We start from the raw sequence: 60948 nt of genomic DNA on the forward strand, positions 1-60948 counted from the left end.
AGATTAAAGAAATTCCTTATGACTTATCTTGTGGCAAGTGGAAAGAACAAAATGTGCACTTCCTGCCTGAAAGCCATGCCTTTGCCCATAGGGCCACCCTTGCGTCCCACTGACATAGCTGAAGAATTACATTGAATGAGTCACCAGTAACTATTTATATTTGAGGGCTTAGAGCACATGCTGCTAACTAGAACACAGAAGTTACGCTGGGCTGCTGCAAAGAACAACTTGTGGATGCCCAGGGAAGGTCTCACTTGCATTTCCAATCCACCCTCCCACGCTATCTTTGTCATAGGGCAACAAGTAGCACAGTGGCATTTTTATGTGTTGCTTTTTTCCCCACCCACTCTGATTTCTGCCTCCAATTTGACCTTTTGTCTGCCACAGATGTCCACTGGAAAGCCAACTGGGTTGCCACATCACATAAGACCAACCACTACCCATTTTGATGGGCAGAAGTTTAGTGGTCTCCCAGACACTTTTCTATGTCTTTTCCACTAGAGCGCAAAGATGCAACAAGGAGAGCTGAAAGGTTTGCATGGTCCATTGTATATTAAAAGGTCCCATGGATTCGTGCAACATTACGGCCCACAAAGAATGAATCTGGTAAAAGATGTTTCTGTTCTTCATGCAGCATACAGTGTAACACAACTTCATTAAGAGGTTTAAACAAGAACATGAGAAACAGGTAGGTACAGACATATTTGAATGGACTAGACCTTTGGGTGGTGTAAACCTGTATAATATTCTGTAATTCCCACCCACTGGCAGTACCGCCCTCTCCCAGTGTGGTATTTACTATGGCCTATGCATATTAAAAAGTTCAGATTCAAACGGAAAAATAAATAATTGACCATTAAGTTAAAAACTATAATAAGGCTATGATCGATTATTAAGGTACGTTTAATAAATGGTGATTCAGTTGTTAAGAGTCCAACAGGTTTCATGTAACCAGAGCTCACAAACATCTATTACATTTCCTTTTGATGTGCTTATAACCATTTATAATAATTATGTATGTAACACACTCATAAATCCACTGACTCTATATTAAACCTCTCTGAACCCTTCCTAAATGGAATCTTAATACAAAGTGTGAAAAAGGTACTCCATTATGGAAATAGATCCAGAAAGCAAGAAACATGTAACGCTAACAATTTCAAGTGCATGTGAGGGAGCTACAGTATTTAGCCAGTTGTGTGCAACTATGTACACAAAACATATTCTAATCAAGACTGGAAAAATAATCAAGAAATATATTTTGAAATCAGTGAGTCATGGAGTAGTAGATATCTAACTGCTACCCTATTAATATCTACCTTGCCGTATATATGTAATAATATGTACTTCATATTTGTTCTTTCAAAGAAATGATCTTTTTCAGATATTATTTTTTTAGCTTCAAAAGCAATAAAGAAAAGATAAACATAAATGTGTATTTCTAAACATAAGACAAGGATTAGGCCAAATCCTGCTCTTCACTGCAGCCATTATCCTGAAAGAGAAATCTGAGCACAGAAAAAGCACAGTAATATCTTGGAGAGAAGTTTGCATGGCAGTAGCCATACTGCTTTAAAAAAATGCAAGTTTTGCCTCTGCCACAGCAAAGCCATTGCCATAGACTTCAGTGACCAGAAGGTCTAACACAATTTGAGTATTTTAAAAAGAAATAGATGGATTAATGCAAAAGCGAAGCGCTTTGACACTTTTTCATAGGTTTGTATATGGAATTGTCTGCAGAAGCATTTCACCTTTCTTAATCCCCAGCTAAGGAAAAGAGGGATGCATTTTAATTTTTCAGAGATGCGTTTATACTGTGTAATCCTGTCCAAAGATCACCTAAGCTTGATTGTTTAATCATTTCTTTAAAACAATGCAAATGGAAGGCAAAGTTATTTTGATCCACCACCACAGGCTGAAAGGCCTTGGCTGAGATTTCATACCAGACAATAGAAGAAAGACTGCAAAGAGATAACAAGGAAAACATGATTAAATCACAGAAGTGACATAAAATCAATACAAGCAGGCAAGGATCAATAATTCTTTGCTCTGAGTAACAGTCGGTAGTGCTTGTACTCATTTTCAGATTTTTCCAAGATTATTTCCTATTTGATTTGTGTAGACAGAGACTTTCTTTACAATGTTGCTCTTTCAGCATTCTTATTAAGATTATTCTTTTGTAGGTATTTATTGCCTAATTCATTAGCTACATTGGCTTCATTTGTGCTGGCTTATACAGGAGCCCATGACTAATCACAAAATAGCAACGTATAGCAACTCTTTAGGAAAGTTGATGTGAATTTATAGCCATAGTAGAGAGGAATTTTCAGATTTTCGTACCTGTATAGCAGGTTATAGTTCTTCCTTTAGTGTGTCAGTTCACAGTATTTGTTACTAAAAATCCAGGAGACAGTGACAATTCATCAGATCAAGATGTTCTAATTCAGAGCAGCTGAAGCACAGAGATTCATTACCGTGGAGTCAGAAGGATCTATTGCATTTGTGCTGGGGTGAAATAGGAAGAGCATCAGACAAATTGCATTTTGCAAATTGCCTGAATCGTACAAACACATCACAAATAAACCATTGAAGTCTATTTCTCAAGCTTTCCTAAAAATGCCTGCTACAAAGTAGCCCAAGCCCTACAGTACTTCAGCAGAAACAGCCAGACCTGTAACACCACTGATTCATCCCATGGTGGATCAAGACGAGAATATACATGGTCCTAGTCCTCGGTTAACAATTAACACAATGCTAAACCTCAGCCCCTGAGAACTGTTCATGTACCTGATTGCCACTGGGTCTAAGGGTATAACTGCTCCGCATGTCAGCCCTGCACTTTGTGGGCACTGCCAAGTCTTAAGGTGGTTGACCAACATTCACAGACCCCAAGGTGGGGTCGCTCAGCCACTGATGTCAGTTTTCATAACTAGCCTCTGTGGAGCTATGGTACTGTATCAGCAGCCACAGGTGTTTTAAAAGTCACCAGTCAGGCTACAGCAAAACCAAGTCTGGCTTGCAAACCTCAGGAGGTTACGAAAAAGTACTTTTTCTTTGCAGTCTGACGCTTGTCCTGGTAGGCTTCATTCCAGTCTAGTTCCCCTTTGCATCATCCAAGTTTATTTCTTCCTCGTGGAGGAAAGAAAAGAAGTTCCTACCTAGACAACTCGCATAGCTGATATTTAAAACACCATCATACCCCACTGCAGTTGACCCATGTTTCAATATTTTGATCCCGGTGACACCAGGAGTTTGTCCCAAAGACTTGGTAAAAATCATGACAGTTGGTAATATCAAGCTGCTTCGCGTCCTAGGAGAATTTTAGCTCTTACACTTAAAACCTGTGAAAAGCCCCCTTAGTTCATTTTAGTGGCTCTGTCTCATCACAGCAGAGTAATCAGAAGGGCTTCGTTTCAGTTACAGCAGTATGAATTGGAATAACACTATGTCAAAAAAGTCCCCTAAAAAGGAGTGAGGGGTACAGAGGTATTGCCACCACTTATATCCTACCTGTTGTAGAATACAACCATCTTGGTGTTCTTTCCCTCAGGTGCTTTGATTTTAATTGTTTTCAAACACACCTGATAGTTTAACAATAACCTTACTTAAACTGCCAAGTAAATGAGCTCTTCACAATCTGGCCTTGATCTTCTGGCCAGGTGAAACAGAAGGTCCCTCAAAAGAGCCCACTGAATTTGCTGGAGGTGGTGGCAGAAATCTAGAAAGAAAGATATGTGAAGGACAAGAAGAATACAACTCTGCAGATGGATATGAGGCTCAAACAGCTGTTCATCTTTGAATGTAAGGACTAGGGAGCCTTAACAACTCAGTCCACACATGTACTAGGTAGCTTCTACCTAAAGAGAGTACAGCAGCCATAGATCCTTCCTGGCTCAGTGATCATCACAAGGGAGGGGAAAAAGAAAATCATCTGAACCGATTGATAACCAAAATTCCCTATCAAGGTGAAGAAAAAAACTGGAAGACAGCTGAGGTGGTAAGACTGTCAGCTGTGTGCTAGTGTTGCCTATTTTAGGTAATAATTATATCCTCAAGGAAATTCACATTTCTGCATGTGCACGAGGCTCTGGAAGTCCTTGAACACTCACTTGTCAGTAAATGGTCAATATCCAAGTACACACTAGCTGATCTGGTGCCTTAGGCACATGATACAGGTACCAGAGTTACAGAAAGCAGTATTCTCAAAACCAAAATCCTCATTTCAAAATATTTAACTCAGTAGGATGTTGTTCGTTATAGACAAGTAATAATTATCAACCCAAGCTAGTGAAAAACGTCTTGTTAGACCTTGTAATCATCTCCTCTCAAGCCCATGTCCAGTGTTAGATATGGACCAGAAAAATGTGTAGGAGACACCACCAACTGCCAGATCTTGTTCTTTGGAAGCTCCCAAAAAAAGAGCACAAGTCACCAAGGTGCAGAGGAGCTAAGCAGGTATTAACTTCATTTATCCTTCCCATTCAAGTCTACTCCTCTAGAGGTTAAAAGGCCTTTGAGAATGGGTAAAATAAATGTGCTACAGGGAAGACATGATACAATGCCTATATCAGAGTCAGGGATGCACCTTTAAAACCACAATTTCTTGTCTTTCATTTGCTTACACAGTAAATAAAGTGGAAGAAGTATGTATGTACTTTGGGGTTATATAAGTCTTCTAGTGATCTTCTAAAAACAGAAAGAGACACAGTTCCAGCATATCCACTGTTTAGGCAGGACATTAGTATTTGGCAGGGAGATACCAAATTACACCAACCTGTGTGAAATCCCTATTGCAAGAGAACATGTAGAATTATGAGATTTAAGCAGAAGACAACACATGGAAAAACTCGACCTCTTTATGCCTTTTTGGTCTGTTTCCAGATCAGAAGTGTCCATGTGCCCTAGCAAGAGCATTTCACAAACCACTGCAACGGCCAGGGCTAAAACTTTAGCCCTGTAGATTTCAAGGCTAGAATAATGCTGGCCAAACAGTACGGGACTGGATGGTTACAGTTCTCCTGTATCAACACATACTACAGGGTACACCAGCAAAAGGTTAAGGCAAATTCAAATTCAGCCTGCCTAACTACCCCTCGCATCTCTACCCCTCCCCATCCACAACCAAAGTCTTCGGTGGCCAACCCAGCTGGACCCGTGAGACAGAAGAGTAGGAAAAGTGATGAGTAAGATCATGCGTTCCCTGAAGACTCAGAAAATCCTAAACCATTTCACTTGTGAAGTATGTAACAAACAACATACAATTACATGACGACCTGTATAGCAGCTTCTTTTCACTGACAGTGGAAAAAATTCTTGAACAGTATAGAGTCATTGTCCCTCGTATACCACACAGTGGTATGATGGTGTAACACATACATACTTATCCATACATATACAAACACAAAGGTTTAAATGGCACTCCTAGACTGTCCTGCACCAGCTTGCACTGCTTACACCTTGCAAACTCAGCCCAAAATTGTTTCTATTTTGGCCAATGTAACCACATAACAACATATTCAGGAGCATTTTGGAGGTACTATTTTTCAGGTGTAGACAGTAACATGTTGGGCTAACGCCGTACTGGGAAATACTACTAACTGATAGATATGGAAATACAATATTTGAGGAAACTAGCTTGGAGAACCTCAAAACGGAAGGACGCTCTTCCATTGTGATACCAAATAAAGTTATTTTCCTCTTCATGAGGCCCTGCAGGATTTACGTTGCCTCTTCAGCAAGGAGCACTCAGGAGCACTCCAAGTTGTTCTGTTGGTCTGCGGTTCTTCTGACAAAATGTGAGAAGGTCTCTTTCTCTCAGCTGAGCACACACTGGGCATTTAAATAATCAGAAAAGAAATCTGTAGCTAATTAAAAGTGGTAGGGTAGCATATTTCTAAAATTGTCTTCCTGGAAAATCTGGGGGAAAAACAAACTTCTAGAAGTTTCCTTTTTTTGTAGTACAAAAAGAGAAAAAAATAAAGCCAACTAGTTATTGATTTTTTTTTCAAAATACCACATTTTAGTCCTTTATATCTTTCTGTGCTAAACAGACCCTGCCTTCAAGCTGGAAGTTTTCATTTAACTAGTTTTTAATTGCAATCAGAAGTTTATAGTTCAACTATATATAACCCTATAAATCATCATTAAAATGCCTCCAGTCATGAAACAATGACGAGAGTAATAATCACAGAAGTGAGAAAAGTGAGAGATTTACACTCCAACCGAGACAACAGCACAACAAAGCAAATGTTTGCAGTCTTCAAGAATATCAATGTCATTTATAAAGTATGAGTAATAAAATCAATACTGTTGATATTAATCAGTATCTGGGTGGACCTTGTTCTTGGACTTGAGACAAGCTTTCTGATAAGATAGCTATTCATATTCCTTTTTAGTAAATAAAAATATATTTCCTTGAAGATATAACTTTCCAGCTATATTAACATACCAGTATGCTGATGATTTATAAACACATTATAAAACACAGCAATGCAACAGCTGTGGAAATAAAATAATCAACCTTCCACCTCTCTGTTACAGTAGGTCAAACCTCTTATTTGCCTGTAATGACAATAAGGAATAAATAAATACCCCGGTACCTGATGAGGGGGGTGAGGCTGGCTAGTCTCAAGTATGTGCTTTGCATCGCAATCAGTGATGTGTACTGAGGGAGCTGACTGACACATTTAACCACTCACTATTTATAGGACATGTAGAGGATGTCTGTTCCAGAGACTCTTACCTAGGCTGAACTAGAAAGGCACTTATAAAATTGAATCTGCTGCTCAGAGCTTGCACTCTGCTGTAAATTGCAATCTATAGTTCTGCCTGACTGCTGAGCCACGATGAGCTCACCGAGCTGCTTGAATCCTCGCTGAGGCCATGGTTTCGGTTTGCATTTTATGCAACTATCCTTCTTTGTCAGACGCACACAAGAAATAATAATCAGGAGGCAGAGAAACACGTCACAGGAAGAAAATATTTTGCAAGAGCATCTTCTAAAAGGATGCATTACTTTGTCTTTACAACACAGTCCTGGCTCAGCAGTCTTTCTGGAGTCTCATAGTAATGTTGGTCAAATTAATCCAAACTTGTCCCAGCGTTACGAAGAAAAGAGAGGAATAGATCCTTTGCAGGTCACAATCTTCCTCTCTGTTTTCCCTCTAGTTTGTACCTATTTTATGGGGCTCCATCACACCGTGGCATTTGCAGGTCACAGTAGCATTCATTGGGTGTAACACTTATTTAAGCTTATCTGCAGAAAAGAACCTGGCAATGATCTACCTGGAGCTCTTTTACTGCTGGAGATGATCCAGATTTTCCTTTCCTTCCTTATCCCCCCCTTCTCATCGCACGAAGTAAATACTCAACCTACCTTGCTGAGCCCTTCTTTTGCAGGAAGGGGACTGAAGGTCCAAGGTCAACAGAACAGAACTTCCTTCAAAACAATGGAATTATTTGGGCTTTTACATTGAATTACAGAGAGCGGGTTTCAACCCTGCAACCAGCACTGGAAATAAATCAGAATCATTCAGCTGTAGAGTGAGACACACAGCACACCAGGTAATGCAGCTGGCTAACAAGCTGCAGCACATTACACAACTTCGCGTCCAAAATTGAATTTGCATTACTGCCATTAAAATCAATTAGAGAATGGTTTATTCAATTCAATTCAGTTAAAAGTCTCACAGTAGTGCTTGCATGCTTCCTACCTTCTGATTAAAGTTGCTAAGAATTATCCCCGTTGTGTGGAGAGTAGCAAAGTAAAAGTAAAATATTAAAAACAGTTTGGTCTGCCAAGCACAAATAAGTGTTAAGCTGGCAGAGCCTGGAGCCTGCCAGAACGTCATGATTTCAGTACTTGTCTTTGTCCAATAAAAATAATTCTGAACATTTTAGATCTCAATACAGCAACTCACAGCATAAAAATAGAATGCTTTGGGATATCAGTTTTGCAGGCAGACATGCACTTTCATGGAAACCAGCTAGATCCAGCAGAGCTGGGACTGCTCCTGTGAAAAGTTCATGCTCATCTGAGTTCAGCAATCCAGAACACAGGCTGCTGAAGCGGTGATCTCAGTAGCAAGGTTTTTGTCTTCTCTCACCCCACCGAAATGGAAAATACTGTAGATCTGGAAAACCACTGATTCCAAGTGTGAATTGGCCTGGATGATTTAGAAAGAAATGAGACAGGTCCGCCTTTTTTATTGATGTGCCCTCAGAAATATAAATCTTGATAAGGGGCATGTGGATCTCTATAGACATATGTACACACAGGTGTAATACATCCTATAACCCTAGAGGTACTTCAGTGGTCATGTGCCCAAAGCCTTTCCAAGTCAGAAATGTAGTCTTAAAGCCAGACAGATTTATTGTTGTCATCCTTGTTGTTGTTTCTCTGAAAACAAATACATGCTTATCTTGTGCCACATTTTCCTCTGTACAGAAATTTTATCCAGGAAAGGTGATCAAAAATAGTGCTTAAGATCAAGAGGACAAGAAGTTACAATCCAGCTGGAAAATTAGGCACAACAAATCCAGCAATATGGCCGTGAGCTGGCAGGGAAGAGACCTTGGAGGACTCTCAGCCACAATTACCTTCTCTTGAATGATTCTGCGACAGGAACACCATTACCTCGGTGAGAAGAGCCGGTTTCTTCCTGGCTCCCCCTAGTGAACCCAGCAACTGGCTCCGGCTTCATCCCACTGAGATACCCTCAGCCTAGGCCAGGATTTACAACAAATTGATATTCTCCTTTAGTGTAGACACTCCTTACATGTAGACATGGACATTATTTTCTTCCCTGAGTCACTGATGGAAGAAGATGAGGCCTTAGGGAGTTAAGGGTGGGATCCAGTTATCCCACCTCTAACTATAGTGCATGAGAAGTTGGACATTTACCTTAAACCAGTTGTCTGGGCTGCACCCCTAGTCAGCACAGAGAGACATAAATACCTCCACAAGGCCATTCACTGCAGCCTATCTCTTTTCACTGACAATAGGGAGACCCTAGACAATCCATTTAGATTAGATAACTAAGTGTCAAAGGTATAAATTTAAGCGAGATGAATCCCTTGTGATCTGACTTCTCAGTCTTGACAGGATCTTCACAACCTCATCATACCTGCCCCTTTGAAAAAGTATGTATTTGATTTGGCATGTCAAAACCTGGCCCTTCTGTTACTCTTCTTGTTAAAGCATGTTCTTCTCTAACAGAGTTTGTTCCTTTGAACAAAGCAGAAGCAGAAAAACCTTCTGAGAATGATGAGCCCAGCACCATCACAAAGCAGGCAGTAGGGTACCCACATCTCTCTTTGACAGAAAATAACTCTTGGATGAAAATATAGAACATTTGAGTCCACTGCAAGTTCAGACAACCTTTGAACCATTGACACAGAAGTGTAAGTCTCCAAGAACTAAGCAAATAGTTGCTGGGATGAGCTCATCCTTTCTTCTTCTGTGAAGTATCCGCAGGAAAACATTTTCCTGAATATCTTCTTACTTTCACAGATTAGGTTTCTACATATACCTATTAGACTATTCATAAAAATTTCACTCTGAGAATTGAAACAAACAGATTATTAAAGGCTGCAATGCAGCAGCACCCAAAGGCACTGACCGAAACCGAGGTGCCATTGAGCGAGGGGGTGTGTAAGTACCTTGGGGCCAGACTCACGTACTTTTGCTCCCATTGGATAGTCCCAAATAGTCTCACAGAAGCCAGAGGGATTGCTCAAGGAGTATGTTACTCAACGGGAACAGATGTACCAAGATTTGGTTTACCCTGAGGATCTTGCAAGACTAAAGAATATGGGTGAAATATTTGGTGCCACTAAAGACAGTGGCAAAGAAAACAAAACAAAATAATTAATTTCCAAGAGCAATATTTCACCCAAAGAATAGGCAAAGAGAGGAGGACACATCATCCACACGATGCAGTCAGAATGGCAGCAGCAAGCACTACTTGTCTACCTGGTTTTCATTCCCAAGAAAAAAACACAGAAACGTACAGAACTTGTGGTGAAATAAGCCATCGAAATGTCTAAAAATGTTATTATTAGTAAATCATATATATGCACACATATCTCCATTGTACACTTCTCCTTTAGTTTGCTTTCTAATTTGAAAACATGAATTACACTTGGTGGTTATATTACACGTCATGGCATTATTCTTCTTTCCTGATGGCATAAACATATCCATAGTCCGAAAGGGGTTTGATCAAAATATTTTCCATTGAAAACCTCCAGCTGGGTGAAAATAGTGCTTGTAAAAAAACCCACACTCATTTAGTAATGGCAAAATCCCAGAGCAGAGGTTCTGATCAAAACAAAATATGCATGCATGTGTATATGAGAAAGTAAAAGTCTTAATAACCTAATGGCTATGACATAATGAGGGATTATTTAAATAAAATAAATTTTAAAAAAAGTGGGATACTGTCCCTATAGTGATGAATTATTTATACAAATGATCAAGTGCTCGCAGGAAAGGCTGTGAAAGTTCACTTCCAAAACAGCTCAGTGGTTAAGACACACACTGGAAATATGGGAAACCCAGTCCTCGGTCTCTGCTCCCCAGCAGCAAAGCAAGACCTTCCTGCGGTCTTCTGCATCCCGGGTGCAAACAGAGACTGCTGTCAAGTGTGCTTTTTCTGCCTTTTTTTTTTTTTTTTTTTTGTGAAAAGTCTCCTGGTTCTTGCTTTCATCCTGAGGTGGAAAGGGGTTGAAGTTTTCGTTATGCTTTATGGTGGGAAAAATTCAGTCCAAGCTCTGCCACTGAGGTCTCATATCATTCAGACATTTGGGCTGACACCTGTTAGGGAAGCCAGCAGAGAAGCAAAGTTACTGCATTTTGGGAGGAAATCGTGCCACTTCAGTATCATTCCTTTTAGAAAAAACAGCTCTAAACTCAGCTACGTAATGGCAATTTCCTCATTCAAACCTTCAGCAGGGCAGGTAGGAGCAGGGCCCAGGAGTGAGCAATACCCACTCTGGGTCATGGGGTGGGGAAAGGACAGAAGTGCACTACTCCAGGAAATACCTGGAAATGCTGGGACTCCTTTGAATATGAGCACTGTCTGATTGCACCATCGCACCTGCCAAAAACCAGCCTGACTCTCAAACAGAATGATGCAACTTTCTGTGCAAGTGCTACAAAGGTACCCTCTAATCCTCGTCTGGGTTAAGTGCCTTCATGTCAGGATTCTTAAAAGCAGTTTGCTGAATATTATCATTCAAACAGCGTTCTGTCCCGTATGAAATATACCACTCACAGCAGAAGTACCCAGGTGTGGGGAAAACACAACTCCCCACAAGGATTGCTATTTGAAATCCCCTTCACTGAAAATCAATCAAATATTTGTGGGTAAACATAAAGGGGACAGACAGAACAGGCTATACATAGCTGTTCTGTTTTGAATCTTCCTGAGTTTTGCAGCATTCACCCAGCATTTTGTAGGTCATTGAGAAGATAAAGGCTCACCAAGCAGCTGTGGATAAGTGGGGAGAAAGCTGCAGATTTTAACTCTGTGTGTAGGTATGTGTGTGTGTACACGCACACCCTCACACATTACGCAGCAAAATCTTCTAGAGTTTGCAGAGTTCAGCTTTGTTACAGAAGAAGAATTTCAGTCAATGTTAGTGTTAGAATGATAACAGATTGCAGATTTTGATTCATAAACTGGGAAGTTACTGGGAACATTAATCAGGAACACAGTAGGGGAACACCTAGAAAGCTATTGTTTAATTAAAGATAGTTGACATAACTACAGAGAAATCATGTGTAATCGAATCAGAATTCTTGGCTTTTGCATATAGTGCCATCCAAAAGCATGACATCATACACAAGTATGGGCTGAAGGGCAAGCCACTCTTTTGGTAAAGAACTGGCCTATAGATTAAGTCCATGTGAAATCAGGTCATGATAGGAGGGCAAAACTCAAGAGGGTTACTATTTGGATGAGAGTTGTTCGTATAGTTATGCCAGTGACATTAAAGAGTCAATGAACCAGGTGATTAAATTAACCAGACTGTACCTGCTTGGAAAGATGGTCATTAAAGAGTGCTCCAAACCTGGGATTAACTTCTTGAATTAAGAACATGAGATGAATGAGACAGAATGCTCATATAGAGGATATATAGACAGAGTGCTATAGAATAGAAGCTAATACTAAGGACAAGAAAGAAGTATTAAATAGAAGTGAAAATTCTTTGTGTTGACCTAACTCTTTCTTTCCAGTCGGGGTGAATTTTAGTACTGCCCTCAGTGGCAGCAGCTGTCAGTGCAATGCCATGTTAGATAATGAAGGACCAGGTTGCTGTAGTGGTTGGTGGCTGCAGAGTCAAGTTTCGGGACTGAATTCTGCAGGAAACTGGACAATACTAAAATGAAAACTAAGAAATAATAAAAAAAAAATCCAAATAGCTCCAAGACTTCAAATCAAAGCAAACAGGTTTCAGACAGAAGAAATTATCTACAGCAGAGGTTGTAGAGATATAGAGATATATACAGGCCACAGAGCTCTGCCAACCTGAGACACAGACACAACAGTGACCACTAAAGTGGACAGTAAAGTCCCAAATCAAAGGGAACTTTGTCACCTCCACCACTGTGCAAATGACTTCTGCACATGAGTTACAGTAGCACCTTTCCCATGCTGTGTTTGTTTAAATAACAAGGTAGAGAGCTGTTTGTGATCTCACACTTAAACGTAGCTCAAAAAAATTGGACCATGATTTCATTGATGCTTTGTGGTTGTCATTATAATAGAAATAATAATCATAAAAGTTCATTTGGTTTTAAAAGGATGCAGCAGAAAGAGAAGCCATCCAGGGCACTGGGAGCAATGCAGGAAGTTCATCTGCATCAACTTGTTCAGGGAGGGTTGTCCCCACTCGTTCCAAAGGAAAGTAAACATACAGCACATGAGGGGCCTGATACTGTGTCTTTCAAAATAGCAAAATTCTTCTGATATATTTATTGTAAGTTTTGGGTGGTGAGAGCGTGCATTAAAAAGGTCTAAACACACTAGGGATGACGGATGTCTCTGTTACTGCTAGACCTTTCCTGAAGACAAAAAACTTGAGAAGACAAGGCTGAAGGTGACTGCTGAAGGCATCCTCACCTTGACTTCTTCTTTCAGAGCAGTTGTAAACAGGAGCTATAACTCACACCCCAGACAGGACGGATCCAGATGGGCCCTTTGGCTTCCTTCCATAATAAAATCTTTAATTTTCCAAAAGAAAATAGCAACTTCATGCACATGCTGCTTACTTCAGAGCAAAACCTCGTTTACAAACTCGAGTAGTTTAAGGATTAAAAAGTTTAGTCTATCTCTGCAAATGAACTTTATCAAAGTGCAGGTAAAATCGAGCCTTCAGGTAAACAGGAGCATTTGCCAAGTGGAAATCCCAGCTCTTTGTATATTTAGTAATGAGTGAAGATAAGATTTCTTTTTTTGACAGCATGATGGATACAATCATAAAAGGAATCATGCTGCTGTAACAGAGTATACTTGAAGAGTGAATTTGATGGCTACAGCTTTATTCCCAAACATGTCTTACTTTTCTTTTATTTAAAGTACATGAAAGCTAGTTTTTCTGGCATGTGAAAATGTTAAAGCTTTGTTGGATTTTTTTTCTTTACTTCCCCCACCCCAATATGGATGCATTATGTTTGTCAAACTCAGATCTGCTTCCCAGTTCAATAATCACTGACTCATTCAAGCATATTTATTTAATTGTTTTATAGATAGAAAGGAACAGTAAGCAAAGAAACACAAGCTCTTGGGCGAACACGAGCTCATAAATTGTTACATGCGATTCTGCTACTGTGGGTTAAAGGAGGGGGCAGCACCAAGAATGTGGTGAAACTAGCTGGTTTGAGCCCTGCTGTTTCAGTATAAAAGCCATGTTCAAATCTGCCATAGATTAAAAATGAAATGAGTTTATTGGTCTCGGCTTGTTACTTTTTGGATGTTTATCCACATCACAAAACCAATAAAACTTGATGTGACCGACTGTCTCTGCTCAGAGAAAAACCTTGTAGCTGCTAGCCACTCGTGACTGAAATCTAATGACTCAGCTCTACTGGAAAGCTCATGCAAAGATGAATTCTACTGTACTTCACTCAAGAGGTACAGTAGCAAGATAACTATCTTCAATTAGTCTTAGCATTCATCCGAAACTCAAAGGTGCTTGAAGTACTCACACAGAGGACGTAGCTAAGCATAGGTTCCAAAAGGGTGGTGGGCATTCATCGTAAGGGATTCTTTAGTAATTTGTGTGAGATTCTCTTTTCCCTCAACAATCTGTTGAAGAAAGCCCAGGGCACTACAGTTCCTAACACTAAGCCCACAAACTGCACAAGTAACAGAGGCATCTTCCAGTACACCACCTTGGATCCTGGATGCATCAAGTCATCCCAGCAGAAAGAAAATAAAAGCATGAAAACAGAACACCCCACAACACATTCTTAGTTATAGTCTCTTGTTCATGACTGGCCTCAAAATGAGGTTGTGAAGATGAAATTAAATTTTAGCTGATGTCAGCGGGCTGAGAGAGTCCAATTTACCTACCTGGGAAAAGGTCAGTTACCTGTGCCTTCTTCTCTACCCATGGAAGGAAAAGAACAACCTCATCTAAGCCAAGCCACATCCTTCCACCACGCTTAGATCATGCAACAGACATTTGCAAGGCTGAACTTATCTGCGTTTAATTTCTGATCAGAAGTAGATACAGGGCCCCAGTCCAAAATAAGATCCAGACCTCTATACTGCATTGCAGTCCCAACTGAGATCCTTCACAGTCTGGCAGTTGATGGTTTACAAATGAAGAAAAGGTTCCTATAGCAGCAAATGACCCTTTTCAGTCTCCAACTGTGAGAGAGTAAGTAAAATTTGCCATTCTGAAAGGAAAAATCAGACATGCTATTTTTTATTATATTCCTTTTCTAAATGTCTTGAAGGTAAAATCCTTTGCGTTTCTCAGCAATCAGGAACAGAGTTCTCAGAAAAAAATTAAGCTGTAAATGTAGATTTCCATTCATGAATACATGACAAATCACCCACAAAGGTACTCATTGCAGTTTGTTACCTGCAGACCTCTGTTGCTCCAGGAATGATGGTGAAGGAGGGCAACCCAGTGATGATGGGAGCTGAGATCACTGGTAGCAGCATCCCAAGCACTGGCAAGAAAATGGCCTCTGGTTGGCACCTAAGAGGTGCAAATTGTCTTGTCTAAAATGCGTTGGGTTGGGAGATTTCAGTCATTCCAATAACAACTTGAGAGAGGAAGGATTTGAGACAAACATATTTATGTAATTTATTTTTAAAAATATTCCCTCATTAATTTTAAACATTTCCTTTTAAAAAATGATCAGAGAAAAATCATTGGGTTTCTATGTCAGGAAAAAGAATTGCAAATTTTGATGAAAAATGTCTATGGCTTTGCTGCTTAGAAACAGGTCTTTTGAGTTGAGGTCTGCATTTTGGAAAAATTATGTATTTGTTTTGGGAACTTTTTATCAAATGCAAAAAATAAGTCAAGTTCATTGCAGACGAAAAAAATTACTATTTCTCATAAACTATATCAGGCTCCTGTACCTCTCATGGGGGCATTCCATGGGCTGTGCAGGTATAGAAAATCTGGTCTAACAGTATCTTAATCAAACAGGTTTGTAAAGAGAGGTGTCCGTAAGTTCAGTAGATACCGTTCCCACAAAGTGCTTTCCTCAGTGTGGTGAGCGGCATGAAGCAGACACTGTTTTTTCTTTCTAACCTGGAAAGAAACGTGTTCCCTGGTAGTTTTGCTTTCATCTCCCTTGATCTCAAGCCCTAACTTTTTTGTTTTGTAGGTGTTCTATAGAAAATCAAGAGTAGGAATAACAACATACCTTAAATACTGTAGCATGGATCTTAGAAACTATGCATTAAGAGTGCTCCTCCGAAGTCATTGTGATATTTTATGGAAATCTACAGTACAAATGCTTTGTCAAGAAGATCTCTGCCTTCCTAGAGCCCGTCAATGCATCACACTAACATAATCAGAGGTAAATTTTTGAAATGATATAGTACATGAATATGCCAGGTTAGGATATTACTCTTATAATTATTGACAGTATATGAACTAAACGTGACTTCTATGGAGTCATTCCAGTGAATTCTGCCAATGCAGATCAGGAGTACTGTTCACAATTACTTTCTTCTGGAAGATATGAGTATACAATCTGCAATAGGAAGTTACACATTTTCCTTAGGGGAAAAAAGATTGCATAACTGGTCAAAGGCTGAGGAGGATATAGAAGAACCCTTCAGCCCTGCTCTAAGAGTGCCTAGTCAGCGGTTACCTGTGAAGTACCTGCTGCTGGGGAATCTGCAAAAGGGTTAAGAAATGTTGCAGTTCTCTCTCGGTGAAGCACAAAAGAGGATGCACAATATTGTAGCCAGTACCTCTAACATGCGTTTGTTCCAAAATCTGCATGTTTAGCAGTGAAGCCATCTATATGTGCAAAAAGGTGCTCCTGGTCTTGCACAAGAAGCAAAGCTGCATGAACTTCTTGGGATCATTTCTGATTCTATCCCATAATTGTGCTAACCAGGTTTTTTTTATTTAATAGCGAATTTGAGGATTCTACTATTTTTTAACTTGGGGGGGGAGGGGGAAAGACGACCAAGAAAAAAGCTGTCCTTAAGTTCAGGGTGTGATATTAATTTAATATATTAAAAGGACTACAGTTAGAACTAGCAATTGAGGGCTTTCCAGCATCCCAGCCAGCTGGACATCGCTTTGCAGGTCTCAGATTGCATGGATCCCAACAGAAGTATGTAGGTATAAACAAAGGCAGAATTTAATTACAAGTGCACATTTTATTGCACAATAGTCTCTCAAAAATGCCTACATGAAGTAGAAAGTTGACGCTTAGTTTGATCATTTGTTCGAGGCTCTTTGTTAAACAGAATGAGTGCAGTGTAATACATGTAATACGCTGACATCTTCTTATGGGTCTGAAATTTACTAAGGTAATAAAGCAATTATGTTAATGTATAATAAATGTATTCAACAGGAACTAAAAAGTGTACTGTGCAAGAACAAAAAAAAAAGCAAACCCTTATTTTTCTAAATGCCTGTCATGTACAGAAGACTAAGATCTTAGCAGAGATTTTTTGGAGGCTGTTAATATCTTATAAGCATAACTTAAAATAATCCTTATTTCTAGTGAAAATGTAATTTAAGGTAACGAACTTCAAGACATCAGATTAGAAAATGGCAATACAAATGAAAGATAACCATTCTCCACGTGATGTTTGCGACTTGAAGAAAGGCGTGGGGTTCCTTTGCTTCTTTCCTCTGTGGAAGACTTGCCATCCACGGTTTAGTTCTTGGTTCACTGAACAACTTGGACATTTTCATACCTAAGTGGCATTTTCAAAAGCCACTTACGGATCTGCAGGTTTGAAAGAAGTACTGCAGTGACAAGGCTGAACCAGTTACCACACTGCAGCTCACCTACCATAACTTGGCATGCATGGCCTCATAGCTTACTGCACCTACCAAGCAACATGAGCTTGCCTAGACTCTCCCATAAACCTCTTCTGGTACGTTCTCCACGAGTGAGGATGCCCCCTGGGACAGTCACCGTCAAGTGACTTGTGAAGCAGTTGCAATTTGACCTTGCGCCAGAGCTTGCAGATGCACAAATCACTCCTGAAGAAGGGCCCCTGTGCCACCAGCTCACCAGGGGTCTTTAAAACCTTCCCCCCTTGGCCTCAGCCAGGCCCAGTGACTACTGTTGGCTGACCCTCAGAATGGGCATTCACGTAACACCGTGCTTGAAGAGCGAGTTTCCTCCTGGCTCCTCGTAATTAATGGAACATTCTGTCAAAATTTACTAAATCTCACACATGATTTAAAACTGTCTGCTCAGCAGAGATACTCCAATTACATAAGTATCCAGTCCTTTTAGAAACACTCCGAATATCATTGCCTCAGCAATATCTAGAGATGAGGTTGGCCAGAAAACTTTAAAATGTAGGGATGAGACCTTCAGCCAAGGCAAGTGAGGTGTTTTCTCACTCTATGTCCTATTAACAGCAGCTGAGGACTTCTATGAAGTTTCATTTTGCCATGTCAAACTGGCAATCTTAATACTCCTTGTTCTGTAAATTGTTCCACTCACTTCGATGGGTCTTCGCGCAGATAAGGTGAAGTACAAACAGTACAAATAAAAGGGTAGGTTCTGTGAAGGAGAGACCTTCTTGGATTTGTTTGGGTACAGCCTGGTAAAATGGTGCTTGATGCTCTCTTGGCATCTAAGCTCTGCCGCAATAAACAGAAATGAATAAAAATAGCAACACCAAGCTGCACCAGTGTCTGCAGCCTGCTCAACTTGCCCTGGGATTCAACTGGATACTAATAGCAAAAAAACACTGATTAAGGCTGAGTAATTTTGCCCCAAATTGAATTCATTTTAACAGCACAGAGGAAGGGGAAATATTATCCTGCTCTTTGCTCAGCATATTTAGATATAATGACATAATATGAAAGCATTCCAAAAATTGCCTGTCTTCAGGTAGTGCATTTTGGAGTGATTTCAAAATTCCCTTAGGTTATATCAGCAAAACGTTTTCCCCTGCCTCAAAAATCACTAAGCTCTCAGTGACCAATTGTCTGTGTCACTTACCTTGTTTACATGGTGGGTTATTTTCTAGCCTATGGTCTGTGCCTTATTTTTTCAGGCTGCCCTTATGGTACTCCGTGATGATTTTGATTTTCAAGCCTCCATGCATAAATTATGATTTATTTTCCTTTCCGAAAGGAAGGCTGAGTGAAGTAATAGAGTGTAGGGTTTTTGGTTTGTTTTTTATTATGAATATTTCAAGAGTGTGTTTTTTTTCTTATGAAGAAAACTCTGCATTTCCAGAAAATTTAATTTTTTGTTCTATATATAAAAATATACACAAAGAAGAGCCGAGATGATGATGATGATGGTGATGGTGATGATAATAATAATAATAACAACAACAACAATAACAACAACAACCCAGTACCTTTTGTTCAAACCTTAAGAGATGCTAAGTTCTCGTAACTCCTGCGTTGCAGTGAGAGGTACGTCATACTCCTCAAAAGTGGCCACCTTTGGTCATTAATGTTATTTTACATATAGCTGGGTACACTGCGCACTACAGTATCGTCAATGTGCTGTTACTCCATGCCCAGAGAGAAGCCATGTGCAGAAAACAGGGTTATATGAATAAAATAAGCATCAACTTCAAAACTGTCTGATTTTGAGCATTAGTGAGGCATATTACTCTTCAAAACTTGCTTAGCTGTTTTTACAATAGCAAGAGCCAAAAGATGAGGGCATAATTGAACTATTGCCCAAAGGCAATTACTGATTGAAATTGATTCATTCTACAAACAAATTTGACCAATAGGTTATTTGTCACGTTACGGCAGTTTTGGGCGATACTGCTGCAGTTGTGAAGGAGACATAACCATCTAGCATGAATAGTTAATACAGTTTGTTGCCCTGTAGAGTTGCTTGTTGAGTTACCCAAAGAAATCTTACCGGGGAGCTGAGCAGGGCACGCTACTTTGATGCTATAAAACCATTGTGTTACCTCTCCGCTTTTATGTATGAATCTGAGGAATTGTTAACAGCACCAAAAGCAGTTTGCTCTGAGCAACACAAATGTAATGGACTTAACATCAAAGTGATGCAAAATCCACTGAAAACAACAGAAAGGGCCTGGCTGAATCCAGAGGACTTTAAATCAAGGCCTACCAGGGTCAAGTCTGCTGTCCTAATGGGTTTTCTAAGGGGATCCTGTGGGAAATTGGAAGAAGGATTCCAGTTTCTTGAATCCAGGGATTAATGAGGCTTCAAGCTACTGCTTTTGTAAAACCATTGGTTTGGCTTCAGCTTCTTTCCCCTTCCAGCCCATGACACAACAGCACAGGAGCTCTGAGCTTCATGGTGGCACAAAGGACCCTTTGCACCCAAGAACCCTCCCTCCCTCTCCACCCCCCAACCACCCCCATCCCCCCCTTAGAAAGATGCTCCGGAAAGCCATTCAAGGTAAGAATGATTGATACTGCTACTGCGTGTCCAGGAAGAAGCTCCACTAAAGAGTTCCTTACACGATCACCTGTCAGAGGATGGCGGGGTTTAGATGCAAATCTTTCTGCAGTTATCCAGTGCTTCCTTGCTTGGAGGTTAAGCTGCTGAATTGGGCATTTTGTGACATTATTTCTGAAACCAGTCTGGAAACTGAACACAATATGGAGTGCGGCAGCCCGCTCCTCGTTCTGGCTTCACACTGATTTCACAACCATAATCGGTGACTCAGCTTCAATGGGTTTCTACACAAAATTCAAGGCTTCAATTTTGGCGTAGAAAGTCCCACGTGGCTTGAGATAGTGACTTCCTGAGCTGTCACACAATCCAGTTGGAGATGTGATCAATGAAAGATGTCCTTCTGAGGTTTTCTGATTTTTATATAAGTAACTTCATTACTTGACTGTGCGGAGGACTGGGCCCTTCTCCATTCACCAGGACGTATTAGCTGATGGAGCATCCCACACACGATTTCCTGAGCTTTCATATCTGTGTCTTTCCTTGGAAAGGACAGGGTTTTGTTAAGCTTTCAGGAACACTTCAGAGCCCTTTTTTCTGCTATCAAGGTGTTTTAGAGAGAAAGGACATAAATGAGCAATGTGATAGATATGGGGAGCTCTTATTTTGGTTGGGCAACAGATGAGGCATATGGGTAATTTATTGCACTATAATTGCGTTATGTGATATCGATGCTGCAGTATTAATGACTGCAAAGTGCCCAGATTGATTCAGATGGCCATTTACTGTCATTATTACAAATCTAAATAAATAAATAAGAGCAACTGAATTGATGTATCTAAGAAGTGTTTCAAAGTCACCCGGTGACATATATGTAGGCGCTTGTGAACAGAGAGTGACTCAAACAGTATCAGCAACATTTTTTATTGGGGTCAGAAAGAAATAGAACAATTAAGTCATTTTCAGTCATATACAATATATTGGGAACTGTTTTAACAAGCACATTGCTGAACTGACTGGCATGAACAAAGCATTTTAAAAGCCGGGGTGTAAATATGCCAGGAAAAAAGAAAGAAAACATGTAAACTATGCTCAAAATAGTCTGCAAATGTAAGGAAACAAGAAAAACTAAAGACAATCATGCACATACCTCTCCTGCTACCATGGCCCAGTGAATACAGTGGTTACCATGGCTGGATCTGGCTATGAGGTGGACTTTAGAGGGCAAGCTTTGTTTCTGATCTCTGCCCAAACAGAGAGCCTTGATCCAGTCTGTTGGTTTGTGTACTTTGGGCAAGCCAACCTCACATTGCAAGAGCCAGCAAGTTAAGTTTGAATTTATCTCATGCCTTCAGGTTTCTCTTAGCATCCCCTGTCTGGCCATCATATCATACAGACCGAGAGAAGTATTATCACTCAATATTCCAAAATATGACTCTTCACTTTTTCCCTAAAATGCAACAAAAGTGCAAGTCAGACAGCTAGCATTACTTGCGCTTCACAATGTTATTTATGTATCTCACTCTTTTTTTTTTTTCTTGAACAGAAAATAGTACCTTAAAACATAGTTATTGCTAAAAGGCAGTGCTTCCATTAACCATTTGTGGAGTATATTAATATATATCAAACATAGGCTCTTTTTTATGTTAAACACTTGTATTAACTTGAGTAATCATTGGTACTGAAAGCAACGAGAGCAAGTCTGTTAAAATAGGTAGCTTCTTCATACTCAGAGGTACATTTGAGAATAAGTGGGACCCCAAGACAGCCAAGTAAGAATCTGCTAGTATTGATCTGCGTGGGAAAAAAAATCTATTTTGGCTCTTCATACACCCACAACCTCTAACGATCATTGACTCAGTCGCCCAGATAAATTCTTTAGATAAACAACCAAAACCCAAATTAACATACTAACCATTAATAATCCAGTTAACAATTTTTATAACAACAATGAGAAAAAGAAAAAGATATTATTTCTTTTGATGGTTTATTCTTAGTGATGTTTATGTGATGCAAACATTGGATCTAAGTCGCCTGCCAACGACCAGGAAAGCAAGTCAACATTACAACCAGGACTAAACACTGGATATTCTCATACTCATGGCTGGTGCTTAAGCAGCTGCAATTCAAGATCTCTTTATTTTATGGGTCATCAGAAACCTAAGAAATATGTGCCATGGTTACTTCTCACCTCCAGGCACTCGGGTAAGCTCACAGACACACACAGAGACACACACAGCACAATTCAGCGTACAGAGGGACAAGAAAATAACTTTCAGATACTTGGTTATACAATTGCCTGTTATTAAAAAAAATCACAAATTTTCCAAACTTGCCCATTTGGTATGTTGCTTATGGGGTTTTTTAAGCTTAACATTCACTTTCAAACTTCCACTCCTGGGGACTGCAGAAAGCTGTGTAAGCTGTGAGGAAGATGCTCGGAGGTTACTCCCGACGTGGAGCTCCCCTAGCGGCTGCTTCCTCCCGCCTTCCCGCAGGGACAGAGCCACCTCGGCGGGCACTTGCTCCACTCGTGGCCAGGAGGAGGTGGCTGAAAAGGGATGCAGATCACAATCCAGGAAGGGGGAAAAAAATTATAATCTTTCCTACCTTGGGCTTTTGGTATGGGCAAATGCTGCATTGTTCAAGGAGAAGTGAAAGGACTTAAAAGTGAAATCAAAGGGTTTCTCTATAGATTTATTATCAGATACTATATATTGCCCTGCTGAGCATATAGGGAAACCCGTGGGAAACACTGCTTTAAACTTTGGGTTAAGAGCAAATATATACACAAAACATAGATAACAATGGCTTATGAATTATGCTGCCTACGTATATTTTTGCATATACGATGGAAGGCTCTATTGACCATATTCAAGCCAATGATTAGCATTAATCCACAAGCAGATGGATATGAAAACTGCAAAATCAATGCATGTAGGCACAGTTATTCTGGAAAGCAACCATTTTCTGCCTCTTCATATGCACAGATATTTTTTTCCCGTAGCAGAAATGCTTGTAAGACCACTGCCAGACTAAGGGCATATCGAAGCAGATACCAGGCTTCAGCTGCCTGACTCCCTGAATTTTTCTGTCAAACTAAAATGGGTGGAAAAGCTTAATTTTTCTTGTTGGTGCCAGGGTTTGGGGGTTTTTTTGGAAGGACATTCCAAGGAACAAGGCTTGTCCTGCTCATCACTGTAAAGGTGTAGTTGCCAGCTAGCCAGTAATTCTGAACTGAAATTTCTAAGTTCATTTTTAAGATAGGTATTGCAATACCACCAAGATAGACAACAAGGGCTGTGTAAGGATTCCTTTAAATAAAATAGTTTAACATTGTCATGAAGGAGGGTGGCGTATATAAAAGAAATAAACAAAGCTTCAGACAAAACGCCTGCCTGAGTCTCCTTCCATTTACACCAGTTTTACTCTAGCTTAACCTCTGTTTTCACTGAAGTTATTCATGATCTACTTCTCTGTCAGTGATCGCTGTGGTCCCAGATTTCTTGGGAAACACCACAGGTGCAAAGAGGCTACAAGAATGAAGCTTTAACACTCTGAAAATGGATAATTTATTACAAAATCATATATTAAGCATGAGTACAAATGGGGGCTATTAAGGGGGACAAGTAATTAGGATGCAGTTAAAAGCTACACAAACATTTACTTCTCCGGTTTTCTGAGAGAAACATCCTGTATTTGGGGATTCATCAACCAAAATATATCAGCACAAGAAAACTCGGGGAACTTAACATGGCCAACGAGCAACCTCACCTGTTCAATCTGAACCCTTCCCTGGCTTTATGCAGAACAAACAGATGGCAGCAAGTCCAGATTTTAAAGAAAAAAAAATGAAGACAAATAATAACTGAGATTCTTAAACAGCTTGTCCTGGGCCCGGGTGCACCCACTGCTGCTCCTCCTCAGCCTGGCCCCGTGGGGCATGCCCCAGGCCAGTGTGGCCCCATGGCCTCATGCCTGGCCCTGCAAGGTGACGGAAGCCTTGGAGCTGCCCCCAGGTTTGACAGAGCCACTGGAAGAGCCCCTACACCAGCGAGGAAAGCCGGGCCGTGGGGCTGTGGTGGGTGCTTGCACAAGAACAAGAAAAAAAGGACTCTGTGGGTTCGGTAGTAGATGATTCTGAGATTGTGGTGCTTGTTGCACCCAGGAGGCCCAGGGGTCCAGGTGACCCAAGAAGGTCTCCACCACCCCACCAGAGCTTTGGGGCCCAACAGGGAGCCTGATGGCAGCTCCAAGAGGGACCTGGCTGTGCAGACAGGGGTGGTGGAACAAGTGAGCCTGCACTCAGGGGCCTTCCCCAGCACCCTCACCCTGGGTAGCCTTGATGGGATCCTGGGGGTCACTCCTCAGGGGGGGGCAGCAGGAGTTTGGTTTGTGATGGCATAGGCAGAGGGGTGCAAAGCATCTTGTTTCCCCCACAGAAGACTGGGACAGCCCCAGCCTCCCTCCCCAGGGAGCAAAACAATGGCCTGCAAGTTTGGGGGACAATAGGACGCAACATTGATGTTTATAATCCACAGCCAAGGGATTCATCCCTCTAAAGAAGGCATCGGTGCCCGGCCAGGAGCTGTAGGCGTTGCTTGATTTGGGGGTTTTGCTGTTGTTCGAAGGGGAGAGCAGGCAGGGCCGGAGGTGTGTCGGGCACTGATGCCTGCAGCAGCGCTGGGCTAGGGCTGCGGGTGCACACGGCCGGCGGGGACAGGGATAGGGACAGGGATAGGGACAGGGATAGGGACAGGGACAGGGACAGGGACAGGGCACCCGTCGGAGGGAAAAGGAAAAGTGCTTCGGTGCCTTTTCCTTCTGGTGGGGTATTGCGGGCCGGGGGGGCGGGGAGGTGAGGCGCGGGGGGGGGGGGGGGGGGGGGGGGTGTCGTATTTTTTTCCCAGACGCTGTGGTATTTAAAGAGGAAAGGAAAAAAAAAAAAAAAAAAAAAAAAAAGAAAAAAGAAAAAAAGCTTAACGTGGGTAGGAGAGGCAGGGCGCATCCCGGAGGCCCGGGGAGCGGCGGGGCGGGAGGGAGCGGCGGCCCGGCCCCCCCCCCCGGCTGCTCCCGGCTCCCCCCGGCTCCCCCCTTTTCCCCCCCGGCTCCCCCCTCTCCCCCCGGCTCCCCCCGCTGCTCCCGGCTCCCCCCGCCCGGCTCCCGGCGGGGCCGCGGCCCAGCCCCAGCCTGCGCTGAAACTGAGCAGACCCTCCCCGCACCCCCCCAGCTCTGCTTTCTTTCACATCTAATTTGATAGGAGGGTGATTTCAAGCTTCCCACAGTTACAACTTTTCTTGATTTCTCCCTTTGCCCCCTCCCTCCCCGAGCATTTATTACTTGCATTTAATTAATTCCTTCTTTGCGTTTCCTTTCCCTGTTAATCTTTGGGTGACTGCTTTGTACATATGGCAATCTGATAATGAGGGAGTTTATCCTTATTCTCCATACTTCTTCATGGCGATGTCCACCCGTCTAGTGCCTGGGATATCGATCATCTTTCCTTGGGGAGGGGGACAAGGTAAGAGGGGGGTGATAAAAGATTTGCAGTATCCCACACCATTAAGAATAGCTTTTATTCCTTGGCACTGTTTAATCAACTGTTATATCAAGTCATGCTGTTTAAGCAACCACATCAAAAGAACATACCCTCTTTTGTATAAATTATATATTCCTTGTATCTGTCTTCTCACATGCACGCAGACGGGGAGATAAAACTTAAGTTTGTTTTTTAATAGCATGAAGCAGGTATTTAGCTGTTATACAACTTGTTTCTGCAACTAAGTTGGTTGATAAAAACCTAGAAGCCAAGTTGCTGACTTTCTAACTTTTTATCCATTCTCAAGTCAAAACTCCTAAATGTAAAGCTAGGAAAGAGAAATCAATGATTCACCGAAACTCTACGAAGAAACAGAAATAGCAGAAGAAAAGTATAGGTTAAAAAAGAGGGAAGAGCACCAGTTAGAGTCGGCGTGGGAGCTTCTGATCCCTGTTTTCAGCTATTTTCTAAAGTCTACCTAAAAAGGCTACTTTGTCCCTTGAAAAGTCCTGTCCTGCTTGTTACAGTTTACGGATATACAACTGTTTTACCACTTAAGAACTAATTTTAAAGTCCATTTTCACATGGTTTAAGTTGATTACGACTCAGCTCGATGTCACAGACCGGAAAACTCCCATATAATTGCTCGCCCCAAAGAGCGTTTATATAAATATATATATATATATATATATATATATATAAACACCCCAAAAAAACCCAAGAACCAAAACCAACAACCTTAAATAAAGTTGATTTTTTCCTGTTTTTCTGAGAGAGTGGACTTTGAATTGCTTCAGCATATAGTCCTGACATTTTTAAGAACTCCTAAAAAACTCCTCAAAGTTTCTAGATCCTGGGACAAACTGTATTCCCTCAGGAGCAAAAGTAACCGGGCTGTTCAGAGGCAGAGAAGTGTTTGTTCATAGGGGATTCTGCTTTTCTGTCTAACCTGCTCTATCAGCCCCATCTCTGCAATTTTGCTCGTCTCTCAACACCTTTGTCTGATTAGTAGCTTTTGGAGATCGGGATAAAGACATCACTTGCCACGCTGCATGAGATAACAATTAATTTAACATTAAACTTATCCTCTTTCCATTCACTTTGCTTGGATCGATCTCTGTTAATTGTGTTTGCGGATGCTTTCAACACTATGCTTTTCTTAAAAACTTAATGACACCCCGCAAGGAGGTGTAAGAGTCTAAAACGCTCCTCTTCGGCCAAGGCAACAAAGAATACAGCCCCAGCGTGCTCAGGGGACCACCTATTTTTAAACAGTTGACTTTTCATGCACTTCTGAAGATATCACGTTATTTTCAGCTGGGTGATAGTCCTGGGTTTATTAAAAAAAAAAAAAAAAGTGCCATTGCAATTGTGTGGTACACAAGTCGTACACGCTAATTTCATATACCTGCCGCCTCGCATCAGAGTGACTTGTTTCTGCTTTCAAAGTAGTCATTTATCAGCTAAAAGGGGAGCGTGTTTAAAAATGTATGCCTTCAGGAGGGAGAGCAATCCCCCTTTTCAGGGGGCAGAAACCTATTACAAAACCACTTAGGTGGGTGCGCTCCTAAATGGCATTATTCGCCCCCCCACCCCCCATCCCCTCCCGGGCGTTAATATTTCCCCACTACATTTCTATTTGCACGGCTCCCCGATAATTCGGCATTTTATTTAACCGCAACTGCCCTTAGAAACTTGACTTGCACCGAGGCAGCCTGCTGATCTTATTTTTTTTTTTTTCCCTCTTTCACAGAGGCATCTGTTCCTCTTGCTGACAAATGTACCATTCTGCCAAGAAAGTTTTTGAAAAAAAAATAATAAAAAAAAAAAAATCAGCGTGTAATTGATGTTATCCCAAGAAAGCGTGATCTCCACCCCTCTCAGCTCCAAGCCCTTCAGGTAAAAGGAGAAAAAAAAATCTTTCAAGAATTTGTTGCCTTTTTGAGGGTTAAAACATCAGAAGACAAGCTTGTCTCGCCTTGGCCAATCAGCTTGCGGCCCTGGCAGCTATAATATAGAACTAAAGGCAGACTCCTCTCACAAGCGTCTTGCTTTGCTACCATTAAAATCAGACCCTTTTTTTGTCTCTCGATTGCTGTCTCCCGACCAAACTCCGATGTGTTCCGTTATCAGCGACCTAAAGCCTGCCATTCCAGCACCTGTCTTGCTAGGGATCGGTGGATAGTATACGATTCAGAAAGCAGACAAGGACATAGGAGGAGAGAGAGCTCTAGAGACAGCCAGGGATAGGCACAGAGAGCTTTGAAGTAATTGGATTCAATGGACGAAATGCTGCTGTTGACAAGAATTCTTTTGGTGGGCTTCATCTGCGCTCTTTTAGTCTCCTCTGGGCTGACTTGTGGACCAGGCAGGGGCATTGGAAAAAGGAGACACCCCAAAAAGCTGACCCCTTTAGCCTATAAGCAGTTTATTCCCAATGTGGCAGAGAAGACCCTAGGGGCCAGTGGAAGATATGAAGGGAAGATCACAAGAAACTCCGAGAGATTTAAAGAACTAACCCCAAATTACAACCCTGACATTATTTTTAAGGATGAAGAGAACACGGGAGCTGACAGACTGATGACTCAGGTAGAGCCACAGAGATACCTGTATTTGTGTTTGTTAACCTCTCTGAGCAATCCTAAAGGACGCATCTGTCTTAGTATTTTTGAAAGCCCCCCCCCCCCTTTCCCTCTCCCCCTCCTCCCCCCGCCCCTCCAAACTCGGCTAGTTTCCCCCATTGAATGTAAATACCATCTATCCAGACAAGTTAGCAGGGGCTGGAGCTGGAACTATCTAGATATTTGGTGGGGGAATCTGTGTGATACTTACAGTCATTACCGTGCCATGGCGTTCCCTTAACTTGCTTAGAGATTGCTGTTTGCATTTGTCCCCAAGGATGCACTTTGATCAAACGAATTGCATACAGCTCAGAGGACCCCAAGTGTATAGTGACCGCCAGGCCACTCACTCATTATTACAAACGTAGTCCTCGGTTGCTACGCCTGGTGACTCGGGTTTTTATATATATTTTATTTTATTTCTTTTTTTTTTTTGCTTCATTTCATTTTAGCCTTCATTATTATTATTATTATTATTATTATTTATCCCTAGCGAGCATATTCTAAATTTAGTAGGCATGCAGTCGTGCACTCACAAAAGGCAGCTGAAGCCTGATCGACCATTCCTCTCCTGATTCCGTATTATATAGCTCGTATTGCAATACCATCATTTGCAATTGTGCCCATCAGAGCGTAAATATATTGATATTTCTTTAAGGATGCTCGCCGCCAATGCTCTGGTACTTCCATAGGGGAGGGACTTGCAACTTATCGGCATTGCATCACCTTCTGTTTTAGAAAATCTGATGGCACAAGGTTTACAACTGGGTAAATATTGGATCTCGGGTGGAATCAGATTGCGGAACCATTTTATGCAGAGAAAGAGAGAGAGAGAGAGAGAGAGAGAGAGAGAGAACCTCTCCGAGAGTCACCTCATAATTATTATTCATGCTCAACAGAGAGCTCGGTGAAGTCAATTGCTCTGCCAATCCCGGAGTTTCTGAAACTACATGCAATCTAGACACTGGAAATGGGTTTCCTCCAAATATAGGTCAACAGCTCTTTTTTAATATTAATACATTTAAGCCCCACCTTCAGTGCTAGAACAGGACTCGCCTGGAAGGACTAGGCGGGGAGTGGACGCGGGGAAGGGGGGTGGGGGGTGGAATTTCCCAAACTCTCCCCGTTCCTCGGCCTGATTTTCCGCACGTTTGCCGGGTCTCCCGGGGCGAGGGACCGGCGGCCGCCACCATCTCCTCCCGACCACCTTAAATCGCACCGTACCTCGGAGCGCGGCGGCGCGCGCTGCCCGGCTCCGCCGCGCGCTGCCCGCCGCTGCCCCGCACAGGGGTGCGGAGCGGTGCCGGGCCCCTCTGCGCACCCGCGGCCCTCCGCCCTCGCTGCCGCCGGTGCGGGGCTGCGGCGAGCCAGCCGCATCTCTCGCATTTTCAGCTCCACTTACTCCCCTCGCGTATCGATCGCGGCGGCTCGGGTTTCGCCCTTCCCTCCGCAGCCCGGCGGCGGCGGCGGCTCCGCGGGAGACGGGCTCCCGCCGGGGCTCGGCGCATCGCTCCCTGCGCGGCTGCGCCGGTGCGTGTGCGCGGCGGAGCGGGGCGAGGGGGGGAGCTGGGAGACGGCCGGGAGAGGTGGGCTGCGGTCGGGGCTGGCGTGCGGGCTGACCCCGGCCCCGCGGCTCTCCCGGGGCACGGCGCGCCGGCTACGCGGCTGGCCGCTCCCGCTGCATTAACTGGCAGCGTCTGAACTCCTGACCTTCTGTCAACTTCCCTCAGACGAACGAAACGAAAGCAAATACTTTTTTCCGTCCGTCCGTCCGCCCCCTTCAGTGCTTATTCCCGTGCCGTGGACACAAAGGGGGGGAGGTGGGCTGAGGGCGGCGGGGACCCGGAGGCCGCAACGCCGGGGACCCGGCGACGAAGAGGGGACCGAGGTGGGGGACCGAGCCGGGCGCCGGCAGCCCTGGGCGAGGCGGGGTGGTGGGGGGGGTGGAGGGGCCGCTCTTGCCCACCCGCCCCCGGGCACGGCCGGGGCCGCAGCACCCGGAGGTGCCGTCCTGCCGCCGGCCTCTCCGCCCCGCTCCTCCCTCCTTCCCTCTCCCCCTCGGCCGGCACCCGCCCGGTAAATCCCAGCCTGTAACCGCCTGCTTCGCGAGCCTTTCAACCATGGAGAGATCTTTCCTGAACAGAATCGCTCAACTTGCAGGCTAGTTGCCGAATGCATTAGCCGCTAGTTAATATTAACTCCGGGGTGGGGGGTGGGGGGGGGTGGAGGGGAACGCAAACAGTGGTAGGTAAGTCAGGTTCTCAACTTTGCAGGTGACAACAGCAGTTTGCTGAAGGCTCCCCCCTTTCTTCCCCCCCTCCTCCCCACCGCAGCCATTGGCTGGATTCGGGGCAGAGATAAGGAGGCCAGGTCAGTATGATAAAGCTGGAATTTGTATGAAATAAATTAGCGATCTCGCGTAATGCAGGCACACAACCGGTGCGTGATGTGAGGAATTTAGAGATCAACTTGGCATTTAGGAAGCCCACCAGGTTGTTTACACTGACAGGTACCTGTTAAGTGTTTCCTTCAAGCAATTCATTTGTGAAGAGATTAGGAGCTGGCAGGAGAGGGCTTGTTGAACAACTTTGCCTCCACACAAAGCGTTAGTGGAGGCAGCCCTGCTGAGTTTCACGGTGGCTGAACAGAATTGGGCTTGATTTGTGGCACACGACCCAATGAATTAATAAATAGTCTGGGCTTCACGGCTTTTGACTCTGACAATCCAGCTCAGGCAGTATAAAAGGGAGGAAAGTCCTTCAGGAGGTCGTTTCTTCTTCTTTATTTCGCCTGAAGCCGGGAGCTGAGGCTGGCAGGGCCAGAGCAGCGAGAGCACCTCGGCGCTGCCCGCACCCTGCCCGCCCCTCCACGATGCGCTGGATGCGCGGGAGGCAGCGGGCGGGCAGAGCATCGCCGTGTCGCCCAGGGCTCTCCCCTTATCAGTAGCTGAGACGTTTGATCCTTCGCTCCCTTCCCCCTGTCAATCCGTGGAGGAGCGTATCCATCCTCTCAGGTGTGCGAGGGAGAGGGAAGCAAAACAAAACAAAACAAAACAAATCAAACTCAACTTCCTTGTGCTGCTGCGCTTTGCTGCCGGGAAGGGCGCCGAAACCCAGACAGCCGGCTCTTTCTATAAAACTACAGGCCAGAGAGTCCAAAGTGAGCTCCCGATTGCCTCTTATATCTCTCGGGGACCTGTGTATTGCTGGAATTGCTTTTTATGGCTTTTGATAGACACACGGAAACTTTCTTGTTGTGCAACCTCGTCACGTCCCGAAAAGTAGCGTCGTCGGGGTAATGGGGGGGCTTCGCCTTTCGGGGAGCTGTGAAGGGGGCTTTTGAGGTCTGTTACTGGGCGTGCTGGGAGCACGCTGGGGACAATGGTCCTGCTGAAGGCCAAGCATCCCAGTCAGGCCAGCAAAAGTGAGGGAAGAGCAGTTTACCGCATCCTGCCGTGGCTTTAATCCGCATCGATGTTTGCACCAAGCGAGCCACATCGTGTATATCCACGAGTTATTTTCCACTCCAAAAAATGTGGGTGTGGGGGGGAAGTTGGCGACGTGTGTTTTTCTAACTCTGTACCTTTAGTCAAGCGCTTTTCAATGCTGTCGGTGCTGATTTCCTATTTCTGGGGGGCTGCGAGTCCTCTTCCCCTACCTCCGGCGTGTCTATTCCCTCCTCCCCCTTGGCTAAAATAGGAATCATCTCTCCCCCGAAACTTTCAGGGTTTCACGCCGAGCTCACGTCCTCCTCGCTGCAGCCCCCCTTCCCCTCCATCCCCCTCCCCTCCCCACCCCCCCACCCCACCCCCACCCCTCCGCTCGGGCCGGTGCTGCAGGGCCCGCTCCGGTCCCGGGCAAGGCCGGTGGCTCCGGAGGGGTGATGGCCAACCCCGTAGTGCTTCTGCACGGAGTTGCAAACGTTTCACTCCACACAAAGGGTCTCCTAGCTTGCATAGCATCCCTGCTTCGCTTAACTTCCCTCCTTGGCCCTCCCTTGCTTTTCATCTTCCCACTAAGAGCTATATTATTGTATGGATTTGCTCGGCTTTGTAGGCGAGCGCCGATGTATGTTTGAAGCGGAGTGAATGCTCCCAGCCCATGCTGCTTTGAGGGCTCTAATGAGTGATGGGCGAAGGGAGAGAAAAAAAACCCCACCCCTCCCTCCAGCACATAAAGGCTGTTAACATGTATTGAGACCCCTTTCAACACAGAATTAAGCTGAAAAGACCCGGAGAGACATTCCGGGGGGGAATCCGTGACTCCGAGATACATGGCGAGTGTTTGTTCTCGGCAGAAACTTTGCTCTCGGGAAGGGGACAGGGCACTTAGCGGCAGGAATTTGCTCCGTGCAGGTGGCTTTGAACCGACGCCCTCACAGCCAAGCGCCGGGGGTGCGGCGGGGGGGTCCCCCTGTCCCTGCAGCAGGTGTCGGGGGAGGGGGCGGCTCCGTCCCGGTGGGTCTTCGTAGTGCTTCACCCCTTCTTCCTCCCGTGGCCCCAGGTTTCACTCCCCTCCTCCTCCTCACCTGCCTCCCCGTCCCTCCCTGGCAGCGGGGGCGAAGACGCTCGGCCCATCCCGCGGCGCCTTTGGGGGGGAGGGGGGGCGGGATGCGGCCCATTTGCAGGGGAGGGAGGGCAGGATGAGGCCCTGGGGGGGTGGGGGGTGGGAATGTAGGTGGTGAAGGGGGGGTTGCCCCTGGCTGCAGCACCCCCCGCAATGCGCCCTTCCCCGTGTGCCCGTGTCCCCGCAGCGCTGCAAGGACAAGCTGAACGCCCTGGCGATCTCGGTGATGAACCAGTGGCCCGGGGTGAAACTGCGCGTGACCGAGGGCTGGGACGAGGATGGCCACCACTCCGAGGAGTCCCTGCACTACGAGGGCCGCGCCGTGGACATCACCACTTCGGACCGGGACCGCAGCAAGTACGGCATGCTGGCCCGCCTGGCCGTCGAGGCTGGGTTCGACTGGGTCTACTATGAGTCCAAGGCGCACATCCACTGCTCCGTCAAAGCAGGTAAGGCAGGCAGCCTGCCCAGGGACACGCCAGGGGGGACACCCCCGAGCCACGGCTCAGCCCCCCAGAGCCTCGTCCGGCCTGCCCGATGCCGCCCGGGCTCCCTCCTCCCCGTCCCCGCAGGGTCCCCATCAGCCCTGCCCGCCCCGTCTGGGCTCCTCCGAGGGTGCGGTGATCCCAGCGGCGCAGGGGCGGGGGAAAGGAAGGAGGGCGAGGGGGGCAAAAAGGGTGAGGAGGGGTTGCGGGGGGAAGCCCAGCCAGCTGCAGCACTTTGTGACAGCATTTTAATACGGGTGATCCTTGCCCAGCCTGTCCAGGAGCGCTGCGCCGCAGCCACACACCCTCGTCCTCCCCTCGTGGGACCCGATGCTTTCCCCATCCCAAAAGCACGCTCAACACAAGCACTGGGGGCCGGCCCCAGCCGCCCCGCTGGCTGCACGCCTTACTCGCGATCGCTAATCTCCGAGTGGGAGCCAGCCAGGAAAATAAATACAGAACGTGGTCCCCTGCCTTCTTCAGCGGTAGCCGCTCGGAAATTCCCAGATAGGGATACACATACATAATAATTTTTTTCCCTCCCCTCCCCTGTGCTTACAACGCCACACGCTGTCTCAACCCGGGAACAGCTCGCAAGAAATCCCCGACTCGCCGAGTGCATTTTCTTGACACTTGACACTTTTTGGGGGGAGCAAAACGGTTGGCAAGTGCCACCCCCCACCACCACCCCGCCTCCTTCCACCCGGCTGCACGGCAGCTCCAGCGCTTTTGAATAGCATCCTCTAGCCCAGCAGCCCACTGGAAGTGTCAAGAAACACTTGGTTGCAAAAAAAAAATAGTGGGCTTTCTTTAAATATAGCCGTATGCTTCAAAACCAGCAGCCCCATGGCAGGGAAGTCAACCTGGCCTCGCCATGCAAGAGGGGTTCACCCCCCCCAGCTCCAGCCTGAAGCTGCCCAGGGGCTGAACCAGGATAGCATCTCTCCCGGCCCATGTGGGCTTTGTCCTGAGAGCCTGCTACCGCTTTTGTTCAGCAAGCCAGCTCTTTCTAGCCAAAAGGAGGCCCTGCAAAGCTGCCAGCCGTGCGGTGATATGAAACATCCCTTTCAATAGCGAAGATGGGCTTTACAGCGCGAGGTGTCTGATTGTGGCATGTGATGACCTTTGCCCAAGCGCACCCCCTAATCCACCCCCACGGGTATTTCATAGGAGAGGAGTAACCCCAAGCTGCTCATTGAGATTCGGCACACACAGACTGGGGGGCAATATTTAGAGGGTGTCAGGCAGGGTCGTGTGACTGTACCACGCGAGCTGCAAGGGAGCAGGCTTGAATTCCACCCGCTCAGCCTGATTTCAAACTATCCAAACCTCATTTCATGACAGAGCATCTTATGAGAAGATTAAACCCCATAATACCAGGCAGGAAGATTCTTTATCTACATCTCTGTTTGCAAAAAGTATGATCCCAGAGACTGGAATGCAAAGAAGAGTTCCAAGGCCTGAATTATTGTCACCAGGACAGAGGAGGGAGAGGCAGGGGTGGTAAAAGGGACATTGATAATGCACTGCAGCAAGTATTTAGAGCAAGCTTCTACATTTAAAATTCAAATACAGATCTTGAGTGCCTTGGAAAAGTGGCTCTGCTGTGCAAATATTGCTTGGAAGGTCCTGGGTTTTTTGGAGAGTATGTGTGTGAATTGGCACATAGGGTTTCTGCACCTGAACAAATAGGGAGGGGGAGAAAAGGGGGGGAAGAAGCTGGGAAAAAAATGGAAGTGTCCTCTCTTCCAAGAGTGTCTGCATTTATTACATGAATCAGAATGACAATGCTGATCCTTTATTGGATTTTAATTAGAGAACCCAAACAAGCACTGCTCAAAGAAGCAGATTTTCACACCTCTGCCAATTCACTGGTATGTTTGTAGAGCTGCTACACTACTAGATCTATTCATCAAGCCCTGAATATGCAAACAAAGCTCTAGCCAGACCTTTACCACCAGCTTGTAGGAAGGTGTAGTTTGCTAGCGGAGGGCTCCACATAAAGCACATAGCTTGTTTGTTGCCATGTCCTCCCTGAAGAGGCCTTGGAGATCTTGCTGCTTCATTTCTGAAGGAGAAGTGATAAAGTCATTAGCAAATCAATAACGGTCTAATTTTCGCCCTTCCTGTCCTTCCTGGGAAAGTCATTAGGAGACACTCCAAGGATTTATTTAAATCGTAAGAGCTTCAGTACCAGCCACAGAGGCAAAATATAAAATCTGACTGCCTTTAGGAGATAAATCACCGGGACTCTCAACTGGTGTAGGGAGTAACTGGGAGAAACCAGGGGAAGGCAAGGGACGGCTGAGGAATGTCAACAGCTGTAGCAAAGACACTTGCTACTGTGACATACCGTGGGCTACTACCCAATATATAGAAACCCAGAGATTTTAGGAACACCGCAGAGTCCCTCAGTTAAGTCAGAGACCAGCCTAGAAGAGGGCAGAGGTCCTCTCCCACCACCCTGCGTGTGGCTAGAGCCTCCAGAAAGGGATTTCAAGAGAGATTTAAAGTCCCATCGCTTTTTCTGCCTCCTTTAAACCTACAATTTTTCTTCTTGGTAGCATTGGAAAGCAGCAGCGGTTGGCAACAGCATTTAGTATCTAAACTCTGAGTAACTCCAAGAGCTGGAGAAGGTGAAGGAGAGATATGCTTGGGTCTGGCACAGGCGTGGGGCTGCCTGGGGACCACATGCCCTGGGACTGGGAACAGGATCCTCCTTCCAGTGGGGTGGGAGAACTGAAGGAGACGTTTTTTGTTTGAAAAGAGAAGTGAACTGGAGTGGTGGGGATATCAGACAGGGGTATTATGAGGGGTGGCGTGTGCCCCAGCAGGTGCTGTGCCAAGCAGGAGGGCAGAGAAGGGTGGGGACAGCACGGGGTGATGGAAGGGGCTCGGGAAATCTGGGCTTTTGCTTTCCAATGGCATGATGGGCAAATTCATGTGCTCCTTGGGGCAAAGCCTCCTCCTGCTCTGTGCTGTTTGCTGCCCTAGATGGGCTCCTTGAGTAAAAGCTGAGTGGGGACCACTTGCCTAGAAGAGAAACCTTATGCCAGCAAGACCGCTTTGAAAGCCTGTGAGTTATTTGGCATGAAGTGCCAGTGCAGGGCAAACGGTAGCCAAGTAGGAAGCTCTTCCAGAAGAGATTCCTTCTGGTACAGCTTTCTCAGTGGAAATATTTTGGCCCGTTTCCTTGATAAGACAATCTACCCTTGTAACTCCTAACCCAGAGGGAGATGCACTGGCTCAAATCTGTTGGGAAGAGGACTCTCACTTGACCTGCTGAGTGCAAACAGGGAGTGTTTGTAGATGAGGATGGAAGAATTTTGGAGAGGAGCGAGGCTGCATCCTGCACCTGTGCCTCTGAAGGGAGTCGGGAGTAGCTGGGGAAGTGGCATGTCCCCTTGTGCCGCCATGTCCCAGCCTGGTGGGTGCCCCCTCTAACCCTGCTGTGCCTCTCTCCTTGCACAGAAAACTCGGTGGCGGCCAAATCGGGGGGCTGCTTCCCCGGCTCGGCCACGGTGCACCTGGAGCAAGGCGGCACCAAGCTGGTGAAGGACCTGAGCCCCGGGGACCGGGTGCTGGTGGCCGACGCAGAGGGCCGACTGCTCTACAGTGACTTCCTCGCTTTCCTCGACCGGGAGGATGGCTCCCACAAGCTCTTCTATGTCATCGAGACACGGCAGCCCCGAGCCCGGCTGCTGCTGACAGCTGCCCACCTCCTCTTCGTGGCCCCACAACACAACCAGTCGCAGGCGGGGACCCCCAGCAGCCGGGCGCTCTTCGCCAGCCGCGTACGGCCGGGCCAGCGGGTCTACGTGTTGGGCGAGGGCGGGCAGCAGCTCCTGCCAGCAGCCGTGCACAGCGTCTCACTGCGGGAGGAGGCTTCAGGGGCGTACGCCCCGCTCACCGCCCAGGGCACCATCCTCATCAACCGGGTGCTGGCCTCTTGCTACGCCGTCATCGAGGAGCACAGCTGGGCGCACTGGGCGTTCGCTCCCTTCCGCCTGCTCCAGGGGATGCTGGCCACCCTCTGCCCCTCTGGCGGGGGGGGCCCCCATGGCTGCCCCCACCACCCCTGGCATCCACTGGTACTCTCGCCTCCTCTACCGCATTGGCAGCTGGGTGCTGGATAGTGACTCTCTGCACCCACTGGGCATGGTGGTGCCATCCAGCTGAGAGCATCCTGCGCCACCCCAGCCCCCTGCCAGCCTCCAAGGGAGAGACAGAGACACACAGAGAGAGAGAGAGAGAGGAGAGAGAGAGAGAGAGAGAGAGGAGAAAAAAAGGAAAAAAAAAAAGAAAAGAAAAACCTAAAAGAAAAAAAAGGAAAAAAAATACATATTTTTAAAAGAGAGCACGGATTAAGACTTAAAAATAATAATAATAAAATAATAATAATTAAGTAGGACAGTCCAAAGTAGACTTTAAGGGAAACAAAGACCCCGGGAAGTTCTGTTTAGTTTATAAATATATATATATTTTTATTTGTTCTTTTGTTTTGTTTTGTTTGTTGGTTTTTTTTTTCCTCCTCTCCTGGATATTTATTTCTTTGGTATTTTGAATAGATGTTTTAAATGATATGAACCGGACCTTCAAGAGCCTTAAATAGTTTCTTTGATAATTTATTATCATGTGAACTGTACTCACAGGGGAAAAAAATTATTTCGTGAGGCCAAGCAAAACTGCGCAGAGTCTATTTTTCTACATGTCATGAGTGTCCTGACTTTCAGACAGCAAAATTCTGTACTTTCCCATCTCTCCATTACATTGCTCCTTCATTTCTGCAAGTCTAAAAACCAAGCAAACAAACAAACACACACAAAAAAGACAAACTTCATGGGGGTCCGTAAATTATATTTTTATACACAGAATTGTAAATTAGATTTTTTTGAGAGATCAATACTTAACTGAATCACATTTCGTTTTTTGAAATAGTGTAAAATATGAGAATATATTATTTTAATTTAAATAGTTTCAAATGTAACGTCATTTCCTGTATTGTTTTCCATGTTTGCTTTGTAAAAACACCATTTGGCCACGTTCATGGAAGTCAAGACTGTTACACAAACTTTATTTGCAAAAACCATAAGAAACTTTGTTATTTTTAACTTCAAAAAAAAGTTTATTAGAAAATAATATTTTTTAAAAAGCGCACATGGCGGCAATTCTGTGATGATGGAGACAGTAGTTTGTACAGAGGGGAGAAAAGGATGTTTTGCATTAATAAATTGAGAAATAACTGCTGTAAATTTACTAAAATGTATTTTTGAATATTTTGTAATAGTTTTAATAGTTTTATAGAAATAAAATGTGCCATGCACAGTCTGGTTAGTATATAATAACTAAGAGTTCCTGGTGCATCCCATTTTTTTTTTCCTTTTTGCTTATTGGTTTAGGAAACATGATGCCTAAAGGAGTGCCCGTTATTTTATTTAGATGTGTTGCTTATGACTTTTAATTTTGGTACGTTAATTAAGGAAACGAATCCATCACATCCGCGCTTAACCTGGAATCTCTTGTACTAACAGTAGAACCTCACTTATTCGCACGAGCGACCGGGATACGTGGTTTCCCTTCACCGGAGCCCTGGCTCCCCGTCCATGCTCAGGCAATGCTCCCTCTTCCAGTTCCAGCCCTGGTTCCGTGTCCACCTCCTGGTCTGGTCTGGAGACCACACAGAGCTCTCAAAATTGATTTCTAAGGACATTAAATCAAGCTTGGCCTTTGAAGCACATTGATCTGAAGGCAGGCAGCTGCCTTCACCTTGCGGTGGCACCAGGGTCTTAATCAGCTTTCGTTTGAGTGCCTGGAAGATGGAAATCTGGGGGAAGGACACTGCTTTGGTGAATTACCAGGGATTCATGCGGCTGATGCTGGAAGAAGGAGATGGCCACCAGATTTCACTGGTCACCTTGCCTGAGTAACTTGGTGGCTTGGGGTCACCAAGAAAAGAACAAAACACTCTTGGCAAAACAAAAAAATAAAAGGGGGGTAAAAATTTGTTCATTTATTCTGAGAGATGTTCCTTAGTTGTAACGCATCAGAGTCCATCCTGAGCCATCGATGAGTGAACATATTGGAGATGTGTTTTAGGAGCTGAGTGGTGGGGCCAGTGCTGCATCCCCTGCCTGGTCCCAGCCCAAGCCCCGCTGAGAGGCTCGTCCTCAGCAGGTGCTGATGAGTGAGGTTCTGCTGCGCCGTGTGCTCCTCCCCAGAGGGTTTCCAGGGTCCCTTTAAAAATTTTGCAAAACATTATGTGTGCGTGTGTGTGCACGTCTGCGACAGGACCGTGCCGGAAGGGAGCTTTCCTTGAATGTCTTCTCACCTTTTCTTCGGTTTCCATTACTCGCCAGTCAAGGACGTTCATCCATCGGGCAGCCTTTTGCTCCAGAGATGCAGCCACGTCCTCCACCGCTGGGATGGATGGTAGCTTCAGGTGGCCTCCAGGGACGTCCCTGCTTGGGGCCACCTCCAGAGAGCACAGACCATGCTCTTCCACACTGAAAGCCTGGGAGCTTCCAGAGCGGTGCCGGGAGCTGGTGGCCAAGCTCTGGGCACGATCACTCCCATGTCATGCCCTAACAGATGGATGTGGTCTCTCCTTCCCGGCAGCTTCTAGTCCAGGGCCACTTCCACCCTCTGAAGCTTGGACACGGCTGGTGTGGTGAGACTTCAGTGCGACCGCCGGCATGCTACAGTACCTGTGTGGACTGCTGGGATAGGAACCAAGCCACCCTAATGCCCACGCAATGCTGGGCATCGTGGGGGACTGTGGAATGCCCCGGTGGGGGCCGGGGACCTGCTGCCCACCCTGGCTCAGACTCTGCCGCCTCTGTGTCTTTGGGGTCTGCTGGTGCATCAGGGGCTGCAAATGCAGCTGGTTTGGGGCATGTAAAAATGTGATCGTGGAACAAATGAGTCTGTGCTGTAAGAGTCTGCCCTTCACACAGCGGTGTCGGGGCATCTGAGCTCTCTTACCCCCATCTCTGAACAGTGGCTGGCATTTTGTAAAGCCTTTATGCTCAAAAAATGACCCTGTTGGAGCCTACCTTCTCCAGAGGTCAGATGGTGGAGGTGTTCAGGGATGTCAGTGATCAAACTTAAAGCCGTTGGCTTGGGGGCTTCAGTCTGAATTGTAACTACGATGAAAAAGACCCGCTAGACCAGAGCCCACGCTTGTGTCAGGGGAGGGCACATGCCCTGTGGGGACCATTTCAGACACTGCTGCGTTTAAACTTCACCGAAAGGCTGAGATGAGCTCAGAGCTTTGTGGTGTGAGAGAAGCTAAGATGCTGTCTTATACTAGGATCAACCTGTTTCACCAAGCAAAGAAATGCTGTGCCGTGTTCTCCATCGCACATATTTTGAGTGACTATATGCCTCCCCCTTACCGTATATTTATTACATCTCTTCCTTCAGCGCCTCACGTCCAGATCACCCCTCCGTGGTATGCATTAGAAGTGCTTAATTAGATGGACCGATCCAACCTATAGCGACAGCTCTCGTATGAAGGATGTACTGTCATAACATTGTGCAAAATGTCTAGGAGATGTCACTGTCCATTTTCAGGGTCCGAGTATGGCAATAGTTTGTATAAAATGTACACATAGTGGTGGCTACAGAATAGTTTATGACTAAATACATATCTATTACTGTTAAAATAATGTATAAGAATGTACTTGAAGTTATTATCCTTGTGCTCTGTTGTCTGAATAATTAAAGAAATTACAGAGACTTGCTGAAATGTCTGTTATATGATGGCATTCGTATCACACACTCCCAGCTCTGCATTTTTTTCCCCTGGTGACATTGAAACGGGGTGTGGGGAGCCCAGTGCTTGGTCCTGTGGGATTTGGCAAGGAACCCTTCAAACATGGCAGGAACTGTGCCCGTGCCACTTCATGTGATGGTGGCAACCTCCCTCTTCTCCCACCTAAAGCCACGTAGACAGTCTATCATTTACCTGCGAAATACCGCAGGGCTCTGCAAAGCCAACTCATTTGGCAGGGTTTTGTGGGGAGACAGAGATACCCTGAAGGTCAGCCCATCAGCAGCTGCCTGTCCTCCCCACCCCCCCATGTGAGCCAACATGACAAGTGACTCTAATGAGACTGGGGCCAGTTCATGTTTACCTGACTGGTCTTTCGACCAGTGCCACAGTGCTCAGACAACAGGTAAACCAATCGAAGGGAAGTAAAAGATGATCACATCCACCGTGCAATTAAAATCCAAGCCAAGCGCTGGAGTAAACCAGGTCTTTCACAGCCAGATAGCCGTGCCACAGCCAGCAGCAATTTGTGCCCTCACATATGAAAGTTTACTTAGCTATATCTTTAGAGATATGCACATATATATATGTATACATGTATAATATTATCCCTATATTAAGAGCCCAGCATTTCCAACTGGGCTATAAATATGTTTACATTGGTCCTCCTGAGCACTTCACATGACCCCAAGGTTGAGCAGGCAATGTAAATCGGCCCAGTTGGGTGATAATCGGGCAGCAGTTTTGCAGCTCCGGTACGACATCTATTTCAATTACAGGGGGAAGGAAATCAGAAAGAGCATTTTATTTTACTCATTACTGCAAGCCATAAGGGACCACTGGATTTCCTAAGCTTTTGAAATTCTCTCTTCAGCAGTTTCTGCCTAAAAACTAGTGCAAACTTGACCGACAAAAAAGGTCAATTTTCCATGTACAGAACGTGTCAGAGCTTTCGATGGAGCAATGTTACTGCCATCCTTGGCCTACACAGGCTGAAAGGGGAAAAAATCATCTTTAATAAGTGCATCTTTACAAACAATGGGATTTTCTCAGATTCTGATGGGAGCAGGATGAGACCCGCAGGCACTGTTTACGCCAAGATTGCTAAATATATTTTTTAATACTTTGCATTTGGGGTGTTTAGGCTTACATATTTAAAAAATGTTGGTTTTCAAGACTGAAAAGAAGCGAGAAAATCCAGGAAATATGAGTTTAATAATCCTGTCCTCGTCGCAGTGAAATGAAGAGTAGCAACCAGAGCTGATCCGAGAGCACAGGGTGTTGTGCTGTTACTTTAAATCCCGGTGCAGAACCCTATATAACTTCTTTTCCTCCCATTTTTAAGCAAGAGCAAGCCAGCTCTTTGGACAAATATTGCTGCAAATCAGGAGTGAAACCACGAGGTCAGGAAATGTGTTTGGGGTAAAAATATTTGTTCTGATGTCCTGTGACCTAAATGTGAAATAAATATTAGATCTGCTCAGTTTGGTGTAAACAAATGTCCATTCGTATTACTGAGGAGGAGAGGTGACAAGGGATGCTCTGTGTGGCGTGACCGCAAAGGGTCCCTTGGCCACCAAACACGCATCTGGCTGCTGCCCAAGGGCAGGAGGGCTTGGACTGGGCAGGGGAGCAGGGATGCTGTGGGAGCACCGTGTGCTTTGTGCAGCTCTGCCCAGCTTGCTTGGCTCCAGGGACAGCACGGGGACCCCTTCATCACCCCATCGCTGCGGCAATGCTTGTCTGGGCCAGCTCTCTGGGACATCACGATGTCTCCCTTGTAAAGGGGATATGCTCACAGGAAAATATACTTGGGAATGCTGTATCATTCCAAACCTTGAACCTTTTGATAGCATTCGCTGCAAGGGAATGGATGATAAATCTGTAAGCAATTACAGCAACATCCTTTTGGTATCATCACACACAAGCACTATGTCACAGACCTGTCATAGGGTTCTGCTGGTTTACAAGCAGGGTACAGCTCAGGCTTTGCTTGGCTTGGAGCACTAAAGTATTTTATGAGCTTTTTTTTGAACATTTTAGGCTGGAAGGGGGCTCTGGTGGTCCTGGGTCCAACCCTGGCCCATATGGGGCCAGCTGAGAGCAGGCTGCTGGAGGCCATCTTCTGTCAGGTCCCACGTGTCACCAAGGATGGAGAGCCAGCATCCCTCTGGGTAACTGACATCATTATATAAGCTAACATTTTGCCTGAATACTGCAGTATAGCGTTCCATCTGCCAAGAGTCTTCCTTTATACACACTTTGCATTTCTTCTGGGGGAAAAGAGACCGAAGAGTTAAAACAAGATTAGGTTTAAGAAATCCCAGGTTCAAAATCTGGGATGTTCTTAGTTTTGCTGAGCTCTGCTCCTGCTCCTGCAGCCCACACCGAGCAGATATAGATGAAACATTACTCGCCCAGCCAGCCTCTTCTCCGTAAGTCAGTCCCGTCCTGTTTGCTACAGCAGTAAGCACTGTTTTTAATTACTAGACTGTGATCGATGCAAATAAGTATTAGTCTCAGGATTGCTCATGAACAATTCTCTTGGAATAGTCACCAGTTTGGTGTAAGCTTTGTTGACTTTGCCAAACGATGCCCTTTCTGCTCTGCAAAGGTTTTCTAGAAACAGGAGCGTAATAAAACATGCAGTATCAAACAAGTCTGTTCTGGCACAGTCTTTGTATGAATAACCATTCTGTGCTAACACTGGTGGAAGCTACGGGGTTCACAGGCATCAGAAAGTCCAACTGCCATTCAAATATTCGCAAATAATGAATCATGTGATCCCACAAATAACAACAAACCAACTTGGTTGCTTTCATTGAGGAAAATGATTATGAATCACTGTGTACTGTGGGCTCAATCCAACAACCACCAGCGTCAAAAGGAGTCTTTCCACAACTTCAAACAGGCAGGCAGTTGAGCTGTGTTTGCTCAGCTTTACTCGGTGTGTCCCTTGCTTTCATATTGCATGATTCAATAATAGAATTTATCAGGCAAGCAGGAATTTCCTAGAACAGCCAAGAGTGGGCAAATGTCATCTCCTGACTGCATATGTGCAGCTCCCACTGATGTCAGTAGGGTTATGTATGGGCAAAATGAGGTCAGGCTGTGTTGTCCTACTTTATGTGCCCTGTGGTATTACACTCAATTAAGTTTTGTCTCCCAGGACGCAGCCTCCCTCCCACTTAAGTCACCAGGAACTTTGTCACTACACAACAGTGCAGGAGAAGGCGTGAAATACTAGTCTTTGATCTAGAGTGCAGCAAGGCTTAACTCATGTATTTAGGAGCATGCAGCTGCACTTTGAAAAGGGGAAAAAATAGTAGAAAAAAAAATCCATTAAATCCCAAGGTGGGGCATCTTCAGGAGAAGGTAAGAGCTTTGCAAGCTCCCGCACAGCCTTGCAGAGCATGGTGGCCTCAGCAAGACCTTCTTCCCAAGGCAGCAGGGCATCTTCCTTGCCCCTCTGCCAACAGCGTCCCACAGTCCCTCGCAGAAAGATCCTGAATATCACGGGCAACACTTTTTAGGCAGTGCAGGAGAATCAGCCACATCTTCTGTGTGGGTGACCACATGCTGGACTGCTTTGAAAATATTAACCACTGGTTATGAAGAGAAACTATAAATAGCTGTAGGAATGCCAGCTGAAGGAGAAAGCAGTCAAAAAAACTCCCTCATTACAGACAAACAAGTTGCCAGAACCATGCTGTGCTTTGGGCGAACCGGGTTTGGTCCTTGCCCTTTGATGGGGTTTCTTCTGATTTGGAGCAAGTAGCTTGTTGTCTCTCTGCCTTCATCAGAGATGTGCAGAAAAACACCTCTGAGGATAATTTTCCGTGGTCTATGTGGTCTCCATGATGAGAAGCACAGTGATTCAGATAACATCGACTGCCTGTGTGTCACTGAGGGATCTCCTCTGTGTGTATGTGGTGAAACCCAAGGACGAACCAGAACCTTTACATGGCAGCCTATTTGAAAGCCCTCTTATTTATATATTGGTTAACAAATTGCATTTAATTTTTAAATCTCTCACAACTGCCATTATTAAGTATTTTTATACATAAAATAAGCATGTTTCCTATGGGATTTTTCAGTCCTTTCTAAAAACCTTTGGAAAAGAGGACAGCTGGCTTTTTACACGATATTAAAATTTGCAGTGCACACGTAAGTCACAAGAAGGACCCACGAGGCAGTAGTGTCCATGTGTCCCAGTGCTATCAGTGGGGCCCAGTGGGCCGTTTGGTTCCCCTTGAAGTAGGTACCCACTGGCTGGCTGAAGGGTCTGGGTTGCCAAGATGTCCATGGGCTAATGAGGGAGCTGAGACACCAAGAGCTCACACAGACACCTGCAATTATGTGTCTGAATGCAGGTGTCCTAACGTAGAGCTGAATCCTGACCAAAACGTCACTTCAGCCCTCTGTTTTTTGCAGAGGCTCCCAATGAGGTGCTAGGTTACGTTTGGGGCATTCTTGATTCATCCAGTGGTCCTGGTATAGGGCACTTACAGACTTTCCATAACTCTGCTGTGTCAAAACCCTGGGCACTGACATATTTGCTCCCCCTCTGTGTCCACACCGGAGTAAGCCCAGTGTAGTCCAAAGCTAGAGATTCCTCTGGGGCTGGTCCTCCACTGTGGGAACAGCTCAGGACTTCAGAGCGGCCACAAACCTCATCACCTCTCTTTCCAAGAGTGAGGCACACTTGTTCAGCCTTGCCTGCGTTGGTATAAACACCATGCACGTACAGTGTAGTTAATTAAAACTATTCCCACTCAATTTTCCCCTAGGGGAAGGAAAGGAGAAGAGATAGATGCTCATGGGAGAAGTGCTCGTCACATTGCTTAACGTGATCTGGAGGGGGACACGCAGTGCTGTGGGGATAAAAAGCTGTGGAGGGCTGAGGGAACACTATGGAACGAATGGCGATCTGTCCCTGGAAAGAAATTTCCCTTGATCTGTGCACGGCTGAAGGAAGGAAGTGCTGTGCTCCTAGGAGAAAAAAACAAGAAACAAGAGAATGAAACACCATCCACCCTCCAAGGCAAGGAGGCATGGATAGAGGCTCGCCCTGACACTCACCCCATGCTGACTTCTTGCTTGGGACCTTTTGGGATCTTGGGAACCTCCTGTGTTCCAAAGCCCAGTTTTTGGGCAGCAGCTCTGGGAGAAGTCACAGGCGGCTGGGTGTGGGCATGACACAGCTGGGTCTGCTCGCGGAAGCTCTGTCTCAGTGACTCAGCCCTGACGCCAGGAGCCGTCCTGGGCATCAGACACAGGAGAAGAACAGCCTACAGCTCTCCTGTGTCCTGCTCCCAAGTTACTCATGGAGACACCAGGGAGTCGCTTGGGCTTTTATTTTGTGGTGTGTGGATGCAAAAGAGCTCATTTATGGAAAGAGTGCCCTGGTCTCTGCAACTGACGCTGTGACTTGCAGGGCTGTTTTCCATCTCTGGGAGAGGCTTGGTTCCCAAGCACAAGGGCAGGTGTCCTCTGCACCAAGCACAGGACATGGGACAAGCCTTTCTGAAGCATCTTCATTTCAAATCGGCTCTAGTGTCTTGCTTTTGTCTGTGCTGATTAGCTTGGCACTGAGCTGGTGGTGCCATGGTGGGAGGGATGCAGTTGGTACCCACCGATGCATAAGGTTATGCCACCTCATTGGGTCCCCTGGTGCCTTCCAGCCAGTGTTGGACAATACTGAGTGCAGAAGAAAAGGTGAAGCTTGGTTGGATCTTGCCAATGGGCCCTGCAGATGCTGCAGTGGTTTGCAGCAAAAGCTGAAGTATGCACAGCCAGAAGGACCTAAGCACCATCAAGGGATTTCTACCTCTCTGGATAAAGATCCTGGAGGTGCAAGGGGTTTTTGCTTTTCCTAAAACAGGAATAAACCAACTGCACTCAGCAATGGGCAGGATGCTGGCGCTTAGCAGGGCAAGGGGGTTGTTTCCACACAGCCCCTGCCCCATCAGGGACTGAGGAGGCAGGCGGCTGGGCAGCAGCAATGCCATTTCAGAGGGAGCTGTGGCATGGGTTCCTCACCTGGGGCTCAGCTGCCTGTGACCCCACAACAGAAGGAGCCAGCAGGGTAAAGCCCAAGTGAGTCCAGATGTCCAAAATGAAAGAAAAGTCAGATTTCATGCTATAAGTTCTGAAGGAGGCAAATTGTCACTTTACAAATGTAAAAGAAGTCAAGTTTGGGCTCCCCTTGAAGTTGTTTTCTGCAGCAAATGTTTCTCCTGATCCTGAGGTGTTCAGTTTTAGGGCTTTTTTCTCTCATCGAGGAAATGTCTGCACCTTGGTTATCGATCGAAGCTGAGAATGAAACACACCAAAATATTATTTCACCTTTGGGTGTAACAGAATAAGCAGCAAAAATAGAGTATCTCCTTGCAGATTTATACATCAGAGCTGTTCTTTCCCTGTTCATAGGGATCCTGACAGGACAGAACTATTTATTGAGAGTTAAATAATGACATCTGTTATCATGAATATCAAATCCAGTGGAAGCTGTTTCATATTAAAAAAGAAACTCGGGGCCAAATTTCCTCTTGATGAATATAGACGCAGCTTTATAAACTTCTTTAAAGTTTTACTCTTTACACCAGAATAAAATTCACCCCAAGGAGTTGAATATAAAGAAGTACTATACACATGTGCAAAACCAGTTTGCTTTTAAAAAATGCCTCATTGAAAAAAAAGCAGAAACAAAACCCCAGACCTTACAGGATTTGTTCCTTTAGGTGGAATCAAAGTGACCTCTAGTGATTCCCTGTTAATCGTGCAGCTTGGCAGCCGCCGGCACAGAGCTGCTCTCTCAACTGGTATAAATGCAATCGATATCTGATTAAAGCTAAATTATAGCAATTAATGACTGTTACGATGACCATTCCTACAATTCAAGTATAAAGTATTTTCCCAAACTCTACCATTTATTTTCATGCCAGTGGCACACTGTTAGAAGAAGAGGATTGTTTTTATTAGCCCATTAAAAAAAATAAGCAACACAATGAATTTATTAGTAACTTATCATCCATGTGTCTTCTGGCACTGCTGACGTGCTGTTCTTTGGGAATAGGCAGGATAGGAAGTGCGCTAGATTTGTGATTTGACTCGTTTGTTCCTACTTTTTGGAACAGTCACAGGCTGATCACAAAATTATTACCAGTTGTGTAGCAGGCGTGGAGTGCCTCTGAGGGGCTAAGCCATACCCATCCCTGGGTTCAACCAGGCTGGACAACAGAAGGGAGGTTTTTACCTCTCTCTGCAAGGTCATCTTTTCCCTTGTAAATGATCAAGTTTAAAAAACCAAAACAGCAAAGAGGGAGGAGGTTACAATTCATCGGCAGCGAGGGAAACTAAAAATATCTATCAGCCAAATTATGTTGGTTTACCATGAAAATCAATAGGGAAGAGGGTTAGGAATGGGATGCACTCTCATTCAGAGGCAATGTAGGAGAAGCTCAGTCAAGAGCGAGACAGTTGCATGCTCTGGCCTAATATTCTCTAGGGATATTTAAGGTTGAGAAAGGCAGCAAAAATTGTCAATTCCTTTGGCACAGGAGGTAGGGACAGGCACAAAGGAGTTGCTGAGCTCTGCTGAGACTCAGAATGCAGGTATTTTAAAAAAACATTATCTTCCATAGGTTAGATGTGTCAGTCTCTGAACCAGAGCTGGGGGAGAAAACAGAACACTAGTCCTGCCAGAAAAAAAAAAAATAAACCACCTAACTGCTTTGGTTTTGTGCATGTTTCAAAGGCGTTCATCTCTGACCTCTGGCTCTTTCCTGCCCTGTCTCCATGTTCATTAAAGACCGTGGGGTTTGGCACCTACAGGAAGAAGGACAAGAACACTGCTTCCCTCTTGCTCTCTTTCCCTGTTGCCGACTCTCCATGATGGTCATGCCGAGAGCAAACTTCTGTTTGAATCCTTTCCAGGGCTGCTTTAGCATTCCCTGTAATTTTCACGGAGGCTCTGCCGCAGCCACTGTAATGAAACGTGCTCCCTTGTTGTGGTCAGTGCTACTTTCATCACCCACTTGCAATAAAGCTCCTTTTTTTTTTTTTCCGCCCCCCACCCCCCCGGATTTGTCAGCACCTTCCACTCCCACTAGCAAGTATTATTTAGGACATTCCCAAGAAACGCTTCAGAAGGATTTCTCATGGAAATGAGAAGTTTTGCAGCTGATGTCACTTGATTGGATGGCTCTGTCCACCTCACCAGCCCTGTGAGAGATGCTATGGGACCTTTCTGCTGCTCTGGGGGCTCCATGGTGTAAATCAGAGCCATATTCCTAATAACTGCTGCTCTCCACCCCAAAATGCCCAGGCTGGACCTGGATGCTGGGCTGTTATTATCAACCTGTGGTTTCACCTGTCGCTGCTCAGAGCCTCCTTCATCCTGGGGCATGAAGCAACTTGAATGAGTAAAATTATGCATATGTTTGTCCAAGGCTTAGAAATTAGCCAAAGAAGATGGATTTGTCATCAAATGATGAACCCAGGTAGCAGAGAGACCAACCCAGGCTCTCTGCTCTGCCTGGGTAAGCCTTATCCAGAGCCACAGCTGGGGCGACCAAGTAACAGGTCCTACCAACGTTTCTGTATTAACTCATACGTACTTGACCTGTGTTTGTGTTTAAGGCTTAGAGACTGGAGGAAAATATTTTTATTTGTGGTGAGAAGCAAAGCCAATAAAAACAGGCAGGTAAGAAGCAGCAGGGTGCTCAGCACAGGATGGTCTGGTGCTAACTCTGAATTATCTTTTAGACCTAGATATCTTTGTTGGTGTTAAACCAAACAAGCATCTTTCTGTATTTTGGTTCATTTCTTTCTCACAGAAACTTGCACATTTTAAGATCCTTATAAATTTTGTTTTCATTTTGGATAAAATGATATAATTTTAATGAAAGGCAGCAGCTAGAAAAAAGCTTTTTGTCTTGAAAGAGTTGCTTTCTGGTAGAGAACCATTTCCCTATTTCTAAAGGCAGGGCTGTGATAATCTGAAATACTTGCACAGCCTTTGAGTCCCAAACCTGAAAGCTGTAAAAATATGATTTATCTTATACATGCATGCTGTGGGTTTATTTTTCCAGCTAAGGAATGACAATACAGAAGCTGGTTTCACTTTTGTGGTCTAATAGGTCAGTGCAGATTTACCATTTTAAACATGTGCAGCCATAAGTACACAACAAAACAAATTGTTGCCGCTGCTGCGATCCAAACCCCAAATTAAAAACAAATACAAATTAGAAATCCCCTTTAGAAATCTCATCTGTCTAAAGCTGCTGAAATATCATCTTGATGACAGAACTTCTCAGATAACAACAGTGCATAATAGTTGGACTTTTTTAGAGTAGTTTTACTAAACCTCTTCTTTGTTTGTTTTGAATATCCTAATACTTAGGGGCATTTTAAAATTTCTGACTCCGTGGGCCATGTGATTGCATGCACATTTCAGATTCTGCTGGGTTTTTTCAAGGTAGCTTCCAGCCTTCATTGTTTGCAGCAAAGATGTTAAGAAGGTGAACCTGAAATCTTGAAGACCTGGAGGCAAAGAAAAAGAAAATAAAATAAAACTTGAGATAAAAATGATCTTGTATTTATGTCATGGTAAAGTTTGCACAGTTGAATTTGGCATTAGGAGACAAGTCAAAAGTAGCTCAGTGGAACATTTAAATTCTTTGATGCTGAAAGGTACAGAGAAGTAAGAACCAGCCAGCTGGATGCCAGCCCACCCAGCTCAGCCTGTCTACAAGACAACAGGTCATCCTGGTCCTCCATGGACACTCATTTGAAGTAGGTGAAACATGGTGGTGTTGCGTATTTTATAAAAGGTTCACCACTGTCTGAAGGAAGGTTGTCCTAAGGAAAGTAGGTTTGACAGCCTGTTCCTTAGAAAAGGCCTCATCAGGTTTATTGGGAAGGAAAACAATGGTGGAGAGCAGAAGAAGACTCCCCAAACAGCCTGCAAAAATAAGTGGTGCAGACCCCTCACACTATGTGGAGTTTTTTTTTTTCCTGCCCCAGCACCCAAGTGGATTTAGAAATGCCAGAGAAGGAAGCGAGTGAGAGGAAGGGCTAACACTGGGGCTGGGGACATCCCCTCTGCTCCCACTTCCCCAGCGCCTCCTGACTTGGGGTTCCAAACGGAGCCAACCTCCCCGACGTCCCTTGTACCAGAGAGGAACAAGTCATCAAACGAGAACAACACAAGGCTTTCTGGCGCTAGTGGGGTTGCACAAGCGGCCAAGCACATTTTGGGGCCAAAAGCAAAAACCAAGAGTTTGCTAACAAAACCTTGTGTTATCTGAACCAACAATGTCCTGACGCACTGCCCAAATGCATCGTGAAGCCCTTCAGAGGTATTGAAGGTAACAGCTATTCTCCCTGCATCTGCCTGGCCTTTCTCTGTGTTTTAGATGATTTTGTGATACCACTAAAGTGTTGAAAATGCTTTTCTAGTCCTTTTCAGGCACTCTTAAGCAAAGCAGAACCAGAGACTGACAGAACTGCAGGCCGATCACACTCCTGCAGACAAGCTGGCAAGCCAATGACCAGCAAAGAAACCAATCTTGAAGATTTACAAGGAAAATTTCCAAAAGTCAGGTTTTGTAGCTCAGCTTTGCACAGGCAAAAGCTAAAGGTCTTTGAAACATCCAGATAAAGATGAAGCTGTGCAAGGATAACTTTGTTCACCCTGCGGGAGTCAAAAATAACTGAGGTGTGACTTAAAAAGTACCTTGCCCTGGTTTGGAGGAGGATGCTGATATTGAACATGGGAGGAACAGAAAAATGGCTCATGGTAACAAGGCTGTATGCAAAATGACTGCATCCACAATGGAAATTAAACTTGCTCTTTTATGCCTTTAAAACAAGAAGCCTTGCTGCTCTCCATCCAAGAGCAGGAGGGAACCAACATGTGAGATGACGTGTCCAGGAAAGATGGTGTTAAACACACCCACCAAAATAGCTGTGTTGGCAGGTGACAAGGCAACTGCAAAAGCAGAAACTCTAATTTGTGGTAGGGAGGAGGGGGCCTGAGCAAGCACAGGGCAAATATCTGAACCCCAGCATTGCACAAGAAAACACAACAGGTTTTAGATGAAAGAAGGATCAAAGATAGAGAGCCAAACAGAAAATAGGATATATAGTACCGGATTGATTGGATTGGTTAATGTAGGACAGTTCTTTAATAAAGTCAGCAATTTTATTTTTAGGCAGAACAATTGATCTAAGAAGAATTTGCAGTGATGTTACATTAGCAGATGCTGCCTAAGCCCAAGAAGATGGAAACAAGTGTGTGAGCTGAAAGGCTTGGCAACGAGGGGCTGTGAAAGGCTCATTGTGAAAATGGAAGGAAAAGACAAATGGACCTCTTCAAGGACTGATCGTTTCACTCATCTATTCTAATACCCCTGGCAAAAATTTTGGAGTATGCTGTGGTGGGTGACAAGACGAAAGCGGCCATGGTCAATAAAGGTGACCAAAATGCTGGTCAGGAAGCACGAGATGACCTTGACTAGATAACAGAAATGATGTGAAAATAAATAATAGAAAGTGCTCCTTGTGCACATAAGAAGTAAAACCAGTTAATTCGTATCAGAAACTGGAGGTAAGAGAGGAGAAATGGGTCCTACAGGCATTAGCCACCTCCATGTAACCATCATGAACGTGGCACACCCTTGCAGAAAGTTAGTATGATGCTAGGAGCTATCAGGAGAGGTATTTCCACCAGAATTAGGGGAAAAGCTTTGGGAAGGAGCACATATGTGTAGGAAGGAAGGGGGTTTGAAGCTGAAGTTTTTGCTTAGGATTAGAGTGAGTCTGGATGATGACAGAGATGTAGGAAGAAACCCAGGGGTTGTGAACTCTGAACGATGAAGGCTCAGAGATGGGTCCTCTGCTGAAATGTTGCCCATCCTTCAAGTACATTAACATATGGTCAGCCATAACAGTTATGGAAAAATAAGCACTCAGCTGTAGAGGAATTACAGAGGAATGAAGGCAGGTTAATTAACATTGATAATGTACAGCTGGGGGCTGGCTTCAGGGGCGGTGGGTTGGCTGACGTGGACAATGTGCAGCTGTGGCTGGTTCCTGCTGAGTAGTTAAATAGCTCTAAGGGGGAAGGAAGAGGAGCCCTGGAGGAAGAGAGACCTGGAAGAAGCAGAGGGAGGAGAGGGAGTGCCCTGGATGTAGGAGAGGCAAGAAGCAGGGTGGACTGGCCTGAAGAGGATGAAGAAACAGCACAAACGGTAGATGAACTTTTGAAACCTTGTGGGGCATTGGTGGCTGTGCTGGGGCAAGGTGGGGGAACCACTTATTGAAGTTAACCTGGTATGGGATGGTGAAAGCCTTGTAGCAGCCGGCTAGTTTTGATAGTGCTGCAACACTCAGCAATACGTCATGTCTCTCCAGGAACTTCATCAGGTTTCACAGATAGCTCTACAGCTAATTGCACCTTATTTAGAGCAGTGTTTAGTACCGCTATGTCAGAACAGTTTTTTGGGACTGTCACACCTAACCTACAGGTGTAGGAACAGTGGTTAAGAGATGGATAGATCCATAGGTCACACTGAAGGTATCTGTTTGGATTTAAGCACGAGTAAATTGGGCATGTCAAACCCAGAGGTTAGGTGTTTGGCAGGAAAGAGCTCTGGGCTCAGCTGCAGGGCAGGTGTGCAGAGCCACAGCCCTGGATGGGATGCCTGGATGGGCATGTCCAGGTGAGATGCCCTGGAGGGCTCGCTTATGGCTGTTACTATTTTTGGTGGCTGCAATGAAAGGGCTGGTGTGATGTGGGTTAGGAAGTGATGACCTCTCAGCGTGGGCAAAGGCCAACTCTGCTCCTGTTGAGGAGCATCACCCCACCACAAAAGGGTGCACAGTGCAGTGCCCAATGGAGGGCCCAGTTTTGGGCTGTTCCTGCATGGAGAAAGAGAGTGCACTGGTCAGAGCAGAGCCCAGCTTCACTCCAGTGTGATGAAGGGACCTTTGTCTGTCTAAACCTTCAAGTGCAAAACTCCCACCCCAGATATCTGCCCCCAGCCCTGAGCAGGTGTCTGAGCTCAGCAGCATCCCTGCCTGCCCCACGTCCTGCCCATGCCACAACCTGCTGTGGGACCCACCGAGCCTGGGAATGCTCTGAAGCAGCTGACTGAGAGCTGAGACTGCAAACCCATAATTATTTAAGATGAATTTGCATGTCATGCTGGCACTTCATTTTCTGTTAGATTTGCTGGGTTAGTGCTTTGCTTGGAGGGCAGGGTGCTTCCAGGGCAAGCGCAGGCTCTGTGTTGGCTTTTCCCTGGCTCTGCATCCTTCCAAGGACTGATGTGACAGGTCCAGTGATGTTAATGGGCACCCCAGCCCCTGCCTACGAGGAACAGGGATCTTCCATGCTGACCACACAACAGGCATCCATCCTCGGCCGGGATGCGGGTGGCTGCCCACTGAGGGTGCCCTCTCCAGCCCCCCCAGCCCTGGAGCCCAAGCTGCTTACATCTGCTCTGCTCTCTAACTCTCATTTTTCTCAAAGTGAGTTTCCCTCTGTTCAACAGCCTGCTTTTCTTTCATATATCCACAGTTGTTACTGAATCAAAACCTTCCCTTTTTCAGCTTCACTCCAGGTAAAGAAAATGACAATTAACCTGATTTGGTTGTGAGTTAATTTATTTAATCTCCAGGTGCCCTTAGTCTTGAAATTAATACCCTTAAAACACTGCTAAATAGCATTCAAATTCCTTCCTTTAATTATGTGTATAATGAAGCTCATTTAGAAAGCAGCCAGCAGGATGGAAACCACATTGCAGGCTTTACACCTCTTTCCCCACTACCATCCAAATCCCTTTTCCAGGTTAGGCTGACACTCAGGGCTTTGCTGCTCTGCCCTGGATGCAGCAGCTGTGCCAGCAGCCCAGGGATGCTCTGCCACCCTGCCCAGCCTCCCAGCACCGCCTGCTGATGCCAGCCCTAGAAACAGCCTCACACAGCAGCAGGGCTGGGGAATTTTAAGCTTTGCCAAATATCGAGAAGTGGCCTCGACAAACTGTTTGTGGTGTGTTATGTTTTCCCTGCCATCCACCAGGAGGTAAAGATGTTTCACTGTCAGCAATCGCTTCTCACTGCTCCCACCTCCCCCTGCATCAGCCTTCCCCTATGCTGCACGTCAGCCAGGCTCCCACATCCCTCAAACACTGTAATCTAGCAACAAAATAGAGTTAAACCATTGTTTTCCACCTGATCTCCTCTATAAGTTTGGAGAAAAGGAGGTTCAGGGGAGACCTCATTGCTCTCTGCAGCTCCCTGTCAGGAGGCTGCAGGCGGGTGGGGGTTCACCTCTCCCAAGTAACAAGTGACAGGACAAGAGAAGGAGGCCTCACGTCCCACCAGGGGAGGTTTAGGTTGGATATTAGGAAAAATTTCTTCACCAAAAGGGTTGTCAAACATTGGAACAGGCTGCCCAGGAAAATGGTTCAGTGACCATCCCTGGAGGTATTTAAAAGGTGTGTGAATGCAGCGCTGAGGGATGTGGTTTAGTGGTGGGCTTGGTAGTATGAGGTTAGTGGCTGGACTTGATGATCTTTAAGGTCTTTTGCAACATAAATGAATCCACAATTCTGTGATTTCCTACCTGGAGGAGGGCTGTGAGCTGGACAATGTTTCCACAGAGTCCTCCAGCAAAGTGCTTGCTTCCATCAGCAAGGATGACACTAGAACCTGAGTAATGTTCTCCCCTGAGGCTAAAACCCAGTGAAAGGTCTGAAGATACACAAATCTTGTGGTGGCCTCCTCTGGCCACAGCAATGATGGTGACAGGGAGGGCCAAACACCCGCAGTGGGCTGCAGCCCGCAGTGGTGGGCGGCAGGGCAGCACGGGGGGCGAGGCTGACCCTGGATGCCCTCATGCTGGGGGGTTTGAGCCCCTCTGCCATTGTGGGGTGGCATGCATGGGGTACCTGGGCTCACACACCCTGATGCAATACTTAACTTTGCACTCGTTTTTTTGGCAAGTTGAATATTTTCCTCCAAGGTTATTTGGGATGAGCATCTCAAGGCTGGCTGCCTCTCCTGTGCAGGTCACCAGGTGCGAGCCCACTGCCCCTTCCCGTGCCAGCAGTCAAGTCACTGGCTTCTCTGGGTGTTTTGTTTGGTCGCAGCTGCCCAGCTCCTGGCATGGAGCATGAGCGCAGCTGGCTCAGGGCCACCCTACAGCATGGAGATGTGTCCTGCAAGGAGCATCCTCCCCACCACCCCATGCTGCAGCGTGCTGCCTTTCCAGAGCTGGTTGCTTCCTTGTCTGTTCTTTACGCTTCTGTCTAAAGACTTTGCTGGGGATGCCAGGGGAAAAAAGCCTCCAAAAACCAAAACACCACCCAACCCTCTTGTAATTAGTTCCTGTAAATGGTTTCGAGCCTGGCTACACCTCTGGCTCAGTCTGACCTAAGGTTTTTTTCGCACCCTTTCCAAAATCACGTGTTAAAACTGGTTCTCTGAGAATATTCTGGGGTATTTGGTATAAACAACACTGGTTTAAAATGGCAACAAGGGGTTCTTTGGGTATTTTTTGCGTTTCCCTGGGGCATTTCTAATAATGGCACAAGGATCATATTCCTGTGGGAAACGCGGTCTTGCTCTCCCTGTGTGCTGCCAGCCCCCGGGGAGCTCGGCAGCGCCTGGCTGGGCAGCCCATCCACCCTCCCCCTGGGCACACCAGCCCCTGCCCAGACCCCTCCCCCAGCACCTCTGGGCTTGGCGTGGCAGGCAGAACTCCGGCACAACCAACACCACGTTCAGCATCGCTCCTCCCCAGTGGCCTGGCAGCGCTTCTGCCCACCCCATTGCTCTGTGTGGGTCCATGTCCCTCCATCATGAAGTCTTACTGTAGAGACAGGCGGTGGCAGGGGGAGGTAAGCACTTCAAATGGGTCTCTGATCCACCAAATGGATTAGAGACTGGCCTCAGGCTCTCCTTTGGAAGGAGGGACCCCTTCCCAGGGAGGAAGGCTTCCCCCATCCCACCACCTGTACTAGAAGAAGCAGCACGAGCAGGGCAGAAGGCTCAGGAGGGGAGCGGGATGTGCTGGGGGAAGAATTTCTCCCCGTGCCTATGGGAATCGCATCATGGATTGCTGGCCTGGGGATGGGCCAAGGTGTGGCTGAAGGACATATTCCAGACTTAATTATTTAACTTCATGAGGTTAAAGAAGAAGAAAAGCCCTTGTACTATCATGCCCAGCATGAGTCCTTGCAACCAGTGCCAAAAATCACCTTTCTTAATACCTTCTGGAGAGCTGGCAGCAGTCGTTCGCTCTGTCTCCCACAATGGCACATCCTCCCTTAAGATGCACTCACCAACATAAGGCAACCTTAAAAAAATCTGAGGACTTTTGTGAAGCTTGGCTTTCATGTTTTTTGTCATAGGTAACTTCACATCTTCACTTGGGAAGCAAACCCATGTATATCTTATAACTTTAGTTAGCACCTTCATGGAGAAGGTTCCCATCCCTTCTGTTGCCTGCTCTGCACTTTTAAAAACCCAGGGGATTTGAATAGAGTGCATCAGCACTTTTTAATTTGCTTTCAAGTTTTTGATGTTTCAAAATGCTCACCTTCAAGACCTTGACCCCATGGACAGGAGTATGTAAGGAGGTGGGTCCTGATGACATTGTTCCTGGAGATGGGGATTTAAGGACATGTTGGAGTATGGTGAGAATGGGACCCGTGTTTCCCCACCAGCTGAGCCTCTCTGATGCACCACGGCCCAAACCCTGTCTGGAGCTGTGTGGTGGGAGCTCCTGTCACCTCGACCCCTTCCTCTGCTTTGCAAAGAGGTTTATTAGAAAGGACAGAAGCAGCTGGGTACAAAGGAAAAAAACTGCAGGGGAATAAACCCTGAACCACTTGCTTTTTCTAGGTGAGAGGAAACCAATTTCTTTCTGGTTGTCTCTGCACTGAAGATTGGGTTACTCAGACCATTCTCCAGCACTGAAGGTTTCTCCTTACCTTCCCTCAGGTCTCTCCATGATCCCTGGGGTAAGCATCGCCTTCACCTACCTGACCCCTTACCCTGCTGCCCAGCCCCTTGGCTGGAGATCCTGGGTCTGATTCATCTCTCCCACTGTAAAGGACCAGCTGTATCAGCTGGATGTTCACAAGTCCATGGGGCCTGATGGGATTCATCCCAGACTTCTGAAGGAGCTAGCAGCCTTTACAGCAGGACCCCTCTCCATCATGTACCAAAGGTCTTGGCAGCCTGGGGAGGTCCCTGCTGACTGGAAGCCAGCCAGCGTTGTTCCAATCTGCAGAAAGGTTGTGAAGGAAGACCCAGGGAAGTACAGACCCATTAGCCTAACCTCAGTTCCTGGAAAAATTATGGAGAAGATTATACTGAATACTATTGAAAGGCATTGAAAAAATAATGCAATAGTCAGGCACAGTCAACATGGGTTCACAAAGGGAAAGTCCTGTCCTCCATGTTCATGTTTTAGCAGACAGGTGAAGCTGGCATTGCTGCTGGGCAGCCGCTGGTGACCGGGAGCATGTGCTTGCTTGGTGGATGGGAGGACGGAGTCTGTTCCCAGCTGAGTCTTTCCGCTTGGTGGGTTGGCAGGTTTTGCAGGTGGGATTTTGGCGTTCTTTTAGGGTATTTTTAGGCTTTTGAGGGTATTTGTTTATATTGTTTTGATAAAACAAGCATTTATGTGCTCAATAAACCACCTATTTTGTTTAACTGTTCCCGCAGGAGGAGAGGGAAAAGTGAGGATGCAGCAGTTCCCAGATACGTTTCTTCACCCTTTTCCTTCCCAGCAAAGAAAACCAAGTGGCTCCTTTCTTACCAAAATGGAGAGACACCGCCAGCGCGGCAGGAGGAGGATGCTCAGAGGATGCTGTGGCTGCTCTCCCCCGGCTCAGTGGAGATGCACTCTCCATTGAAGATCACCGGTGTCAGCCAGGGTCTGTCACTGGGGTGGCATGAGGCTCGGTGGTCTCTAGCACACTGCCTTGTCACCGCTGCCCAACCCATCTCCTTCTGAGACCAAACTGGGGGGAAGAAGCTGAGGTGGCAGCAGCTCACATCATGAGGAGGCCAAACCAGTGACGCTGCATGCGTGGTACATGGCCTGTTGGAACGCATGAGTCCTCAGCCATTTCATGGCTGAAATCCTCACCTCAAAATGCAGTTTCATCAGAAACAACCACTTAAATGAGGAGTAATGAAACTGAGAGACCGATACAGAGCCTCACTGGGTTGGTCCTTCGCTGCTGAGGCTCCACCAAGCCCTGTTTGCACCATGGTGGCTCACGGCAGCCATCTGGTGACCAGTCATCATCTTCTAAAGAAACTAGATGGGTGATGGTGACAGTGTTGTCAGGCTCCAGCCACTACAACCTCTCACCCTCCTGAGCTGACCTGAGGTGGTACCTGCTTTTGCTTGAGCAGTACGCTGCACAACCCTGGACAGGCTCTTGTGCAATAATAATTAACTCTGTTATCTGCTTCGATGTATCCAAAGCATTTGCATTCTCACCAATACAGTAACATAACCAATAAAAGCAGAGAAACATAGTGGCATTCAAGCCATCGTCATCATGCTTATTTTTGTGTCTCACCTAATGTTTCTTGTATGTTCCAAATATTTAGGGTTTGTGATTTAAAAAAAGAAAAAGGATTTGGCTTCAGCATTATCTATGAAGACACAGGTTTCACACTGGAGCACTGCAAGTTATTCCTTCCCCAATTTAAGTCAAGGCATTCCCTCTCTCCAGCCTGCAAACAAATTCACTCATCATATTTGTTCCTTGTAATTGATTAGAAAACAAGAAAAAAAAAAACAACCAGGTGCTTTTAGATCCTAATGCGCATCTCTACAGTAAGAAACATAAGGGCTCTTGCTTTGAAATAAAAAAGGCTAAAAGACACTCGCCAGTTTTAATCAATAATACAGGGAATACTTTGGCTCTGGGCTCATCGCTGCAAGGTGTGTCAGAGTTTTGAACTTCCCTGGGACCAGAAAGACAGGAGAGATGCGCTGAGTCATGGAAGGACATCACCTTGTGCAAGTTAAAACCCTAGTGCAAGATGCTCGCGAGGGGTTTAGGCAACCAAAATGTAGGCATAGAAACTGTTGGAAAGGCTCCTGCTTTCTCCCGGGACAGCCCCTTCATCAGCAGCATTCACAGTGTGAGGACCCATTTCACCTCTCTGAGAGGGGGTAATTATTTCTTGTCAGTTAGACTCAATCACTGAACTCTAAACAGCTGGTGATGGAGAACCATTTAGCCTCATTTACCACCGTGATAGCCTTTTAGCTCTTCCACGTTTCACAAGGTCTCTGCCATTTCACCCATAAATTCTCCTTTTAAAAAAAAAATCATAAAAATTTATGAGGGGGGGGGAGGCATAAAATGGAAGCAGCTAAGAGAAAAGGTACTAAAATTTTCAAATGAAGCTGAGGTTATGTACCCCCAGCTGTTTGAAGTGCAGTGATTGAGGGTCTCGCTGATGAGGGATGATTACACTCCTCCTGCTCCTCATCCCCCCATTAAAGGCGACGCGCATCTTCCTGCTGGATACGGCTGATTAACAGTAACGCAGGCAAGACCTGGGAGCAAATGCATCTTCCCTGTTTTGATGTGATCCGTGATTTTTCCTGACCTTAGTGAACAAAACCAAGCCCTTTCCAATAAGCTAGCACCTTTAAACACTCTGAAAGGTTTATAGCAGTAGGAACTGTAGGCATCACTTTGCAGAGAGGCCAGTTTGTGGCAGTCTTTAAGACGGACAATATACAGAGAAATTATTTCCTCATTCAGTTAAATGGGGTTTGGCTCCCAGGACTGATTTTGTCACACAAAAATCCAGGCTAGAAACAGAAAAGGACATATT

The 60948-nt window shown here is 45.7% G+C and overlaps 1 protein-coding gene across 1 annotated transcript; it reads left to right on the forward strand.

Annotated features, from left to right (window-relative positions):
• The first annotated feature begins 27243 nt into the window (after positions 1-27243).
• Positions 27244-40902, forward strand: SHH (sonic hedgehog signaling molecule). The gene is given in 4 exon segments (XM_005233941.3): positions 27244-28205; positions 32990-33251; positions 36759-37327; positions 37329-40902. Coding segments are annotated over 4 exon segments (1278 nt in total). The 5' UTR covers positions 27244-27896; the 3' UTR covers positions 37467-40902.
• Positions 40903-60948: the final 20046 nt, after the last annotated feature.

This window comes from Falco peregrinus, chromosome 5, assembly GCF_023634155.1.
Source record: "Falco peregrinus isolate bFalPer1 chromosome 5, bFalPer1.pri, whole genome shotgun sequence".
In the NCBI taxonomy this organism is placed as follows: Eukaryota; Metazoa; Chordata; class Aves; order Falconiformes; family Falconidae; genus Falco; species Falco peregrinus.